Raw genomic sequence first — 62,216 nt, forward strand, 5'->3', positions numbered from 1 at the left:
TTAAAATATGTTTCGTAGTTCCAATGTCATTCCCACAAAACTGTACAGTGATTACGCTCTACATTGAATCATGATGATTCATGTACTGGAGGCAGCTTTGCAGAGTGGTCACTAGCTGGCAAAGTCATAAAATCTCTCTGTCCAGTATGAAGGACGTTGGAGGTACTTTCACAAGCAGATATCCATATACTTCTAGTCATTACACCTACTAGCATGCTAGCAGATATCCATAGACTTCTAGTCATTACACCTACTAGCATGCTAGCAGATATCCATATACTTCTAGTCATTACACCTACTAGCATGCTAGCAGATATCCATAGACTTCTAGTCATTACACCTACTAGCATGCTAGCAGATATCCATAGACTTCTAGTCATTACCCCTACTAGCATGCTAGCAGATATCCATAGACTTCTAGTCATTACACCTACTAGCATGCTAGCAGATATCCATAGACTTCTAGTCATTACACCTACTAGCATGCTAGCAGATATCCATATACTTCTAGTCATTACACCTACTAGCATGCTAGCAGATATCCATAGACTTCTAGTCATTACACCTACTAGCATGTGTAACAGTGTAGGTTCCGTCCCTCTCTTCGCCCCAACCCGGGCTCGAACCAGGGACCCTTGCACACATCAACAACTGACACCCCACGAAGTATCGTTACCCATCGCGCCACAAAAGCCGCGGCCCTTGCAACGCAAGGGGAAACCCTACTTCAAGTCTCAGAGCGAGTGACGTCACCGATTGAAACGCTATTAGCGCGCACCACCGCTAACTAACTAGCCATTTCATATCGGTTACACTCACCCCCCCTTTGACCTCCTCCTTTTCCGCAGCAACCAACGATCCGGGTCAACAGCATCAATGTAACAGTGATAGGTTCCGTCCCTCTCTTCGCCCCAACCCGGGCTCGAACCAGGGACCCTTGCACACATCAACAACTGACACCAACGAAGCATCGTTACCCATCGCGCCACAAAAGCCGCGGCCCTTGCAACGCAAGGGGAAACCCTACTTCAAGTCTCAGAGCGAGTGACGTCACTGATTGAAACGCTATTAGCGCGCACCACCGCTAACTAACTAGCCATTTCACATCGGTTACACATGCTAGCAGATATCCATAGACTTCTAGTCATTACACCTGCTAGCAGATATCCATAGACTTCTAGTCATTACACCTGCTAGCAGATATCCATAGACTTCTAGTCATTACACGTACTAGCATGCTAGCAGATATCCATAGACTTCTAGTCATTACGCTAATGCTAGGCAGGTCCTCACCAGACATCACCGGCAACAACGTCGCCTATGGGCACAAAAAACATTCATTGCTACAGAATGTAGTAATTTTATGTCAAAACGCATATCAAATGAGATATTGTTTTACTACAATGTAAAAACGATTTAAACTGAGCCATGTTGCTTTAAAAAGCTGACTCTTCCAAATGAAAAATGGATCACTTTGGAACCCACCGTCGCTGGGTTCATACAAACCCACCTCTTCACTGACGAGTCGTGGTTTTGTCTCACCAGGGGTGATGGTCGGATTCGCATTTATCGTCAAAGGAATGAGCGTTACACCGAGGCCTGTACTCTGGAGCGGGATCGATTTGGAGGTGGAGGGTCCGTCATGGTCTGGGGCGGTGTGTTACAGCATCATCGGACTAAGCTTCTTGTCATTGCAGGCAATCTCAACGCTGTGCGTTACAAGGAAGACTTCCTCCTCCCTCGTGGTACCCTTCCTGCAGGCTCATCCTGACATGACCCTCCAGCATGACAATGTCACCAGCCATACTGCTCGTTCTGTGCGTGATTTCCTGCAAGACAGGAATGTCAGTGTTCTGCCATGGCCAGCGAAGAGCCCGGATCTCAATCCCAATGAGCACGTTTGGGACCTGTTGGATCGGAGGGTGAGGGCTAGGGCCATTCCCTCCAGAAATGTCCAGGAACTTGCAGGTGTCTTGGTGGAAGAGTGGGGTAACATCTCACAGCAAGAACTGGCAAATCTGGTGCAGTCCATGAGGAGGAGATGCACTGCAGTACTTAATGCAGCTGGTGGCCACACCAGATACTGACTGTTACTTTTGATTTTGACCCCCCCTTTGTTCAGGGACACATTATTCCATTTCTGTTAGTCACATGTCTGTGGAATGTGTTCAGTTTATGTCTCAGTTGTTGAATCTTGTTAGGTTCATACAAATATTTACACATGTTAAGTTTGCTGAAAATAAACGCAGTTGACAGTGAGAGGACGTTTCTTTTTTTGCTGAGTTTAGATGTCCATAATGTTAGGTGATGTGTGTCTGTCTACTAGGTGTCCATAATGTTAGGTGATGTGTGTCTGTCTACTAGGTGTCCATAACGTTAGGTGATGTGTGTCTGTCTACTAGGTGTCCATAATGTTAGGTGATGTGTGTCTGTCTACTAGGTACCCATAATGTTAGGTGATGTGACTTCCTGTGTGTCTGTCTACTAGGTGTCCATAACGTTAGGTGATGTTACTTCCTGTGTGTCTGTCTACTAGGTGTCCATAACGTTAGGTGATGTGACTTCCTGTGTGTCTGTCTACTAGGTGTCCATAATGTTAGGTGATGTGACTTCCTATGTGTCTGTCTACTAGGTGTCCATAACGTTAGGTGATGTGTGTCTGTCTACTAGGTGTCCATAACGTTAGGTGATGTGCGTCTGTCTACTAGGTACCCATAACGTTAGGTGATGTGACTTCCTGTGTGTCTGTCTACTAGGTGTCCATAATGTTAGGTGATGTGTGTCTGTCTACTAGGTGTCCATAACGTTAGGTGATGTGTGTCTGTCTACTAGGTGTCCATAACGTTAGGTGATGTGTGTCTGTCTACTAGGTGTCCATAACGTTAGGTGATGTGTGTCTGTCTACTAGGTGTCCATAACGTTAGGTGATGTGTGTCTGTCTACTAGGTGTCCATAACGTTAGGTGATGTGACTTCCTGTGTGTCTGTCTACTAGGTGTCCATAACGTTAGGTGATGTGTGTCTGTCTACTAGGTACCCATAATGTTAGGTGATGTGTGTCTGTCTACTAGGTGTCCATAATGTTAGGTGATGTGACTTCCTGTGTGTCTGTCTACTAGGTGTCCATAATGTTAGGTGATGTGTGTCTGTCTACTAGGTACCCATAATGTTAGGTGATGTGTGTCTGTCTACTAGGTGTCCATAACGTTAGGTGATGTGTGTCTGTCTACTAGGTACCCATAATGTTAGGTGATGTGACTTCCTGTGTGTCTGTCTACTAGGTACCCATAATGTTAGGTGATGTGACTTCCTGTGTGTCTGTCTACTAGGTGTCCATAACGTTAGGTGATGTGTGTCTGTCTACTAGGTGTCCATAATGTTAGGTGATGTGTGTCTGTCTACTAGGTACCCATAACGTTAGGTGATGTGACTTCCTGTGTGTCTGTCTACTAGGTACCCATAATGTTAGGTGATGTGACTTCCTGTGTGTCTGTCTACTAGGTACCCATAATGTTAGGTGATGTGACTTCCTGTGTGTCTGTCTACTAGGTGTCCATAACGTTAGGTGATGTGTGTCTGTCTACTAGGTGTCCATAACGTTAGGTGATGTGTGTCTGTCTACTAGGTGTCCATAACGTTAGGTGATGTGACTTCCTGTGTGTCTGTCTACTAGGTGTCCATAACGTTAGGTGATGTGTGTCTGTCTACTAGGTGTCCATAACGTTAGGTGATGTGTGTCTGTCTACTAGGTGTCCATAACGTTAGGTGATGTGACTTCCTGTGTGTCTGTCTACTAGGTGTCCATAACGTTAGGTGATGTGTGTCTGTCTACTAGGTACCCATAACGTTAGGTAATGTTACTTCCTGTGTGTCTGTCTACTAGGTACCCATAACGTTAGGTGATGTGACTTCCTGTGTGTCTGTCTACTAGGTACCCATAATGTTAGGTGATGTGACTTCCTGTGTGTCTGTCTACTAGGTACCCATAATGTTAGGTGATGTGTGTCTGTCTACTAGGTGTCCATAACGTTAGGTGATGTGTGTCTGTCTACTAGGTACCCATAATGTTAGGTGATGTGACTTCCTGTGTGTCTGTCTACTAGGTACCCATAATGTTAGGTGATGTGTGTCTGTCTACTAGGTGTCCATAACGTTAGGTGATGTGTGTCTGTCTACTAGGTACCCATAATGTTAGGTGATGTGTGTCTGTCTACTAGGTACCCATAATGTTAGGTGATGTGACTTCCTGTGTGTCTGTCTACTAGGTACCCATAATGTTAGGTGATGTGTGTCTGTCTACTAGGTGTCCATAACGTTAGGTGATGTGTGTCTGTCTACTAGGTACCCATAATGTTAGGTGATGTGACTTCCTGTGTGTCTGTCTACTAGGTACCCATAATGTTAGGTGATGTGACTTCCTGTGTGTCTGTCTACTAGGTGTCCATAACGTTAGGTGATGTGTGTCTGTCTACTAGGTACCCATAACGTTAGGTGATGTGACTTCCTGTGTGTCTGTCTACTAGGTACCCATAATGTTAGGTGATGTGACTTCCTGTGTGTCTGTCTACTAGGTACCCATAACATTAGGTGTGATCCTCAACTCCTACTATGATGTGAGATTCAACCTCCTGGGGATGGTCTTTGCCACACTAGGAGTGTTCGTCACCTCCCTCTATCAGGTGGTAAGTAGTGATGCTTTGAAGTGCACTTGGACCTGGCGAACACTACAGTCTATGTGTGAACCGGCTGTCTTCCAAATGACACCCTATTCCCTATGAGTCCTGGTCAAAAGTAGAGCACTTGAAAGAAATAGGGTGCTAGTTGGGATGCAGACACGTTAGTGGACTTTCTTGCCTTATTCATACCTCTTATTATCAAGGTGTATTGTACTACTATCTCAGGCCTCATAATTGATTGATAATACATCTCTCTCTCTCTCTCTCCCCACCTCCCTCCCTCCATCTCTCTCCCCCTACCTCCCTCCCACATCCTCCCCCTCTTCCCCCCACCTTCCTCCCTCACTCCCCCCACCTCCCTCCCTCTCTCCCCCCACCTTCCTCCCCACCTTCCTCCCTCTCTCTCTCCCTCTATCTCAGTGGGTAGGTGTGAAACAGCATGAGCTCCAGGTAAACTCCATGCAGCTACTCTACTACCAGGCCCCCATGTCCTCTGCCTTCCTCCTCTCCCTCGTGCCCTTCTTCGAACCTCTCTCTGGGGAGGGGGGCATCTTCGGACCCTGGTCCTTCCCAGCACTGGTAAGAGACAGAGAGGGGGGGAGGGAAAGAGAGACCACCGATCAGTTAGCTAATGGATAGTACACCTAATCAGAACTCAGCATTAACTCTGTCACTGAGAGTTATTCTACAGTTTCCTCTCTCTCTCTCTCTGAGACACACAGGGAAACATACTTGGAAGAACTCAGCATTAACTCTGTCACTGAGAGTTATTCTACAGTTTCCTCTCTCTCTCTGAGACACACAGGGAAACATACTTGGAAGAACTCAGCATTAACTCTGTCACTGAGAGTTATTCTACAGTTTCCTCTCTCTCTCTGAGACACACAGGGAAACATACTTGGAAGAACTCAGCATTAACTCTGTCACTGAGAGTTATTCTACAGTTTCCTCTCTCTCTCTCTGAGACACACAGGGAAACATACTTGGAAGAGCTCAGCATTGTGAGTCTGTTCAGAACATGATGAATGCCGTGGCCTTGGTTGGTTCAGGGATGGTGAAGTTGTAATCCCACTACCTGACTCATACTGCATGACTGGGGTAAGATACTTTAAGACCAGGTCTAAGCAGATGGGCCAGAGAAACCATCAGCTCTTTTGCATGCAAGGTTAGAAGGAGGGGGAGACTTTGGGGGAATTCCTGGCTTGGCCTAAATATTCAAATAGTTTATTTTGTTAATGTAAATTATTTTGAGAGAGAGAGAGAGAGGTGTTTGATACTTTCAGTTTATCTTCAGAATGAGTGAGAGACTACATCCTGTGATGGATTACTCATATGAGATGAGTCACTGAAGGCACACAAGCACTAGTTCTCTACGGACATGTCAAAGCATGTTCAGCTGTGCGTGGCCAGTAGTCTGCCCAGCAACCAAACCTGCCACTAGGTCAAAGGAGCTAACTTCAACACTGTTGTACTGACCCCTAAGGTCCACAACCCTCCACTTCCACCCCCTGGAGATAGACTAGTTATAACAAACAGTGGTAAAATACTGATGTTGCTAATGCTGCTAACATGCTACGGTGCTGTTGTTACCTGTATCTCTTACCTTCAGACCATGGTGATGCTAACATGTTGTATCTCTACCTTCAGACCATGGTGATGCTAACATGTTGTATCTCTACCTTCAGACCATGGTGATGCTAACATGTTGTATCTCTACCTTCAGACCATGGTGATGCTAACATGTTGTATCTCTACCTTCAGACCATGGTGATGCTAACATGTTGTATCTCTACCTTCAGACCATGGTGATGCTAACATGTTGTATCTCTACCTTCAGACCATGGTGATGCTAACATGTTGTATCTCTACCTTCAGACCATGGTGATGCTAACATGTTGTATCTCTCCTCAAGGCCATGGTGATGCTAACATGTTGTATCTCTACCTTCAGACCATGGTGATGCTAACATGTTGTATCTCTACCTTCAGACCATGGTGATGCTAACATGTTGTATCTCTACCTTCAGACCATGGTGATGCTAACATGTTGTATCTCTACCTTCAGACCATGGTGATGCTAACATGTTGTATCTCTACCTTCAGACCATGGTGATGCTAACATGTTGTATCTCTTACCTTCAGACCATGGTGATGCTAACATGTTGTATCTCTCCTCCAGGCCATGGTGATGCTAACATGTTGTATCTCTACCTTCAGACCATGGTGATGCTAACATGTTGTATCTCTACCTTCAGACCATGGTGATGCTAACATGTTGTATCTCTTACCTTCAGACCAGGATGATGCTAACATGATGTTGTATCTCTCCTCCAGGCCATGGTGATGCTAACATGTTGTATCTCTACCTTCAGACCAGGATGATGCTAACATGTTGTTGTATCTCTCCTCCAGGCCATGGTGATGCTAACATGTTGTATCTCTCCTCCAGGCCATGGTGATGCTAACATGTTGTTGTATCTCTCCTCCAGGCCAGGATGATGCTAACATGTTGTATCTCTCCTCCAGGCCATGGTGATGCTAACATGATGTTGTATCTCTCCTCCAGGCCATGGTGATGCTAACATGATGTTGTATCTCTCCTCCAGGCCATGGTGATGCTAACATGTTGTATCTCTCCTCCAGGCCATGGTGATGCTAACATGTTGTATCTCTCCTCCAGGCCATGGTGATGCTAACATGTTGTTGTATCTCTCCTCCAGGTCATGGTGATGCTAACATGTTGTATCTCTACCTTCAGACCATGGTGATGCTAACATGTTGTATCTCTACCTTCAGACCATGGTGATGCTAACATGTTGTATCTCTTACCTTCAGACCATGGTGATGCTAACATGTTGTATCTCTTACCTTCAGACCATGGTGATGCTAACATGTTGTAGCTCTACCTTCAGACCATGGTGATGCTAACATGTTGTATCTCTACCTTCAGACCATGGTGATGCTAACATGTTGTATCTCTTACCTTCAGACCATGGTGATGCTAACATGTTGTATCTCTACCTTCAGACCATGGTGATGCTAACATGATGTATCTCTACCTTCAGACCATGGTGATGCTAACATGTTGTATCTCTACCTTCAGACCATGGTGATGCTAACATGTTGTATCTCTACCTTCAGACCATGGTGATGCTAACATGTTGTATCTCTACCTTCAGACCATGGTGATGGTAACATGTTGTATCTCTTACCTTCAGACCATGGTGATGCTAACATGATGTATCTCTACCTTCAGACCATGGTGATGCTAACATGTTGTATCTCTACCTTCAGACCATGGTGATGCTAACATGTTGTATCTCTACCTTCAGACCATGGTGATGCTAACATGTTGTATCTCTACCTTCAGACCATGGTGATGCTAACATGTTGTATCTCTACCTTCAGACCATGGTGATGCTAACATGTTGTATCTCTACCTTCAGACCATGGTGATGCTAACATGTTGTATCTCTACCTTCAGACCATGGTGATGCTAACATGTTGTATCTCTACCTTCAGACCATGGTGATGCTAACATGTTGTATCTCTACCTTCAGACCATGGTGATGCTAACATGTTGTATCTCTACCTTCAGACCATGGTGATGCTAACATGTTGTATCTCTACCTTCAGACCATGGTGATGCTAACATGTTGTATCTCTACCTTCAGACCATGGTGATGCTAACATGTTGTATCTCTACCTTCAGACCATGGTGATGCTAACATGTTGTATCTCTACCTTCAGACCATGGTGATGCTAACATGTTGTATCTCTACCTTCAGACCATGGTGATGCTAACATGTTGTATCTCTTACCTTCAGACCATGGTGATGCTAACATGTTGTATCTCTCCTCCAGGCCATGGTGATGCTAACATGTTGTATCTCTTACCTTCAGACCAGGATGATGCTAACATGATGTTGTATCTCTCCTCCAGGCCATGGTGATGCTAACATGTTGTATCTCTCCTCCGGGCCATGGTGATGCTAACATGTTGTATCTCTCCTCCAGGCCATGGTGATGCTAACATGTTGTTGTATCTCTCCTCCAGGCCATGGTGATGGTAACATGTTGTATCTCTACCTTCAGACCATGGTGATGCTAACATGTTGTATCTCTACCTTCAGACCATGGTGATGCTAACATGTTGTATCTCTACCTTCAGACCAGGATGATGCTAACATGTTGTATCTCTCCTCCAGGCCAGGATGATGCTAACATGTTGTTGTATCTCTCCTCCAGGCCATGGTGATGCTAACATGTTGTATCTCTCCTCCAGGCCATGGTGATGCTAACATGTTGTTGTATCTCTCCTCCAGGCCAGGATGATGCTAACATGTTGTATCTCTCCTCCAGGCCATGGTGATGCTAACATGATGTTGTATCTCTCCTCCAGGCCATGGTGATGCTAACATGATGTTGTATCTCTCCTCCAGGCCATGGTGATGCTAACATGTTGTATCTCTCCTCCAGGCCATGGTGATGCTAACATGTTGTATCTCTCCTCCAGGCCATGGTGATGCTAACATGTTGTTGTATCTCTCCTCCAGGTCATGGTGATGCTAACATGTTGTATCTCTACCTTCAGACCATGGTGATGCTAACATGTTGTATCTCTACCTTCAGACCATGGTGATGCTAACATGTTGTATCTCTTACCTTCAGACCATGGTGATGCTAACATGTTGTATCTCTTACCTTCAGACCATGGTGATGCTAACATGTTGTATCTCTACCTTCAGACCATGGTGATGCTAACATGTTGTATCTCTACCTTCAGACCATGGTGATGCTAACATGTTGTATCTCTTACCTTCAGACCATGGTGATGCTAACATGTTGTATCTCTACCTTCAGACCATGGTGATGCTAACATGTTGTATCTCTACCTTCAGACCATGGTGATGCTAACATGTTGTATCTCTACCTTCAGACCGTGGTGATGCTAACATGTTGTATCTCTACCTTCAGACCGTGGTGATGCTAACATGTTGTATCTCTACCTTCAGACCATGGTGATGCTAACATGTTGTATCTCTACCTTCAGACCATGGTGATGCTAACATGTTGTATCTCTACCTTCAGACCATGGTGATGCTAACATGTTGTATCTCTACCTTCAGACCATGGTGATGCTAACATGTTGTATCTCTACCTTCAGACCAGGATGATGCTAACATGTTGTTGTATCTCTCCTCCAGGCCATGGTGATGCTATCTGGCCTCATAGCCTTCCTAGTCAACCTGTCAATCTACTGGATCATAGGGAACACCTCTGCTGTCACGTATCCTTTTGTTCTGGCTGGAGGTCAAGGGTCAACCACAGGACTGTCTCAAAAATGTCAATTCATCTGTCCTCGATTCCTCACATCATCTCTCCTTCTCAAAACTCATTGAAGAATAAGGTCAGAGTGGAGGGACCTTTGACCTTCTCCTCCAATATTGTTGATAAGGAGGCGAGGAGATATGATGTGAGGAATCACCATGACAACTAGTATAACTCTGGGGTCAATATTACAAAGTTGTGTATGTGATACATTTCAAATTCACTGTGTGCGCCTTCTTTTTTAATTTGACCTTAACCGTGAACTCCTACAGCTACAACATGTTTGGCCACTTCAAGTTCTGCATCACCCTGTTGGGGGGCTATGTTCTCTTCCAGGACCCCCTGTCTCTAAACCAGGGCCTGGGCATCCTCTGTACCCTCGCTGGCATCCTCTCCTACACCCACTTCAAGCTGGCAGAGCAGGAGGAGGGCAAGAGCAAGCTGGTCCAGAGGCCATGATAGGCCCACCGGAGTGCCAATCCATAGAGGCTGCTGCTCTCATTGGTTGCTTGACAACTCACTGGTTCCCTAGGATTGTTTGAGGGAAGGGCCAGGTTGGAATCATAGAACTAGAGGTTGGAATCATAGAACTAGAATTCTATAGTTGGAATGTGATTGTTGAGTGAAAGGGGAACTGGCCAAACAGTGAGATAGTTCTGTCAGGGAACACTAATGATCATGTTTTGTAAGATAATGATGATAATACACTGCTAAAGAAGTGGAATGTATACTGTATTGGAAGATGTGGAAGGTCAGCAAGCCTAGTATTTACATTGGTTTTGCATTACTCAAGATGCTGTCTTATATTTCAGTATTTTTGCCGGGAACGATAAAAGAGTGGACAACTTGCTCTTAACAATTTCCAAATGCTGAAGATACTTTTGCATTATTGAATGATTTTTTTTTCATACTGTGATCTTCAATAAATGGTATTTTATTGATAGTTTGTCTCATTTAGGAAGCTTGGGGAAGTTACCTGAACCTGCCACAGAGCATTGAGAGGCCCATTAACAGCTGTATGAATGGAGGTTAGGTAGGGCTACCACTCATTGTGGTCGTAGAGAAAAGGAAGGACTCTGTTTTCATAGTGCTGCTCACAACCTATTTATGTCAAAGGTTGATGAAGTGAAAAGTAATGCATATCTCAAATACTTTCTAATTACAGATTGTTTCATGGAAAAAGGACTAAATCACATTGTTTGTTTAACATTCTGATTGCTGCTGGGACAGTCCTGAGAAACAAGACTACATACAGCTTTTTATTTATTTTTTATTTATTTCACCTTTATTTAACCAGGTAGGCCAGTTGAGAACAAGTTCTCATTTACAACTGCGACCTGGCCAAGATAAAGCATAGCAATTCGACACATACAACAACACAGAGTTACACATGGGCTTGCCCTTTACAAGTTAGTCAACATGATATCATACAGGATTGGAATAAGAGTTGGGTCGTATTCATTAGTGCACACTGTAGCAAAACGTTTTGCAACAGAAAACCAAAACAAGCGTTTCTTACTGGACAAGTTCAGTTATTCCATCCCTGTTTCAGTCTGTTTTCTTATGTTTGGCGTCTAGTGAATACGAACCTGCGATGGGAGGTGGTGTGGACGAGAAAAATCTAGGTAGGTGGGGACTGTGCTACAAGGTACAGGCAGTTCCCTGGTCTCAGAGAGTGGCCTCAGTGTTCTGCTGTCTGCTCAGCCTCTAGGTTCACAGGCCTGCCATTGTGGCTCAGTGTAGTGTGTACACACCCAACCACCAGAGGCCAACAAAAACACATGAGCCAAATAACAAGGACATATCTGTGGTAGCACAGAACTTCAGTCCCCGGGGGCTACGTCCCAAATGCCACCCTACTCCCTATATAGTGCACTACCTTTGACAAGAGCCCCATGGGGAGGTAGTCCCCTAATATAAAGGGAATAGGATGCCATTTGAGAGACGGCTTCCCCTTTCTGTATAAACTGGAACTGAATGGTTACGTGGCTATTTATAACTCTTCAACGTTATCCTACCCTGCTCATTTACAAAGTCAATGAAGCCGGTGAGAGACTTGTGAGACTGATGAGACGGCATCATGTAAGATTTAGTATAATATAATTATTTCCAGTCGCCAGAGACCCATCAAGTAAATCTAATCACAATGTAAATTACTTTACAAAGTCTATAATCATCCCATTCTTTGAAGCAAGTGGATAACTTGACTTTAATCGTAAACTTTAATGACTTAATGGCCTTTGTCATTCCATTTGTACTAATTAGAAGTTATAAATGATTAATAACACTTATTGGAGGTTATAAGGCTTAATAACATGCCCTGACATGTTGAGGCTCTGAAAGAACATGTCGTTCTAAAATAACATCTGACTCATTATGTCAGCCCTTCTAGGAATGAGAGGGGGAGCAGACTGGAAAATATGCCAACGATACCAGAGAAGACCAAAAACTTTCTGCTGGTTCAAGGACAAATATAAGATTTGATGTATTTTGATGCACACAAAAGTTATCAACAAAATAGACCATTTATAATGAATCTTCCACTTTTCATTTTGTCCATCAATAAACACATTTGTGAATGATTTAACTAATCCAAATCAAGGAGCCATTTCTGACCAGTAGGCCTTTCCTTTTTAGAAGTTGTGGTTTGACTTTCATTAACCAAGGAAAGTCGTGACGTTTCTCACAGTCTCAATGACCACTAGTTCCATGACCACTAGTTCCATGACCACTAGTTCCATGACCATTAGTTCCATGACTACTAGTTCCATGACCATTAGTTCCATGACCATTAGTTCCATGACCACTAGTTCCATGACCATTAGTTCCATGACCACTAGTTCAATGACCACTAGTTCCATGACCATTAGTTCCATGACCACTAGTTCCATGACCATTATTTCCATGACCACTAGTTCCATGACCATTAGTTCCATGACCACTAGTTCAATGACCACTAGTTTCATGACCACTAGTTCAATGACCACTAGTTCCATGACCATTAGTTCCATGACCACTAGTTCCATGACCACTAGTTCCATGACCATTAGTTCCATGACCATTAGTTCCATGACTACTAGTTCCATGACCATTAGTTCCATGACCACTAGTTCCATGACCTTTAGTTCCATGACCATTAGTTCCATGACCACTAGTTCCAAGACCAGTAGTTCCATGACCACTAGTTCAATGACCACTAGTTCCATGACCACTAGTTACATGACCACTACTAGTTCCATGACCACTAGTTCCATGACCATTAGTTCCATGACCACTAGTTCCATGACCATTAGTTCCATGACCACTAGTTCCATGACCACTAGTTCCATGACCACTAGTTCCATGACCACTAGTTCCATGACCACTAGTTCAATGACCACTAGTTCCATGACCACTAGTTCCATGACCATTAGTTCCATGACCACTAGTTCCATGACCATTAGTTCCATGACCACTAGTTCCATGACCACTAGTTCCATGACCATTACTAGTTCCATGACCATTAGTTCCATGACCACTAGTTCCATGACCACTAGTTCAATGACCATTAGTTCCATGACAATTAGTTCAATGACCATTAGTTCCATGACCACGAGTTCAATGACCATTAGTTCCATGTATCTTCTGTTGTAGATTCACTGATACCAGTTTATTCTCTGTTCTTCTAACCAAAGGACTAGCATCATATGGACTAGCATCATATGGACTAGCATCAAAAGGACTAGCATCATATGGACTAGCATCATATGGACTAGTATCATGGACTAGCATTAAAAGGACTAGCATCATATGGACTAGCATCATATGGACTAGTATCATGGACTAGCATCAAAAGGACTAGCATCATGGACTAGCATCATATGGACTAGCATCATATGGACTAGTATCATGGACTAGTATCATGGACTAGCATCAAAAGGACTAGCATCACATCCGCCACACTGATCCTCAACACGGGGGTCTCTCAGGGGTGCGTGCTCAGTCCCCTCCTGTACTCCCTGTTCACTCATGACTGCACGGCCAGGCATGACTCCAACACCATTAAGTTTGCTGATGACACAACAGTTGTAGGCCTGATCACCGACAACGATGAGACAGCCTATAGGGAGGAGGTCAGAGACCTGGCCGGGTGGTGTAAGGACAACAACCTCTCCCTCAAAGTGATCAAGACAAAGGAGATGATTGTGGACTACAGGAAAAGGAGGACTGAGCACGCCCCCATTCTCATCGACAGGGCTGTAGTGGAGCAGGTTGAGAGCTTCAAGTTCCCTGGTGTCCACATCACCTACAAACTAACATGGTCCAAACACACCATGACAGTCGTGAAGCGGGCACGTCAAAACCTATTCCCCCTCAGGAGACTGAAAAGATTTTGCATGGGTCCTCAGATTCTCAAAAGGTTCTACAGCTGCACCATCGAGAACATCCTGACTGGTTGCATCACTGCCTGTTATGGCAACTGCTCGGACTCCGACCGCAAGGCACTACAGAGAGTAGTGCGTACGGCCCAGTACATCACTGGGGCCAAGCTTCTTGCCATCCAGGACCTCTATACCAGGCGGTGTCAGCCCTAAAAATTGTCCAAGACTCCAGCCACCCTAGTCTTAGATTGTTCTCTCTGCTACCCCACGGCAAGCGGTGCCGGGGGAACCAAGGCTAGGTCCAAGAGGCTTCTAAACAGCTTCTACCCCCAAGCCATAAGACTCCTGAACATCTAATCAAATGGCTACCCAGACTATTTGCATTGCCTCCCCATTTTAAGCTGCTGCTACTCTGTTATTATCTATGCATAGTCACTTTAATAACTCTACCTACATGTACATATTACCTCGACTAACCGGTGCCCCCGCACATTGAATCTGTACCGATACCCCCTGTATATAGCCTCCACATTGACTCTGTACCGGTACCCCCTGTATATAGCCTCCACATTGACACTGTACCAGTACCCCCATAGCCTCCACATTGACTCTGTACCGGTACCCCCCTGTATATAGCCTCCACATTGACTCTGTACCGGTACCCCCTGTATATAGCCTCCACATTGACTCTGTACCGGTACCCCCTGTATATAGCCTCCCCATTGACGCTGTACCGGTACCCCCATAGCCTCCACATTGACTCTGTACCGGTACCCCCCTGTATATAGCCTCCACATTGACTCTGTACCGGTACCCCCTGTATATAGCCTCCACATTGACTCTGTACCGGTACCCACTGTATATAGCCTCCACATTGACTCTGTACCGGTACCCCCTGTATATAGCCTCCACATTGACTCTGTACCGGTACCCCCCTGTATATAGCCTCCACATTGACTCTGTACCGGTACCCCCTGTATATAGCCTCCACATTGACTCTGTACCGGTACCCCCTGTATATAGCCTCCACATTGACTCTGTACCGGTACCCCCTGTATATAGCCTCCACATTGACTCTGTACCGGTACCCCCTGTATATAGCCTCCACATTGACTCTGTACCGGTACCCCCTGTATATAGCCTCCACATTGACTCTGTACCGGTACCCCCTGTATATAGCCTCCACATTGACTCTGTACCGGTACCCCCTGTATATAGCCTCCACATTGACTCTGTACCGGTACCCCCTGTATATAGCCTCCACATTGACTCTGTACCGGTACCCCCCTGTATATAGCCTCCACATTGACTCTGTACCGGTACCCCCTGTATATAGCCTCCACATTGACTCTGTACCGGTACCCCCTGTATATAGCCTCCACATTGACTCTGTACCGGTACCCCCTGTATATAGCCTCCACATTGACTCTGTACCGGTACCCCCTGTATATAGCCTCCACATTGACTCTGTACCGGTACCCCCCTGTATATAGCCTCCACATTGACTCTGTACCGGTACCCCCTGTATATAGCCTCCACATTGACTCTGTACCGGTACCCCCTGTATATAGCCTCCACATTGACTCTGTACCGGTACCCCCTGTATATAGCCTCCACATTGACTCTGTACCGGTACCCCCTGTATATAGCCTCCACATTGACTCTGTACCGGTACCCCCTGTATATAGCCTCCACATTGACTCTGTACCGGTACCCCCTGTATATAGCCTCCACATTGACTCTGTACCGGTACCCCCTGTATATAGCCTCCACATTGACTCTGTACCGGTACCCCCTGTATATAGCCTCCACATTGACTCTGTACCGGTACCCCCTGTATATAGCCTCCACATTGACTCTGTACCGGTACCCCCCTGTATATAGCCTCCACATTGACTCTGTACCGGTACCCCCTGTATATAGCCTCCACATTGACTCTGTACCGGTACCCCCTGTATATAGCCTCCACATTGACTCTGTACCGGTACCCCCTGTATATAGCCTCCACATTGACTCTGTACCGGTACCCCCTGTATATAGCCTCCACATTGACTCTGTACCGGTACCCCCTGTATATAGCCTCCACATTGACTCTGTACCGGTACCCCTGTATATAGCCTCCACATTGACTCTGTACCGGTACCCCCTGTATATAGCCTCCACATTGACTCTGTACCGGTACCCCCTGTATATAGCCTCCACATTGACTCTGTACCGGTACCCCCTGTATATAGCCTCCACATTGACTCTGTACCGGTACCCCCTGTATATAGCCTCCACATTGACTCTGTACCGGTACCCCCCTGTATATAGCCTCCACATTGACTCTGTACCGGTACCCCCTGTATATAGCCTCCACATTGACTCTGTACCGGTACCCCCTGTATATAGCCTCCACATTGACTCTGTACCGGTACCCCCTGTATATAGCCTCCACATTGACTCTGTACCGGTACCCCCTGTATATAGCCTCCACATTGACTCTGTACCGGTACCCCCTGTATATAGCCTCCACATTGACTCTGTACCGGTACCCCCTGTATATAGCCTCCACATTGACTCTGTACCGGTACCCCCTGTATATAGCCTCCACATTGACTCTGTACCGGTACCCCCTGTATATAGCCTCCACATTGACTCTGTACCGGTACCCCCTGTATATAGCCTCCACATTGACTCTGTACCGGTACCCCCTGTATATAGCCTCCACATTGACTCTGTACCGGTACCCCCTGTATATAGCCTCCACATTGACTCTGTACCGGTACCCCCTGTATATAGCCTCCACATTGACTCTGTACCGGTACCCCCTGTATATAGCCTCCACATTGACTCTGTACCGGTACCCCCTGTATATAGCCTCCACATTGACTCTGTACCGGTACCCCCTGTATATAGCCTCCACATTGACTCTGTACCGGTACCCCCTGTATATAGCCTCCACATTGACTCTGTACCGGTACCCCCTGTATATAGCCTCCACATTGACTCTGTACCGGTACCCCCTGTATATAGCCTCCACATTGACTCTGTACCGGTAACCCCTGTATATAGCCTCCACATTGACTCTGTACCGGTACCCCCTGTATATAGCCTCCACATTGACTCTGTACCGGTACCCCCCTGTATATAGCCTCCACATTGACTCTGTACCGGTACCCCCTGTATATAGCCTCCACATTGACTCTGTACCGGTACCTCCTGTATATAGCCTCCACATTGACTCTGTACCGGTACCCCCTGTATATAGCCTCCACATTGACTCTGTACCGGTACCCCCTGTATATAGCCTCCACATTGACTCTGTACCGGTACCCCCTGTATATAGCCTCCACATTGACTCTGTACCGGTACCCCCTGTATATAGCCTCCACATTGACTCTGTACCGGTACCCCCTGTATATAGCCTCCACATTGACTCTGTACCGGTAACCCCTGTATATAGCCTCCACATTGACTCTGTACCGGTACCACCTGTATATAGCCTCCACATTGACTCTGTACCGGTACCCCCTGCATATAGCCTCCACATTGACTCTGTACCGGTACCTCCTGTATATAGCCTCCACATTGACTCTGTACCGGTACCCCCTGTATATAGCCTCCACATTGACTCTGTACCGGTACCTCCTGTATATAGCCTCCACATTGACTCTGTACCGGTAACCCCTGTATATAGCCTCCACATTGACTCTGTACCGGTACCCCCTGCATATAGCCTCCACATTGACTCTGTACCGGTAACCCCTGTATATAGCCTCCACATTGACTCTGTACCGGTACCCCCTGTATATAGCCTCCACATTGACTCTGTACCGGTAACCCCTGTATATAGCCTCCACATTGACTCTGTACCGGTAACCCCTGTATATAGCCTCCACATTGACTCTGTACCGGTACCCCCTGTATATAGCCTCCACATTGACTCTGTACCGGTACCCCCTGTATATAGCCTCCACATTGACTCTGTACCATTACACCCTGTATATAGCCTCCACATTGACTCTGTACCGGTACCCCCTGTATATAGCCTCCACATTGACTCTGTACCGGTACCCCCTGTATATAGCCTCCACATTGACTCTGTACCGGTACCTCCTGTATATAGCCTCCACATTGACTCTGTACCGGTACCCCCTGTATATAGCCTCCACATTGACTCTGTACCGGTACCCCCTGTATATAGCCTCCACATTGACTCTGTACCGGTACCCCCTGTATATAGCCTCCACATTGACTCTGTACCGGTACCCCCTGTATATAGCCTCCACATTGACTCTGTACCGTAACACCCTGTATATAGCCTCCACATTGACTCTGTACCGGTACCCCCTGTATATAGCCTCCACATTGACTCTGTACCGGTACCCCCTGTATATAGCCTCCACATTGACTCTGTACCGTAACACCCTGTATATAGCCTCCACATTGACTCTGTACCAGTACCCCCTGTATATAGCCTCGCTATTGTTATTTTACTGCAACTCTTTCATTATTTGTTACTTTTTTTATTTCTTTTTTTTCTTAAAACTGCATTGTTGGTTAAGGGCTTGTAGGTAACCATTTCACTGTAAGGTCTACACGTAGATAGTTCCCATGTTTGTAGTTGGCGCATGTGACAAATAAAATTTGATTTGATAAGGTCTAGCATCATGGACTAGCTTCATATGGACTAGCATAAAGGTCAAGTATCATGGACTAGCATCATAAGGTCTAGCATCATAAGGACTAGCATCATGGCACTATAATGATGAAGTGTGAACAGCCAGGACATGTCTCAGCATCCGACCAGACCAGGGGCAGAGTAGGACTGCTGATCTAGGATCAGGTCCCTCCTGTCCATGTTATCTTATTCATTGTGATCTAAAAGGCAGAAGGAATCCTAGATCAGCACTCCTACGCTTGATAAATGGCCCTAGAGCAGAGCTGGTTGACAGAAAAACAGAACGTAACACAAACACACTTTTGTCTCTGGCAGACGGAGGCAATGATTTTGCAGTCAGCAAGAAGCCATGTGAAGAGTCACAATGCCCCTGTTTCAACGAGCGAGTGCCATGTCAAGAGATTGACCCATATTGGAGTGAAGATACAGAAGAACACTGATGTATTCCTCTCTCAGGGGATAATGATGATGAATACACTTATAAAGCTAGACATACAGAAACATGTCTATTATATGAATTCAATGTGATTGATTTCATCTTCACACTGACTGTGTGATTTGAATGACAACCAATGCCATTTCCCCTCTGATGATTGAATCAATGATTAGGCAAAGAATGCATTGATGAATCAATCCAGCCAATCAAGTATTGGCTGAGTTCGTAGATAGTTCCCATGTTTGTTCCACTATAAAACGATGAACATTCCCCACATGCAGGTAGTCTATTTTCTTCTTCTTATAAAAACAGACATATTTTTCTTCTTCTTGTGATTGATTAGTCAACCTGGTTCATCTTCAGTGCACGTGCCCTACTTTGGAACCGCCACTAGGGGCGACAAAATTAACGTTCGTTTGCCTCGCTAACTTTAGAAGCAAGTTATTGGATTGTGAAAGTAACGTAAGTGAAGCCAATAATGTGCTCTAAATCTATTTAACTATTGGTATGAACGTTTAAATGCAATCTATTGTGTATAATAGTTTAACTATGAGTTATTTTGACATGCAATTTGTACAACAACTTCATTTTTAGAGCTAAAGTTTTAATAGCATTAGCCACATGCTACAAGGCCTTTCATCCTCGTGTTTTCCTGATGGCTAAAACGGAAACTACTAGTAAGGAGTCAACGTTGAATAGCTAGACGTCAACACATAGTAGCGAAGTTGTGGTAGCTAGTAGTACAACGGCTAAACATGCAATGTAATGTTAGCAAGAGTGTCGTCAAATATGTTTATCTGTGGTGTTGTAGTTACCCATTAAACAAAATGCACATGAAGATATATCAAAAAGCGCTGCCTGGTAGCGACACCAACTTGCTCGTCAACGTCCGGACTATAGTAGTTGCTCGTTCAACAGTTTTAATTTGGCGGTGCAGGGTAAAGTTAGTGGTTAGCTAGTTAAAACATGTATTGTAAATACCACACATTGAATCTAGCTAGATGCCTATGTTAAATACATTTGACTGTAACGTCGATGTTATTAATTTAAGTTATCAGCTATACTAACTTGCTAATATTGCACACTGGTCTACTTTACTGGCTTCCAGAGCCCCACAACGGGGTCGTGTGTCTTTCCAAGCTGTTTGTCTTCATTGTGTGTTGACAGATTGATAGGAAACTATCCCATTTGGTTAGGTAACAATAAAAGGATGATGATTGAAGTGTAGGTAACGTTACTTTTCGCAGGTCAGTTTCTTTCATGCGATTGAATAACATTGATGGATATCTGCAACAGAAAAACTAAACTCATGACCAAATGTTAGATCAGATAAAGAATTGTTATCAGTGAGTCCAGATGTCAAACCCCTCTTAATGTTGGTGACAGATCTTTGGCTTTAATCCCGTACTTTGTAATTTCATATCCACGGTGGTAACGTTAATATCCAGTGGCAACCAGTTTATGTCCAATAGTTCACCTGTCAACTTGCATGGCTCTTTGTTTGTTTGGAAAAGCAATAGCTAAGCGAGTCAGGAGACACCCTTCCTCCAACCCTGCCCATGTCAGTAAAACAGCTGATAGTTACACAATGTAGGACTGTAGTAAACTGGGACATGCCCGGACATATCCAACTGTAGCGGCCAGCTCAGCACTAAGGGCGGAGGCGGGTGTACAGACGCAGGGTGGCCGCTAGGTGGGCCAGTCAAAGCGGTGTGCTCGTCATGCTAAAACATGTTAGGTGAGGTTAGTCATCTAGTTTGAGCCATACGCCGGCTGCGCCCAATAGCATCCTAGCGTCACCAGCCGGAGCAGTGCTAGTCCTGACATGTCTCTGAGCCTATTTAAATCCGGGGGAGACGGGGAAGTGGTTCCTAATGCTACCAGCCGACCTCAAGCACTTTATATACACAATATGAAGGGGGTAAATAAACATCTACTCATTAGTACTTCTATCTATTTATTTAGGTAAACTTGTTTTTGTCTTCCAAAGCTTGTCTTGACATGTATCATTTTATAAGGCATTGCATGTTAACTTGGAAATGAAAATGTATTTTACCTCTACTCTTCGACAGGTGAAAGACAGAATGGCAGAGAATTGTGAGAGAATGTCAGAATGGCATAGAAGTAGTTCCCAAATAAATACGTTGGACAATGAGAAACTTGTAAGTATTAACTGAAATCGCTTTCTCTCTATCACACTATTTAAGTCATATTTGTTTACAGTTACATTGAATGTAATATAATGTATTTTGTTTATGTGCTGTATTTTCACAGGTAAGACCAAAAGAGAAACTGCATATCTTATTACAGCAGGCAGGTGCAGACAAAGACGTTTTCACCATGAAAGAGGTAAGAAGTGATCTGACAGCTGGCTGTCTTGTTTCCTATATCCTGCTGATATAGAACCACTAGTCTTTGGCTTAACTTTACTTAATCAACTTATTGTTGCATGAAGCAGACAGAGGAAACCTTTTAAGATCCTCAATAGACATTATCTCCCAGACTTTTCAGTTTCTGTAATTATTTTCTAGTCTCACACTTTTTAAATTCAGTTTTTACATTTAAATATTTGATGTTTTGAATTTCCAATTGCAGTATATCTTAGGGTTTACTGGTAGAATAGTAGATATTAGTTTCTAAGGGGGGAAAGTCACTCTTAATTTGTCATTAGCAGCCAAACTACTGGTATATACATTGTGTAGGTGTTTCTGGATTATTCTCTGCATCGCTAGATTTACACTAGTTTCACTATTGATTGTCGCTTTCATCAACTAAACTGCATCCGGTAGATACTCTCAAAAATTAGAATGTCTTTTGACTTGGTTCTATTGTTTTCCTATTGGTATACTGTTTTACCTACTTCAGTTGATTGAACTGATTGTAGTGTCTACTAAACTAGAATACAAATGCACTGTCATTTAAGAGCTATGATTGGCTAGCAGACCACCTTGGTTTGAGGACACGTCACACAGCTTTGATGAGACATGTCAGGGGGTCTGTCTGTGTGGGAGTCTGAGTCATAGAGAGAAACTAGTGATTATCTTAGTTAGAATGTTAGAACGTTCAGCCACCTCTTGACTTCTACTCTGACTCACTGGGGTTCTAACGGACCTCAGGAATGTCTAACTAGTCTGGGACTCTGTGTTTGGCTCCTTCCTCTGTTGTTCATCAGGGAGACAGAGTTATCTCAGAGAGAGAGAGAGAGAGGCACTCTGATGCTTTAGTTTATAGAGTGTATGGGAGTGCTGAGCGTTTTACTGGTCCACATTGATTGCTGGAAAATGTGTTTACAGTCTGTGTAATCTGCTTTTATCATAAGGAACTGATACCTTCATGGCAGTGATCAGTCTATCACAATAGCCTCCTGTCAGCTAGAGAAGTATATTGGATGGAGTCATATACTTCTACTCAGTGCAGTAATCATGTGTCTGTCAGTTGCCTGTCTAAATTGTGACCCAGAATACTCTGGATCAGTGTGGGATGAGGTGTATCAACTAGACTGAGACAGGACTGTCTGGATCAGTATATGGAGGGAGGGTATCTACTAGACTGAGACAGGACTGTCTGGATCAGTATATGGAGGGAGGGTATCAACTAGACTGAGACAGGACTGTCTGGATCAGTATATGGAAGGAGGGTATCTACTAGACTGAGACAGGACGGTCTGGATCAGTATATGGAGGGAGGGTATCAACTAGACTGAGACAGGACTGTCTGGATCAGTATATGGAGGGAGGGTATCAACTAGACTGAGACAGGACTGTCTGGATCAGTATATGGAAGGAGGGTATCAACTAGACTGAGACAGGACTGTCTGGATCAGTATATGGAGGGAGGGTATCTACTAGACTGAGACAGGACGGTCTGGATCAGTATATGGAGGGAGGGTATCAACTAGACTGAGACAGGACTGTCTGGATCAGTATATGGAGGGAGGGTATCTACTAGACTGAGACAGGACGGTCTGGATCAGTATATGGAGGGAGGGTATCAACTAGACTGAGACAGGACTGTCTGGATCAGTATATGGAAGGAGGGTATCAACTAGACTGAGACAGGACGGTCTGGATCAGTATATGGAGGGAGGGTATCTACTAGACTGAGACAGGACGGTCTGGATCAGTATATGGAGGGAGGGTATCTACTAGACTGAGACAGGACTGTCTGGATCAGTATATGGAGGGAGGGTATCTACTAGACTGAGACAGGACTGTCTGGATCAGTATATGGAGGGAGGGTATCTACTAGACTGAGACAGGACTGTCTGGATCAGTATATGGAGGGAGGGTATCTACTAGACTGAGACAGGACGGTCTGGATCAGTATATGGAGGGAGGGTATCTACTAGACTGAGACAGGACGGTCTGGATCAGTATATGGAGGGAGGGTATCTACTAGACTGAGACAGGACTGTCTGGATCAGTATATGGAGGGAGGGTATCTACTAGACTGAGACAGGACGGTCTGGATCAGTATATGGAAGGAGGGTATCAACTAGACTGAGACAGGACGGTCTGGATCAGTATATGGAGGGAGGGTATCTACTAGACTGAGACAGGACGGTCTGGATCAGTATATGGAGGGAGGGTATCTACTAGACTGAGACAGGACGGTCTGGATCAGTATATGGAGGGAGGGTATCTACTAGACTGAGACAGGACGGTCTGGATCAGTATATGGAGGGAGGGTATCTACTAGACTGAGACAGGACTGTCTGGATCAGTATATGGAGGGAGGGTATCAACTAGACTGAGACAGGACTGTCTGGATCAGTATATGGAGGGAGGGTATCTACTAGACTGAGACAGGACTGTCTGGATCAGTATATGGAGGGAGGGTATCAACTAGACTGAGACAGGACTGTCTGGATCAGTATATGGAGGGAGGGTATCTACTAGACTGAGACAGGACTGTCTGGATCAGTATATGGAGGGAGGGTATCAACTAGACTGAGACAGGACTGTCTGGATCAGTATATGGAGGGAGGGTATCAACTAGACTGAGACAGGACTGTCTGGATCAGTATATGGAGGGAGGGTATCTACTAGACTGAGACAGGACTGTCTGGATCAGTATATGGAGGGAGGGTATCTACTAGACTGAGACAGGACTGTCTGGATCAGTATATGGAGGGAGGGTATCTACTAGACTGAGACAGGACTCTCATCTTGACCCCTGCCTGTACCCTGTTTCTCTCTCTCGCTCTCTCTCTCTCTCATATTTATATATATATGTGTGTGGTGTTGACCTCTGACCCCTGTGCTGTCTATTGTCAGGTGATATTCTACCTGGGGCAGTACATCATGAAGAAACAGCTTTATGACATGAAGCAGCAACACATAGTGCACTGTGCTGATGACCCCCTGGGGGCTGTACTGGGAGTGGACAGCTTCTCTGTTAAAGAACCACGGTGAGGAGACACACTGCACGGTGTGGACATATTCTCCATCAAAGAGCCACTCACACAATAACACACACAGCTTGGACAATAAACCCCCAACACACACCCTGTTTGCTCAGCTTGCGTTGCTCTAATGCAGGCTCTCTACACAGGCTCTAATGCAGGCTCTCTACACAGCCTCTAATGCAGGCTCTCTACACAGCCTCTAATGCAGGCTCCTCTACACAGGCTCTAATGCAGGCTCTCTACACAGGCTCTAATGCAGGCTCTCTACACAGGCTCAAATGCAGGCTCTCTACACAGCCTCTAATGCAGGCTCTCTACACAGGCTCTAATGCAGGCTCTCTACACAGCCTCTAATGCAGGCTCTCTACACAGGCTCTAATGCAGGCTCTCTACACAGGCTCTAATGCAGGCTCTAATGCAGGCTCTCTACACAGGCTCTAATGCAGGCTCTACACAGGCTCTAATGCAGCTCCTCTACACAGGCTCTCTACACAGGCTCTCTACACAGCCCCTCTACACAGCCTCTAATGCAGCCCCTCTACACAGCCTCTAATGCAGCTCCTCTACACAGGCTCTAATGCAGCTCCTCTACACAGCCTCTAATACAGACTCTGTCCTCTAATACAGCTCCCTGGCCTCTAATACAGACTCTGGCCTCTAATACAGACTCTGGCCTCTAACCTCTAATACAGACCCTCTGGTCCTCTAATACAGACCCTCTGGTCCTCTAATACAGACCCTCTGGTCCTCTAATACAGACCCTCTGGTCCTCTAATACAGACTCTGGCCTCTAATACAGACTCTGGCCTCTAACCTCTAATACAGACCCTCTGGTCCTCTAATACAGCTCCTCTGACCTCTAATACAGACCCTCTGGTCCTCTAATACAGACTCTGTCCTCTAATACAGCTCCTATGGCCTCTAACCTCTAATACAGACTCTGGCCTCTAATATAGCCACTTAATATGCTGCCACCTGTTGCATGTGTTGGTCAGATGATTGAAAAAGGAAGTTAGTGAAATTGATGAGCAGCCTTCTGTTTGCTAAACAAATGAGAGATGTCTGGTAGTGAAACCGTTTCAGTGTGCTAATGTTAGCCTTGTGGGTTTTGTTCTTTCAGAGTCCTCTTCGCTATGATCACACAAAATCTCCTAGCAGTGAAAAATCAAGGTACTTTTAGCTTTCCTTTTGTCACTTGTATTGTCCTGTAGTTTGTAGTTGATATACATCTCTTTTGAAAAAGCCATTTGTACGCTAGGCAGTTCAATGTTGCGTTATGTATTGGGCTGATAAGACAAGTGAAGAAGTAGTCTATTCTGATTTTTAAATGTAGATGTTTCTTTGTCCTTTTAGAATCCCAATCTGTCTTCACGGAACCCAGGAGCCAGAGTGAACCGGATAGAGGGCCTAAGGTAAGAAGACCACATAGAAAGAGCATCTATTCATTGTATTTCTGTGGTAGACACATTAAACTAAATGAAGGGGGGAAAAACAGAGCTTGTGGTTGGTTGAAACGTTCCAGTGGAGGCATTGCTATAATGTTGCCGTACTGGATGGCAGCTGTTTTACAAGCTCCGACACAACTTTGCTATTTTGTCATTCTTTAGTCGTCATAAAAAATTAAAAAAATTCTCCCATGAATTGTTTCCGCTGTAATTTATTTAAACCGACAAGAACTTTTGAACATCAATTCCGGCTTCGACTCATCTGCCCTGGGCTCTTTCTGTAATTCCAACCCAATTTTACGGACTGCCCCTTGAGGAAACTTTTGGGTTTGGCTTTTGTAGCCACTAGTGTCTAACCAGGGCTGGGATAAGGTCAATGTTGTATTGACTATACAGTAGCTGCTACTGTCTGATACTTGTGAGATCTGTTTATGACAGTTTGCGGTGGAACACGTGAAAATTGCATGTACTTTCAGAATAGTTTGTCGAGCTAGTCATAGGTGAGCTGGTAGCTACTGGTAGCTGGCTATCGACCTGTTGGAGAGCACTGCCATAGATCTACTCCAATTTGCATACCGCCCCAAACAATGTTCCCTCTGTTCTTTTATCACTGAGCAAATTTCAGGTCTGATGAGCACAAACTTGAACGTTGTGAAAATCTTGTTCATCGTCCGGCACGCGCTTACTGTAAACACTGAGGCTGTACCTGCTTTAAGTTACAGTTTTAACAGTGGCCAGGTAGGCTGCTGTGGCTATTTGATCATAATGTAGGCCTACCAGAGTGGCCTACCATCAAAAACAATGGAGAGAATTAATCCCGTAACATTTTAATATGGAAATAGCTGTTATATCTTTCAGCTGACAGTAGCAGCCAATGTGTGGTGTTCAATGTAGACCTACATTCCATGAGACTTGTGAGAAAAAACCCATGCTGGGCTTGACATGAACCTGTTTATCCACTTGTCCTTCAGACAATGAGGTGACTGAATATTGTGTTTGATGCAAGAAACCACTTTACAAAATAAAATGCATCATTATTCCCATACCATTATTACAGAGAATCAGACAAATTATGCTACACTCTGCCTATTGGCTACTTATCTTATTCAAACCTGTTTCAAAATACAATACGGCCCCTTTAAGACAAAAAAAAGCTTTTAACCTGACTTGTGTTTCAAAGCTGTCTGGAAATGTATACGTTTTGTGCTCTTGTTGGAAGCAATCACTTCCCCATTGCTGACTACAAGTTATCTATAACTGGGCTAATAACTCACTAACTAGCAAAGGATATGAGCAAATGTGCACAAGTCGCTCTCGCTTTGATCTCAAAACAAGCTCATCTACTCACGACCGCTCATGCTGTAAAAACAGTCCAGTGAATGGCACAGATCCATATATGGCAATGGTCTATTTGCATATAGGTCTACTACAGCTCTGATTGGTTATGCCTGAGTCGTGCCTGTCAATGCAATAGAATCCTACTCCGATGCGTTCTGACCACTTTGTAATTTTCCACTTCTCTTTGGCAGTTGGAAATGAACAGAAGGAATGATTTGTAGCGTTTTTAAATGTAGACTATTTAACTAAAGTAATTGCGAGCACTTTAACATGTTGTTTGATGGTATTTCATGGGAAAATATTTAGGTCGATGTGGAGTCTGCTTACCAGACTTTTCTCACATCTTTCAATTGTGTATTTTTCACCAGTGCTTTCCCTTAGTTAAACCACCTAAGAGAGCAGCAGAAGGGTTCTGGAAACCTTGGTTTACAACCTGTCTCAAAAAATAGTTGTTTAGCGGTGGGCCACCGTTACTAAATGAATATAGGGAGAAAGACTTCTCCATCACCCTGCATTTGAAAGAGTTACAAACAGACTGTAAATCAAATCAAATGTTATTTGTCACATACACGTGTTTAGCAGATGTTATTGCGAGTGTAGCGAAAATGCTTGCGATCAAACTAATTGCCTAGCTCTGTGTCACAGACATAAACATACTCAACCTCAAGTTGAAACAACTTTAGTTGTGTTGCAGAGTGATGTTTATACTGGCACGTGTTCCAAGACGGTCTCCCTTGGAGCTTCTGATGCGGGTTTTCCTGTGATGTCGTTTTAAGTGGTAGATGTGCCTGAGTGAGTTTTATAGACAGACTCCCTCAGTGTCCTGGTTCACTGGTTGATTTCTCTAACGGTTCCTCCTGTTTAATCTGTTTACAGGAGACAGACTCAGACTGTCATTCATCATCTACCTCAGAACGCAGGAGGAGGAGGAGGAGTAGTGACCCTGGTGAGTGCCTGTCTGTCTGTCCGTTGGAGTACTGCAGCAGTGTGTACATAAGCCTACACCTACTAACTACACCAGTCCTGCTCATGTGGATCTGTGCTGTAACTTTCTCCTGGAGAAAAACTGTCACCTCAGACCGCATGGCTTCATGATGTCATGAGCTTCATGACTCAGACCGCATGGCTTCATGATGTCACGTCAGACCGCATGGCTTCATGATGTCACGTCAGACCGCATGGCTTCATGACGTCAGACCGCATGGCTTCATGATGTCACGTCAGACCGCATGGCTTCATGATGTCACGTCAGACCGCATGGCTTCATGACGTCACGTCAGACCGCATGGCTTCATGATGACACGTCAGACCGCATGGCTTCATGACGTCACGTCAGACCGCATGGCTTCGTGACGTCAGACCGCATGGCTTCATGTGTTGCCCTGTCAAGTCTGTTGGGGAAGCAAAGACTGAGTTATGGATGCATCAAAGCATAGAACCACAGTCACTTTTAATGGGTCCGTCCAGACTTGTCCTTCTTGACAGGGGTGTTCTGGCCATCTGTAGCCAGGCAGGCAGACGTGGTGGTCTGAGATGTTATCTCTGTGTGGGATAAGACCAGCTATCAGACTATAGGAACGCTCTGGTCCGGAGGACCGGCTATCAGACCGTAGGAACGCTCTGGTCCGGAGGACCGGCTATCAGACCGTAGGAACACTCTGGTCCGGAGGACCGGCTATCAGACCGTAGGAACACTCTGGTCCGGAGGACCGGCTATCAGACCGTGGGAACGCTCTGGTCTGGAGGACCGGCTATCAGACCGTAGGAACGCTCTGGTCTGGAGGACCGGCTATCAGACCGTAGGAACGCTCTGGTCCGGAGGACCGGCTATCAGACCGTAGGAACACTCTGGTCCGGAGGACCGGCTATCAGACCGTAGGAACACTCTGGTCTGGAGGACCGGCTATCAGACCGTGGGAACGCTCTGGTCTGGAGGACCGGCTATCAGACCGTGGGAACGCTCTGGTCTGGAGGACCGGCTATCAGACCGTAGGAACGCTCTGGTCTGGAGGACCGGCTATCAGACCGTAGGAACGCTCTGGTCCGGAGGACCGGCTATCAGACCGTAGGAACGCTCTGGTCCGGAGGACCGGCTATCAGACCGTAGGAACGCTCTGGTCCGGAGGACCGGCTATCAGACCGTAGGAACGCTCTGGTCCGGAGGACCGGCTATCAGACCGTAGGAACGCTCTGGTCTGGAGGCTGTGGAGAATGTTTTCAGATGACTTCTCCTCACAATGAGTCTCTTCAGGCCCAAAGCAGCCTGACGGCTTCCACACACAGACACCACAAAGACATGCTTGTTCCTAACGGACCAGGGGGAATCCACAACAGTCCTAGCCTGATGGATTGAACTGGACCATTTTAAGGACTGGGGTTTTATTGCTCTTAGCTACTGGTCGTACCTCAGGGCCCAGTACACACATACGGCTATAAACAAATCCTTGATGTCTTGTGAACATCACATATTCATTGTCATCAAGGGAGAAACAGCTTTGTTGAAGACTATCAGTATGTTTCACTATGTCAACAGAGTGATTGTATGCACAATATTCTTCTCTATTGGCATCAGAGGAGAAATGGTTTATTTGAAAGACATTGTTAACAGTGCTATTTGATGTGTCAACCTGACTAAAACCACTGCTCACCCCTCTGTTCTATTCCAGATGGAACATCATCGACACAAGAGGAGGACGGGTGTGAGTCCAGGAAGAGACATAGGTCAGACAGCTTTTCTCTGACCTTTGATGACAGCATGTCCTGGTGTGTGATTGGAGGCCTGAGACGAGACCGTAGGAGCAGCGAGTCTTCAGACTCACACAGTAACACTGTGAGTAGCCTCCTCCTGTAACTCTGTGGGGGGAGCCTCCTCCTGTAACTCTGTGGGGGGAGCCTCCTCCTGTAACTCTGTGGGGGGAGCCTCCTCCTGTAACTCTGTGGGGGGAGCCTCCTCCTGTAACTCTGTGGGGGGAGCCTCCTCCTGTAACTCTGTGGGGGGAGCCTCCTCCTGTAACTCTGTGGGGGGAGCCTCCTCCTGTCACTCTGTGGGGGGAGCCTCCTCCTGTCACTCTGTGGGGGGAGCCTCCTCCTGTCACTCTGTGGGGGGAGCCTCCTCCTGTAACTCTGTGGGGGGAGCCTCCTCCTGTAACTCTGTGGGGGGAGCCTCCTCCTGTCACTCTGTGGGGGGGCCTCCTCCTGTCACTCTGTGGGGGGGCCTCCTCCTGTCACTCTGTGGGGGGAGCCTCCTGCAGTACAACTATTTACCCTGTCAGACTGTAGTTTCACCAATCCTAAATAAAAGGAGGGTGAGATCCTAAACTAGAGAATATCTGCTGGGTTACAAAATGATACAGATGAAGGAATGAGATGATTCATTCCTACACATAATGTTCAGACTAAATGTTTCACGTCTAGTGTGTGACATCGGTTTGTTCAGTACTTTAGATTCTGAGTAAAAAAATGATTGTAATTTGTAAATCTATCGGCAGCTGTGTAAGTCCCATGTTACTGAGCTCTCTCTCTCTTTGTCTCTCTCAACAGGAAGTAGGTTCATTGGTCAGTGACGTGTGTGACGATGTTCTGAGCCAGGATCTGGACTCAGACTCTGATAACTTCAGCGTGGAGTTTGAGGTGGAGTCCATCGACTCGGATGCCTACAGCGATCCCGAAGAGGCTTCAGTGTCTGGAGAGGACGAGGTCTCGGCTCACTGTCTTTTCAACTGTGTCTGTGTTTCCGCTGCATTTATTTAGCTGTGGTGCACCACCACAACAACAAAAAGCAGACCTTTTCAGTGGTTCTAAAAATTATCACGGGGGGGCATGCTCCCGGACCCCCCGAGGAAACATTGGTGTGTGTGTGTTTCATTTCAAACAGCTCCCTCTAGTGTCCTGGGGTCAAACTGCAGCTGTTGACTCCCTGGGTCTCTTGTCGTTCTCTCACAGGTGTATGAAGTCACCATCTTTGAAGCAGAGGAGGAGGACTCGTTCGATGACGACACTGAAATCACGGAAGCAGTATGTTTCATATTACCCATAATAAAACAAATCTAATCAACACAAGGATACAACAGATCATTTCTCACAATTCTGATTGTCCAACAAGCTGCTTTTTGTCACTCGCTACCAATGTTCTGGTTGGTTAGTGCCTGTGGTCTGATCTAGCGGTGGTGCCTGTGGTCTAATCTAGCGGTGGTGCCTGTGGTCTAATCTAGCGGTGTGGTCTGATCTAGCGGTGTGGTCTGCTCTAGCGGTGTGGTCTAATCTAGCGGTGTTGTCTCTGGTCTAATCTAGCGGTGTGGTCTAATCTAGCGGTGTTGTCTCTGGTCTAATCTAGCGGTGTGGTCTAATCTAGCGGTGTGGTCTAATCGTGGTCTAATCTAGCGGTGGGGCCTGTGGTCTAATCTAGCGGTGGTGCCTGTGGTCTAATCTAGCGGTGGTGCCTGTGGTCTAATCTAGCGGTGTGGTCTGATCTAGTGGTGCGGTCTAATCTAGCGGTGGTGCCTGTGGTCTAATCTAGCGGTGCGGTCAAATCTAGCGGTGTTGTCTCTGGTCTAATCTAGTGGTGTTGTCTAATCTAGCCGTCTTGTCTGTGGTCTAATCTAGCGGTGTTGTCTGTGGTCTAATCTAGCGGTGTGGTCTGATCTAGCGGTGTTGTCTGTGGTCTAATCTAGCGGTGTGGTCTGTGGTCTAATCGAGTGGTGTGGTCTAATCTAGCCGTCTTGTCTGTGGTCTAATCTAGTGCTGTCATCTAGTGTTGTCTGTGGTCTAATCTAGCGGTGTTGTCTAATCTAGCGGTGCTGTGGTCTAATCTAGCGGTGTGGTCTAATCTAGTGCTGTCATCTCGTGTTGTCTGTTGTTTAATCTAGTGTTGTCTGTGGTCTAATCTAGCGGTGTGGTCTAATCTAGCGGTGCTGTCGTCTGATCTAGCGGTGTCATCTAGTGTTGTCTGTGGTCTAATCTAGCGGTGTGGTCTAATCTAGCGGTGGTGCCTGTGGTCTAATCTAGCGGTGCTGCCTGTGGTCTAATCTAGCGGTGCTGCCTGTGGTCTAATCTAGCGGTGCTGCCTGTGGTCTAATCTAGCGGTGGTGCCTGTGGTCTAATCTAGCGGTGGGGCCTGTGGTCTAATCTAGCAGTGGTGTCTAATCTAGCGGTGTGGTCTAATCTAGCGGTGGTGTCTGTGGTCTAATCTAGCGGTGTGGTCTGATCTAGCGGTGGTGCCTGTGGTCTAATCTAGCGGTGGTGCCTGTGGTCTAATCTAGCAGTGGTGTCTAATCTAGCGGTGGTGCCTAATCTAGCGGTGGTGTCTAAGATCTAGCGGTGCGGTCTAAGATCTAGCGGTGCGGTCTAAGATCTAGCGGTGCGGTCTAAGATCTAGCGGTGCGGTCTAAGATCTAGCGGTGCGGTCTAAGATCTAGCGGTGCGGTCTAAGATCTAGCGGTGCGGTCTAAGATCTAGCGGTGCGGTCTAAGATCTAGCGGTGCGGTCTAAGATCTAGCGGTGCGGTCTAAGATCTAGCGGTGCGGTCTAAGATCTAGCGGTGCGGTCTAAGATCTAGCGGTGCGGTCTAAGATCTAGCGGTGCGGTCTAAGATCTAGCGGTGCGGTCTAAGATCTAGCGGTGCGGTCTAATCTAGCGGTGTGGTCTAATCTAGCGGTGGTGCCTGTGGTCTAATCTAGCGGTGCGGTCTAATCTAGCGGTGCGGTCTAATCTAGCGGTGTTGTCTAATCTAGCGGTGGTGCCTGTGGTCTAATCTAGCGGTGGTGCCTGTGGTCTAATCTAGCGGTGTTGTCTAATCTAGCGGTGGTGCCTGTGGTCTAATCTAGCGGTGGTGCCTGTGGTCTAATCTAGCGGTGCGGTCTCTGGTCTAATCTAGTGGTGTGGTCTAATCTAGCGGTGCTGTCGTCTAATCTAGTGGTGTGGTCTAATCTAGCCGTCTTGTCTGTGGTCTAATCTAGTGCTGTCATCTAGTGTTGTCTGTTGTTTAATCTAGTGTTGTCTGTGGTCTAATCTAGCGGTGTGGTCTAATCTAGCGGTGCTGTCGTCTGATCTAGCGGTGTCATCTAGTGCTGCCTGTGGTCTAATCTAGCGGTGCTGCCTGTGGTCTAATCTAGCGGTGGTGCCTGTGGTCTAATCTAGCGGTGTGGTCTAATCTAGCGGTGGTGCCTGTGGTCTAATCTAGCGGTGCGGTCAAATCTAGCGGTGTTGTCTGTGGTCAAATCTAGCGGTGTTGTCTCTGGTCTAATCTAGTGGTGTGGTCTAATCTAGCCGTCTTGTCTGTGGTCTAATCTAGTGCTGTCATCTAGTGTTGTCTGTTGTTTAATCTAGTGTTGTCTGTGGTCTAATCTAGCGGTGTTGTCTAATCTAGCGGTGCTGTGGTCTAATCTAGCGGTGTGGTCTAATCTAGTGCTGTCATCTCGTGTTGTCTGTTGTTTAATCTAGTGTTGTCTGTGGTCTAATCTAGCGGTGTGGTCTAATCTAGCGGTGCTGTCGTCTGATCTAGCGGTGTCATCTAGTGTTGTCTGTGGTCTAATCTAGCGGTGCTGCCTGTGGTCTAATCTAGCGGTGGTGCCTGTGGTCTAATCTAGCGGTGCTGTCGTCTAATCTAGCGGTGTGGTCTAATCTAGCCGTCTTGTCTGTGGTCTAATCTAGTGCTGTCATCTAGTGTTGTCTGTTGTTTAATCTAGTGTTGTCTGTGGTCTAATCTAGCGGTGGTGCCTGTGGTCTAATCTAGCGGTGTGGTCTAATCTAGCGGTGCTGTCGTCTGATCTAGCGGTGTCATCTAGTGTTGTCTGTGGTCTAATCTAGCGGTGCTGCCTGTGGTCTAATCTAGCGGTGGTGCCTGTGGTCTAATCTAGCGGTGTGGTCTCTGGTCTAATCTAGCGGTGTTGTCTAATCTAGCGGTGGTGCCTGTGGTCTAATCTAGCGGTGTGGTCTAATCTAGCGGTGGTGCCTGTGGTCTAATCTAGCGGTGCGGTCAAATCTAGCGGTGTTGTCTCTGGTCTAATCTAGTGGTGTTGTCTAATCTAGCCGTCTTGTCTGTGGTCTAATCTAGCGGTGTTGTCTGTGGTCAAATCTAGCGGTGTTGTCTCTGGTCTAATCTAGTGGTGTGGTCTAATCTAGCCGTCTTGTCTGTGGTCTAATCTAGTGCTGTCATCTAGTGTTGTCTGTTGTTTAATCTAGTGTTGTCTGTGGTCTAATCTAGCGGTGTTGTCTAATCTAGCGGTGCTGTGGTCTAATCTAGCGGTGTGGTCTAATCTAGTGCTGTCATCTCGTGTTGTCTGTTTAATCTAGTGTTGTCTGTGGTCTAATCTAGCGGTGTGGTCTAATCTAGCGGTGCTGTCGTCTGATCTAGCGGTGTCATCTAGTGTTGTCTGTGGTCTAATCTAGCGGTGCTGTCTGTGGTCTAATCTAGCGGTGCTGTCTGTGGTCTAATCTAGCGGTGCTGCCTGTGGTCTAATCTAGCGGTGCTGCCTGTGGTCTAATCTAGCGGTGCTGCCTGTGGTCTAATCTAGCGCTGTCATCTCGTGTTGTCTGTTGTTTAATCTAGTGTTGTCTGTGGTCTAATCTAGCGGTGTGGTCTAATCTAGCGGTGCTGTCGTCTGATCTAGCGGTGTCATCTAGTGTTGTCTGTGGTCTAATCTAGCGGTGCTGCCTGTGGTCTAATCTAGCGGTGGTGCCTGTGGTCTAATCTAGCGGTGTGGTCTAATCTAGCGGTGCTGTCGTCTAATCTAGCGGTGTCATCTAGTGTTGTCTGTGGTCTAATCTAGCGGTGCTGCCTGTGGTCTAATCTAGCGGTGCTGCCTGTGGTCTAATCTAGCGGTGCTGCCTGTGGTCTAATCTAGCGGTGCTGCCTGTGGTCTAATCTAGCGGTGCTGCCTGTGGTCTAATCTAGCGGTGGTGCCTGTGGTCTAATCTAGCGGTGCTGTGGTCTAATCTAGTGTTGTCTGTTGTCTAATCTAGTGGTGTTGTTTCAGGACTACTGGAAGTGCTCAAAGTGTGAGGAGTTGAACCCTCCCCTCCCCCGTAACTGTAACCGCTGCTGGACACTAAGAATGGATTGGTTTCCTGAGTCTGACAGCAACTCTGCTACCACCACCCTCAAACCCTTACCCCCCAAGCCTTCCCCAGCCCCGACAGAGCCCGACGAGACCGAAGGACTGGATGTCCCAGATGGGAAGAGAGCCAAGTCGCCCCTTCCCCTCCTCAAAGACTCCCAGGACTTGGTGTCCGTCTCTGGTCCCGATTCCCAAGACTCGGCCTGCTCCTCCCAGCCCTCCACCTCTTCTTCGAACTCCAATGGTGTAGGCTCAGGATCGTCCTCTAGCGCCCCCTTCAGCCAAGAAGTGATGGTACCAGACCTGGAGCGTTTCAACAGCCTGGAGGCTCACCTCCCCGCCAGCTGCCTGGAGCCCTGCGTCATCTGTCAGACCAGGCCCAAGAACGGCTGCATCGTCCACGGACGCACCGGACACCTCATGGCCTGTTACACCTGCGCCAGGAAACTGAAGAAGAGGAACAAGCTGTGTCCTGTCTGCAGGGAGCCTATCCAGTCTGTCGTCCTAATTTATCTCAGCTGAGGACGGCTATCGGCTAGACTGTACATTCCAAATGTAGTGCACTACTTTCAACCATGGCCCATAGGACTCTGGTCTAAAGTAGTGCACACTACATAGGGAATAGGATGTAACCCATAGCTACACAACTCCCTGATCCCAAAACAACTTAAATCCTGAATGAATAAATAATGTTTTAATTAGTTTATTTGGAAGTGGTTTTATTTATGAACAGAGTTTGTTGTCTCTATCAAACAAGGTGCCTGTTGTGTTGATTTGGGATTGATTTCTAGTGTTCAGTCAAATAGCCTTTCTAGTTTTTCAAATTCTCTTAGTGGTGATATATTCAATATATTTTATTATTTTCATTGAATAAAGAATGTCTATCAAATTAACAGATATGTATATTGATTTTTCTTTGTTTATTTTCACCTCGTCTTCCCTCTATTCTGCACAGATGAGTCTTTTATAATTGTATCTATAATGACATGGGTTTAAGCTACGTGAAAGTCAAATGTGTCACTAAAGTTCACCGGTAGAAAGAGACGTTTGTTGTCGACAAGAGAGCGAGTGGGTAGTAGTTGCTAGGGGGACGACTTTTCATTTAAATCTTCAGGAAACATGCCTCAACCTGTTCTCTTGTCTAGCCCCATCCATATCCATTGTCCCTGATGACAACCTGTTCTCTTGTCTAGCCCCATCCATATCTATTGTCCCTGATGACAACCTGTTCTCTTGTCTAGCCCCATCCATATCCATTGTCCCTGATGACAACCTGTTCTCTTGTCTAGCCCCATCCATATCCATTGTCCCTGATGACAACCTGTTCTCTTGTCTAGCCCCATCCATATCCATTGTCCCTGATGACAACCTGTTCTCTTGTCTAGCCCCATCCATATCCATTGTCCCTGATGACAACCTGTTCTCTTGTCTAGCCCCATCCATATCCATTGTCCCTGATGACAACCTGTTCTCTTGTCTAGCCCCATCCATATCCATTGTCCCTGATGACAACCTGTTCTCTTGTCTAGCCCCATCCATATCCATTGTCCCTGATGACAACCTGTTCTCTTGTCTAGCCCCATCCATATCCATTGTCCCTGATGACAACCTGTTCTCTTGTCTAGCCCCATCCATATCCATTGCCCCTGATGACAACCTGTTCTCTTGTCTAGCCCCATCCATATCCATTGTCCCTGATGACAACCTGTTCTCTTGTCTAGCCCCATCCATATCTATTGTCCCTGATGACAACCTGTTCTCTTGTCTAGCCCCATCCATATCCATATCCATTGTCCCTGATGACAACCTGTTCTCTTGTCTAGCCCCATCCATATCCATTGTCCCTGATGACAACCTGTTCTCTTGTCTAGCCCCATCCATATCCATTGTCCCTGATGACAACCTGTTCTCTTGTCTAGCCCCATCCATATCCATTGTCCCTGATGACAACCTGTTCTCTTGTCTAGCCCCATCCATATCCATTGTCCCTGATGACAACCTGTTCTCTTGTCTAGCCCCATCCATATCCATTGTCCCTGATGACAACCTGTTCTCTTGTCTAGCCCCATCCATATCCATTGTCCCTGATGACAACCTGTTCTCTTGTCTAGCCCCATCCATATCCATTGTCCCTGATGACAACCTGTTCTCTTGTCTAGCCCCATCCATATCCATTGCCCCTGACGACAAATTGCCTCGCCCCCGCCAGTCACTAGGGTACCCTATTCCCGTTTCTAGTGCACAACTATTAACCAGGGCCCATGGGGCTGCCCTGAATAGGGAGCCATTTGGGCCACAAGACAACACTAAAACACTGCTACTTTCTCAAGTCTCGACCCAGGCAAGCCAACTAACTGAAGTTTTAAACATTTAAAAGGCTGTCGTTTATGCCATTGGAGTGCTGAAGAGACCTTTTGAATGATATTAAAACCAGGTGGTGATTTATATGGGCTAACATGTATTTGGTTTGCTGTGATTCTAGTTCTTTCAACCCTGTTTTTGTCTTTAAACCTTACCCCACCTGACAAGACTCCAATCTAGTACTTCTAGCCATCATGGCTTTCCCCTCCACAGTGGTCTGGGTTGCCACGGCGTTCCCCTCCACAGTGGTCTGGGTTGCCACGGCGTTCCCCTCCACAGTGGTCTGGGTTGCCACGGCGTTCCCCTCCACAGTGGTCTGGGTTGTCACGGCGTTCCCCTCCACAGTGGTCTGGGTTGCCACGGCGTTCCCCTCCACAGTGGTCTGGGTTGCCACGGCGTTCCCCTCCACAGTGGTCTGGGTTGGCACGGCGTTCCCCTCCACAGTGGTCTGGGTTGTCACGGCGTTCCCCTCCACAGTGGTCTGGGTTGCCACGGCGTTCCCCTCCACAGTGGTCTGGGTTGCCACGGCGTTCCCCTCCACAGTGGTCTGGGTTGCCATGGCTTTACCCACCACAGTGGTCTGGGTTGCCATGGCTTTACCCACCACAGTGGTCTGGGTTGCCATGGCTTTACCCACCACAGTGGTCTGGGTTGCCATGGCTTTACCCACCACAGTGGTCTGGGTTGCCATGGCTTTACCCACCACAGTGGTCTGGGTTGCCATGGCGTTCCCCTCCACAGTGGTCTGGGTTGCCATGGCGTTCCCCTCCACAGTGATCTGGGTTGCCATGGCTTTACCCACCACAGTGGTCTGGGTTGCCATGGCGTTCCCCTCCACAGTGGTCTGGGTTGCCATGGCTTTACCCACCACAGTGGTCTGGGTTGCCATGGCTTTACCCACCACAGTGGTCTGGGTTGCCATGGCGTTCCCCTCCACAGTGGTCTGGGTTGCCATGGCGTTCCCCTCCACAGTGGTCTTAGTGTTGGTTGTCATGGTTTTCCCCTCCACAGTGGTCTTAGTGTGGGTTGTGAGAGAAGTATTAAATGTGTCCTGTTCTACTAGTGCTGAGGAATTTGTTTTCCCTATAAGAAGTTTTTGATATATCATATTAAAGACATGTATTTATGGCAACGTCATCAATGTCATTAAATCATTGCAGAATCAGTAACTGTCTACTCTACTGCAATAGGCGCTGCTGTGTTCTGCCTCCCCCTGCTGGTAAAAAGCTGAAATGCCATTATTCAGAATCATCCATTAACACCTCATTCAAGCAAGGTAAATAACTTGCATAGAGACGTTATATTCAACGCCCCTTGGTAACATTTGAATTCGTACATATAGCAGTATTCCTTATAAACCACTACTGTTGAGTACATTTGACTTGTAGCCCACACATGGACAATGAAATGATAAACATCAGAAAATAATTCATTGCGAAGGGATATACACTGAACAGAACATTAGGAACACCTTCCTAATATTGAGTTGCTCCCTCTTCAGCCCTCAGAACAGCCTCAATTTGTCGTGAAATGGACTCTACGAGGTGTCGAACACGGGCCAGCATCCCTGTGGAACATGATCATTCCAATGCATCACACAGTTGTCAAGTTGGCTGGATGTCCTTTGGGTGGTGGACCATTCCTTGCACCTACTACCATAGACCGTTTAAATCTTTTGTCTTGGCCATTCACCCATTGAATGGCACACAATCCATGGTTTCAATTGTCTCAAGGCTTAAAAATCCGTCTTTAACCCGTCTCCTCGCCTTCATCTACACCAGGGCGGCCCAACCCTCTTCCTGGAGATCTACTGTCCTGTAGGTTTTCAGTCCAATCCTCTTCCTGGAGATCTACTGTCCTGTAGGTTTTCACTCCAATCCTCTTCCTGGAGATCTACTGTCCTGTAGGTTTTCAGTCCAACCCTCTTCCTGGAGATCTACTGTCCTGTAGGTTTTCAGTCCAACCCTCTTCCTGGAGATCTACTGTCCTGTGGGTTTACAGTCCAACCCTCTTCCTGGAGATCTACTGTCCTGTAGGTTTTCAGTCCAACCCTCTTCCTGGAGATCTACTGTCCTGTAGGTTTTCAGTCAAACCCTCTTCCTGGAGATCTACCGTCCTGTAGGTTTTCAGTCCAACCCTCTTCCTGGAGATCTACCGGCCGTGGTATATCAGGCCGTATACCACGGGTATGACAGAAACATGTATTTGTACTGTTCTAATTACATTAGTAACCCGTTTATAATAGCAATAAGGCACCTCAGGGGGTTTGTGGTAATATGGTCAAGACAGGATGAACGGCCAATATTACCATCTAGAATCAATACTATCTATTTTACAACTGATACTACATCTAAATGATGTGTGGGAATAGGGGAATTATCAATGGCTTCACACACCATTTAAACCAGTCAAACTGCAGATTTCCCAGGGAGCCGTTTTATAATTAAACAATAAGGCCCAGGTGGTGTGGTACACGGCACGACGCGACACAGCGTCTCCTACTACTGAACAGGACCAGGATCAGAGTGAAACATCATGTTGTGTTTTTGACACAGGGGCCACCACCTGACACAGGGACACTGAGGAGTAACACCAAACAAACAACCCTGGGTAGAGGGGCTCAGTAAATGTGGTGTAGAATGTGTACAGGTGGGTCAGTGTATCAGAACAGACCTTGTAGAAAGACATAGTGCCGGCTGGCCAGTCCAGATACAGTCCTACTCTGTTGGAGGGGGGCGAGGAGGGGGAAGGTATGGTAGTGAGCTTATTATTGATCCAGGCCATGTAATGGTCACCACTACAGACCAGACACCAAGCTTTGTCACAAGGTCCAAGCCCACTGTCATCACCCCTTCCTGACCTATTGATTCCTTTATATGTCACGCCGATATGAGCCCCTCTCCCACACCACTCTACCTCCCAGTAACAGAGCCCAGACAGACCCTCTCTACACAGCACCTGGTCGAAATGCTGAAATCTCTCCGGGTGATCAGGATACGGCTGCTCCTCTGTCCCCCATGTCACCTTTCTGTTCTCCTCAGACAGAGAGAGGTTTCTGTGTGCTGTGTTTGGGTCCAGTGTGAGCACACAGCCATCTGATGGGGGAGACCAGGACACAATATATTACAAATCATCATCATATCACAATGTTAATGTTTCTAGGTATTAAAGGACCCCATCAGAATGATAATGTTTCTAGGTATTAAAGAGCCCCATCAGAATGATAATGTTTCTAGGTATTAAAGAGCCCCATCAGAATGATAATGTTTCTAGGTATTAATGGACCCCCATCAGAATGATAATGTTTCTAGGTATTAAAGAGCCCCATCAGAATGATAATGTTTCTAGGTATTAAAGAGCCCCATCAGAATGATAATGTTTCTAGGTATTAAAGGACCCCCATCAGAATGATAATGTTTCTAGGTATTAAAGAGCCCCATCAGAATGATAATGTTTCTAGGTATTAAAGAGCCCCATCAGAATGATAATGTTTCTAGGTATTAAAGGACCCCCATCAGAATGATAATGTTTCTAGGTATTAAAGAGCCCCATCAGAATGATAATGTTTCTAGGTATTAAAGAGCCCCATCAGAATGATAATGTTTCTAGGTAGTAAAGGACCCCCATCAGAATGATAATGTTTCTAGGTATTAAAGAGCCCCATCAGAATGATAATGTTTCTAGGTATTAAAGGACCCCCATCAGAATGATAATGTTTCTAGGTATTAAAGAGCCCCATCAGAATGATAATGTTTCTAGGTATTAAAGGACCCCATCAGAATGATAATGTTTCTAGGTATTAAAGTGCCCCATCAGAATGATAATGTTTCTAGGTATTAAAGGACCCCCATCAGAATGATAATGTTTCTAGGTATTAAAGAGCCCCATCAGAATGATAATGTTTCTAGGTATTAAAGAGCCCCATCATTTACATTTAAGTCATTTAGCAGACGCTCTTATCCAGAGCGACTTACAAATTAGAATGATAATGTTTCTAGGTATTAAAGGACCCCATCAGAATGATAATGTTTCTAGGTATTAAAGGACCCCATCAGAATGATAATGTTTCTAGGTATTAAAGGACCCCATCAGAATGATAATGTTTCTAGGTATTAAAGGACCCCATCAGAATGATAATGTTTCTAGGTATTAACGGACCACATCAGAATGATAATGTTTCTAGGTATTAAAGGACCCCATCAGAATGATAATGTTTCTAGGTATTAAAGGACCACATCAGAATGATCATGTTTCTAGGTATTAACGGACCACATCAGAATGATAATGTTTCTAGGTATTAACGGACCACATCAGAATGATAATGTTTCTAGGTATTAAAGGACCCCATCAGAATGATAATGTTTCTAGGTATTAAAGGACCCCATCAGAATGATAATGTTTCTAGGTATTAACGGACCACATCAGAATGATAATGTTTCTAGGTATTAACGGACCACATCAGAATGATAATGTTTCTAGGTATTAAAGGACCCCATCAGAATGATAATGTTTCTAGGTATTAAAGGACCCCATCAGAATGATAATGTTTCTAGGTATTAAAAGGACCACATCAGAATGATAATGTTTCTAGGTATTATAGAGGGAAAAGATCCATTCAGATTTGTTGAATGAACATAACCTCATAACACACCAATAAATAATCCCAACAGAGCGAGGTCGTTAGTGTAACCACACACACACACACACACCACACACACACACAAAAAGATCTTTCTTCGAGTCAACTTGAAATAAGACTAACAGGATTTTTCTTCACAGTAGTCAACACTCACATTTTCTAAGCCCGTGTTTTATTGTGTACTGTCCACCATGTTCCACACTGTAGGGGGTAAGAAGAACAGACAGGCAATGTACACACAAGGTCACCCCATCACACCGTCCAGGTGGTGGTAAGTATGTTTGGCTTACAGTACATGTAATTATCATAACTAACCTGATAAGTAAGAAACATGATAATTACATATACAGTAAGACATGTTTCTGACCTATCAGGTTAGTTATGCTAATTTCTGTGTTCAGTAAGACATAACTAACCTGATAGGTCAGAAACCTGTCTTACAGTATACATAAATGAGCATAACTAACCTGATAGGTCAGAAACCAGTCTTACAGTATACATAAATGAGCATAACTAACCCGATAGGTCAGAAACATGTCTTACAGTATACATAAATGAGAATAACTAACCTGATAGGTCAGAAACATGTCTTACAGTATACATAAATGAGAATAACTAACCTGATAGGTCAGAAACCTGTCTTACAGTATACATAAATGAGAATAACTAACCTGATAGGTCAGAAACCAGTCTTACAGTATACATAAATGAGAATAACTAACCTGATAGGTCAGAAACATGTCTTACAGTATACATAAATGAGAATAACTAACCTGATAGGTCAGAAACATGTCTTACAGTATACATAAATGAGAATAACTAACCCGATAGGTCAGAAACCAGTCTTACAGTATACATAAATGAGCATAACTAACCTGATAGGTCAGAAACATGTCTTACAGTATACATAAATGAGCATAACTAACCCGATAGGTCAGAAACATGTCTTACAGTATACATAAATGAGCATAACTAACCTGATATGTCAGAAACCAGTCTTACAGTATACATAAATGAGCATAACTAACCCGATAGGTCAGAAACATGTCTTACAGTATACATAAATGAGAATAACTAACCTGATATGTCAGAAACCAGTCTTACAGTATACATAAATGAGAATAACTAACCTGATATGTCAGAAACCAGTCTTACAGTATACATAAATGAGCATAACTAACCCGATAGGTCAGAAACATGTCTTACAGTATACATAAATGAGAATAACTAACCTGATATGTCAGAAACCAGTCTTACAGTATACATAAATGAGCATAACTAACCTGATAGGTCAGAAACCAGTCTTACAGTATACATAAATGAGCATAACTAACCTGATAGGTCAGAAACATGTCTTACAGTATACATAAATGAGAATAACTAACCTGATAGGTCAGAAACATGTCTTACAGTATACATAAATGAGAATAACTAACCTGATAGGTCAGAAACATGTCTTACAGTATACATAAATGAGCATAACTAACCTGATAGGTCAGAAACATGTCTTACAGTATACATAAATGAGCATAACTAACCTGATAGGTCAGAAACATGTCTTACAGTATACATAAATGAGCATAACTAACCTGATAGGTCAGAAACATGCCTTACAGTATGTCACTCAACATGGACTGACATAAACCCTCTACATACTTGAGTTTCTCCAGTCTGCAGGTTGGATCCTCCAGTCCAGCAGAGAGCAGTCTGAGTCCTGAGTCTCCTGGGTGATTGTAGCTCAGATCCAGCTCTCTCAGGTGTGAAGGGTTTGACTTCAGAGCTGAGGCCAGAGAAGCACAGCCTTCCTCTGTAACTTCACAGAATGCCAACCTGCAGAGAGTTTAACATGGTGGTGAAAATAGACTGGCTGCTGTATCCATTTATACATGTATTCATAATATCATTACTGTGGCTTTATTTGCATAATATCCACAATACAGCATCTGATTGGGAACCACTGGCATATGGCCAATCAGATGCAGTTTTGAAGTTTGGCCATATACCAGTGGTTCCCAAACTTCAATACAGCATCTGATTGGCCATATGCCAGTGGTTCCCAAACTCAATACAGCATCTGATTGGCCATATGCCAATGGTTCCCAAACTTCAATACAGCATCTGATTGGCCATATACCAGTGGTTCCCAAACTTCAATACAGCATCTGATTGGCCATATGCCAGTGGTTCCCAAACTCAATACAGCATCTGATTGGCCATATACCAGTGGTTCCCAAACTCAATACAGCATCTGATTGGCCATATGCCAGTGGTTCCCAAACTTCAATACAGCATCTGATTGGCCATATGCCAGTGGTTCCCAAACTTCAATACAGCATCTGATTGGCCATATGCCAGTGGTTCCCAAACTCAATACAGCATCTGATTGGCCATATACCAGTGGTTCCCAAACTTCAATACAGCATCTGATTGGCCATATGCCAGTGGTTCCCAAACTTGGGCTCGGGGGATGGGGTCCGCTGATAAATGTGTAATGTTTAAATATGAATGTTCCTTCTCTTCAGATGGGTGTAGAATTCAACCTGTTAGTGTCACAATGCCTTCATGTCATAATTACAGTATGTGATGGCTTTCAGGACCTAAACTTAAAGACTGTGTTTCATATCATATTGTACAACAGAGGTGTTTGATATCCCATCGTACAACAGCCGATGAAACTAGGAGTGTAAAACTGTGGAAGAAAATGTGATCCGTCTTATTTCCTGATAGCTGGTTGGTTGAAAATACAATCCACACCGGACCTTCTGATCAGCAGGTTGGCATGGGCGGGACTTTTGGCTTTCCACTGTGACATCACCATGCAGGAAATTGGTTAATAGACCAATAACAAAAGAGAGTTCCAAACCTCTCTGCCAATCACAGCGCTTTCATGTAATCGTTATGTGTTGCGATCACAAGGAAAGCATCTCTCTCCTTTGTTGCTCGTAATGTGAAGACACGTCAAGTTAACAAATCAACGTGCCTTCATAAAGCTATTCATAAAGCTACATCATTCATAGTTATTGACTCACATATAGACAAACTAGATCGCACAACAATTACAATATTTGATATGAAATGATCCCAGCACTGCTTGCAAAATAAAATAAAAAATAAAGTTTAAAAAGTAACAGCTCCATAAGTGCCAGTGAAGAAACATTCAGATTTATATCTGAGTTGATTAACAAACAGATGTGGTGAACTGTTATCACCTAAATACAGGAACACTGACCTCAGAATCTCCAGTTTACATTGTGAATTCCCCAGTCCAGCAAACAGCAGCTTCACTCCTGAATCCATCAGGTCATTGTTACTCAGATCCAGCTCTCTCAGGTGTGAGGAGGAACTGAGAGCTGAGGACAACACTTCACAAGAGGCTTCTGTGAGTTTACAGCCAGGGAGACTGCAGATACAGAGTTAATACATGAGGTTTCCTCTGAGTTTACAGCCAGGGAGACTGCAGATACAGAGTCAATACATTAGGTTTCCTCTGAGTTTACAGCCAGGGAGACTGCAGATACAGAGTTAATACATTAGGTTTCCTCTGAGTTTACAGCCAGGGAGACTGCAGATACAGAGTTAATACATGAGGTTTCCTCTGAGTTTACAGCCAGGGAGACTGCAGATACAGAGTTAATACATTAGGTTTCCTCTGAGTTTACAGCCAGGGAGACTGCAGATACAGAGTTAATACATGAGGTTTCCTCTGAGTTTACAGCCAGGGAGACCGCAGATACAGAGTTAATACATGAGGTTTCCTCTGAGTTTACAGCAGTTGATGTTAGATGACAAACTCTGAAGATCAAACCTGTTGGATTACTCAAAATAAAGTAATTCAACTGGCAAACAAGCCTTTTACACTATTAGAATGGCTTTCATGTCATTATTACAGATGTCTTGATCACTCTGTTGTCACAGAGAATGTTCCTGCACGCCAGAAAATGGAAACTTGTAGTGTATTCAAGGTTTAAAAAGGCTTTTAAAGATTGTAACTTCCACTTTAAAACGTCAGACTTGATTTGCCCTAACAGGGGAAAAAAGTATCAAGCCCTACAAAAACAGCCATTAATTATAATACACAATCATTCACATTTCCTGTTTCTGTAGGATAATTGTTTTGCTGCGAGAAACTGGTCAAATTAAGACAGTACATCTGTATGTGTTGGGATTGCTTGAGGGACATCAACTTGAGTAAATATGAATGCAGTGTTACCTAGGGAATATGAATGCAGTGTTACCTAGGGAATATGAATGCAGTGTTACCTAGGGAATATGAATGCAGTGTTACCTAGGGAATATGAATGCAGTGTTACCTAGGGAATATGAATGCAGTGTTACCTAGGGAATATGAATGCAGTGTTACCTAGGGAATATGAATGCAGTGTTACCTAGGGAATATGAATGCAGTGTTACCTAGGGAATATGAATGCAGTGTTACCTAGGGAATATGAATGCAGTGTTACCTAGGGAATATGAATGCAGTGTTACCTAGGGAATATGAATGCAGTGTTACCTAGGGAATATGAATGCAGTGTTATCTAGGGAATATGAATGCAGTGTTATCTAGGGAATATGAATGCAGTGTTACCTAGGGAATATGAATGCAGTGTTACCTAGGGAATATGAATGCAGTGTTATCTAGGGAATATGAATGCAGTGTTACCTAGGGAATATGAATGCAGTGTTACCTAGGGAATATGAATGCAGTGTTACCTAGGGAATATGAATGCAGTGTTACCTAGGGAATATGAATACAGTGTTGCCTAGGGAATATGAATGCAGTGTTACCTAGGGAATATGAATGCAGTGTTATCTAGGGAATATGAATACAGTGTTGCCTAGGGAATATGAATGCAGTGTTACCTAGGGAATATGAATACAGTGTTGCCTAGGGAATATCATTTTTTTCAGTGAGGTACACTGCATTTTCTAGTGTCCATTTGGGGTCATGTGCAGAAAAGGTTTGGGCTACCCTGTCGTATGCTAATGAGGCCCTGTGGGAACTTTTTTAAATGTTATTTCTGAGGATCCTCACTTAGCTGCTGCCTCGTATGTTGCTTGTAATGTGAAGACACGTCAAGTTAACAAATCAACATGCCTTTATAAAGTTAAAACCATTCATAGTTATTGGACTCACGTATTGACAAACTAGATTGCACAACAATTACAATATTTGTCAAAAATGTCAAAGTTTAAAAAGCAACAGCTTCATAAGTGTCAGTGAAGAGACAGTGAGGTGTGGATATATGGACTATAATGCTGAGTTTGTTAACAAACAGATGTGGTGAACTGTTATCACCTAAATACAGGAACACTGACCTCAGAATCTCCAGTTTACATTGTGAATTCCCCAGTCCAGCAAACAGCAGCTTCACTCCTGAATCCAGCAGGTCATTGTTACTCAGATCCAGCTCTCTCAGGTGTGAGGAGGAACTGAGAGCTGAGGACAACACTTCACAAGAGGCTTCTGTGAGTTTACAGCCAGGGAGACTGCAGATACAGAGTTAATACATGAGGTTTCCTCTGAGTTTACAGCCAGGGAGACTGCAGATACAGAGTTAATACATGAGGTTTCCTCTGAGTTTACAGCCAGGGAGACTGCAGATACAGAGTTAATACATGAGGTTTACAGCCAGGGAGACTGCAGATACAGAGTTAATACATGAGGTTTCCTCTGAGTTTACAGCCAGGGAGACTGCAGATACAGAGTCAATACATTAGGTTTCCTCTGAGTTTACAGCCAGGGAGACTGCAGATACAGAGTTAATACATTAGGTTTCCTCTGAGTTTACAGCCAGGGAGACTGCAGATACAGAGTTAATACATGAGGTTTCCTCTGAGTTTACAGCAGTTGATGTTAGATGACAAACTCTGAAGATAAAACCTGTTGGATTACTCAAAACAAACAATTCAACTTGCAAACAATCAAACCGTATTGCTGACCTTAGGATCTCCAGTCTCCAGATTGAATCTTCTAATCCAGGAGAGACATGTTGCACTATTGAGTCTCCTAGATGATTGTCACTCAGGTCCAGCTCTCTCAGGTGGTAGGGGTTTGACCTCAGAGCTGAGACCAGGGCAGCACAGCCTTCTTCTATAACTCCACAGCCTGATAGCCTGCAGGGTCATTCCATATGAAATCAATCAAAATAGCCTGCAGGGTCATTCCATATGAAAATCTATCAAAATAGCCTGCAGGGTCATTCCATATGAAACAATCAAAATAGCCTGCAGGGTCATTCCATATGAAATCAATCAAAATAGCCTGCAGGGTCATTACATATGAAACAATCAAAATAGCCTGCAGGGTCATTCCATATGAAATCAATCAAAATAGCCTGCAGGGTCATTACATATGAAACAATCAAAATTGGCCGTTTTTGTCCTCTACCTTTTATTTGAACAAAAATATCCAATCATGTACAGTACACCCGTTAGAGACCCATTTTAGACCCCCCCCCCATTCTAACATGAGACATCCTCTCATCACTGATAAAGATGGACAATTGATTTTGATACCATTCTAAATCTTATAAACAATATTCTCAAACTGTGGATGACTTATTGAACAAGTTGTGGGTTACTGACTTCAGAGTCTCCAGTTTACAGTGGGGATTCCCCAGTCCAGCAGAGAGTAGCTTCACTCCTGAATCCAGCAGGTCATTGTCACTCATGTCCAGTTCTCTCAGGTGTGAGGGGTTTGAGCTGAGAGCAGAGACCAACAGTTCACACGATGCTTCTTTGAGTTGACAGTCAGCAAGTCTGCAAATACAGAGTAGATACAGAGAGATAGGTAGTATTAATGTTAGTGGAAGTTTAGCTTTCCCTGCTAGTGTAAACCTGTGTTCCTTCTGAATGTCATAGTGAAGTTGATAATACCAGTATGCCACTACAGTAAAATTGTGCGCCGGCCCTTTAAGGTTTGTCAGTTGTCAACCAGAGTTGTCACCAGTTCTTAATTATACTATGGCTGCTGCATCAGGCGCGTCCTCTGTCAGGCGCGTCCTCTGTCAGGCACGTCCTCTGTCTCAGGCGCGTCCTCTGTCTCAGGCGCGTCCTCTGTCAGGCGCGTCCTCTGTCAGGCGCGTCCTCTGTCAGGCGCGTCCTCTGTCTCAGGCGCGTCCTCTGTCTCAGGCGCGTCCTCTGTCAGGCGCGTCCTCTGTCAGGCGCGTCCTCTGTCTCAGGCGCGTCCTCTGTCAGGCGCGTCCTCTGTCTCAGGCGCGTCCTCTGTCTCAGGCGCGTCCTCTGTCTCAGGCGCGTCCTCTGTCAGGCGCGTCCTCTGTCTCAGGCGCGTCCTCTGTCTCAGGCGCGTCCTCTGTCTCAGGCGCGTCCTCTGTCTCAGGCGCGTCCTCTGTCTCAGGCGCGTCCTCTGTCAGGCATGTGCTGTATTACTTACGGAATAATTCACGTGAGATGTTTTGTGACCCTGTTTGGAGTTACTGTTTAGTAATATTAATTGTGGACAGCTGCATAATTATCCACTATACCTTTCTGGACATGGACCCAGCTATATTTGTCCTATATCAGACATGTCCCCTATACCTTTCTGTCCATGGGCCCAGCTATATTTGTCCTATATCAGACATGTCCCCTATACCTTTCTGTCCATGGACCCAGCTATATTTGTCCTGTTTCAGACGTGTCCATGGACCCAGCTATATTTGTCCTGTATCAGACGTGTCCACTATACCTTTCTGGACATGGACCCAGCTATATTTGTCCTGTATCAGACATGTCCCCTATACCTTTCTGGACATGGGCCCAGCTATATTTGTCCTGTTTCAGACATGTCCCCTATACCTTTCTGGACATGGACCCAGCTATATTTGTCCTGTATCAGACGTGTCCACTATACCTTTCTGTCCATGGGCCCAGCTATATTTGTCCTATATCAGATATGTCCCCTATACCTTTCTGTCCATGGGCCCAGCTATATTTGTCCTATATCAGACATGTCCCCTATACCTTTCTGTCCGTGGACCCAGCTATATTTGTCCTGTATCAGACATGTCCCCTATACCTTTCTGTCCATGGGCCCAGCTATATTTGTCCTGTTTCAGACATGTCCCCTATACCTTTCTGGACATGGACCCAGCTATACTTGTCCTGTTTCAGACATGTCCCCTATACCTTTCTGGACATGGACCCAGCTATATTTGTCCTGTATCAGACGTGTCCCCTATACCTTTCTGTCCATGGACCCAGCTATATTTGTCCTGTTTCAGACATGTCCCCTATACCTTTCTGGACATGGACCCAGCTATATTTGTCCTGTATCAGACATGTCCCCTATACCTTTCTGGACATGGACCCAGCTATATTTGTCCTGTTTCAGACGTGTCCATGGACCCAGCTATATTTGTCCTGTTTCAGACATGTCCCCTATACCTTTCTGTCCATGGACCCAGCTATATTTGTCCTGTATCAGACGTGTCCCCTATACCTTTCTGGACATGGACCCAGCTATATTTGTCCTGTTTCAGACATGTCCCCTATACCTTTCTGGACATGGACCCAGCTATATTTGTCCTGTATCAGACGTGTCCATGGACCCAGCTATATTTGTCCTGTTTCAGACGTGTCCATGGACCCAGCTATATTTGTCCTGTATCAGACGTGTCCCCTATACCTTTCTGGACATGGACCCAGCTATATTTGTCCTGTATCAGACATGTCCCCTATACCTTTCTGTCCATGGGCCCAGCTATATTTGTCCTGTTTCAGACATGTCCCCTATACCTTTCTGGACATGGACCCAGCTATATTTGTCCTGTTTCAGACGTGTCCATGGACCCAGCTATATTTGTCCTGTATCAGACATGTCCCCTATACCTTTCTGTCCATGGACCCAGCTATATTTGTCCTGTATCAGACGTGTCCCCTATACCTTTCTGGACATGGACCCAGCTATATTTGTCCTGTTTCAGACATGTCCCCTATACCTTTCTGGACATGGACCCAGCTATATTTGTCCTGTATCAGACGTGTCCATGGACCCAGCTATATTTGTCCTGTTTCAGACGTGTCCATGGACCCAGCTATATTTGTCCTGTATCAGACGTGTCCATGGACCCAGCTATATTTGTCCTGTATCAGACATGTCCCCTATACCTTTCTGGACATGGACCCAGCTATATTTGTCCTGTTTCAGACATGTCCCCTATACCTTTCTGGACATGGACCCAGCTATATTTGTCCTGTATCAGACATGTCCCCTATACCTTTCTGTCCATGGGCCCAGCTATATTTGTCCTGTATCAGACATGTCCCCTATACCTTTCTGGACATGGACCCAGCTATATTTGTCCTGTATCAGACATGTCCCCTATACCTTTCTGGACATGGACCCAGCTATATTTGTCCTGTATCAGACATGTCCCCTATACCTTTCTGTCCATGGACCCAGCTATATTTGTCCTGTATCAGACATGTCCCCTATACCTTTCTGGACATGGACCCAGCTATATTTGTCCTGTTTCAGACATGTCCCCTATACCTTTCTGGACATGGACCCAGCTATACTTGTCCTGTTTCAGACATGTCCCCTATACCTTTCTGGACATGGACCCAGCTATATTTGTCCTGTATCAGACGTGTCCATGGACCCAGCTATATTTGTCCTGTTTCAGACATGTCCATGGACCCAGCTATATTGGAGTATCTACAGTTACATGATCACCTGTCATAAGTAAAGGTGTACACCATGAATACACGACTCAATACTTTTCCTGATCAATTTCTATTAAAAAAAATGTTTTGTTTATTATTTGAATAGAAAATGTAGTCAGCCAGTGAAAATACTGCTATACCTACCAGTATAGTTAGGTGAGTGATTATCCACAAATACTTACAGAGCCTTTCTGCAGACTCTCACAGCTGGAAGCAGTCTCCTACGACCCTCCTGTGATGTCTTGTATTTCCTCAGGTCAAACACCTCCAGAACCTCCTCTGATATCTGCAGCATGTAGGCCAGCGCTGAACAGTACGTAAGTGCCAGGTTTTTGGATTTTTTCTCTGACCTCAAGTATTTTTGGATTTCCTGCTGTACTGAATGGGTTTTCATCTCTATCAGACAGTGGAAGAGATTGATGCACCTCTCGGGGGACATGTTGGTACTCTGCATCATCTTCAGGGATCGGATTGTTTTCTTGACGCTCTCTGGACTGCTTTCTGTCTGTGTCACCAGACCTCGTAGGAGTTTCTGATTGGACTCCAGTGACATGCCATGAAGGAAGCGGACGACAAGGTCCAGATGTCCAGTCTTACTCTCCAAGGCTTTATTCACGGTACTCTTCAGCAGCTCATGTAAGGTTAGCTCTTCAGACGTGGCTCTAGTCGCCTGGAGGAAGGGCTTCAGTTCATCCATGTTCTTGGTTGTGTAACAATGGAACACGTAGACAGCAGAGAGAAACTCCTGAACACTGAGATGAACAAAGCAGTACACCACTCTCTGAAATAACACAGACTCTTCTTTAAAGACTTGTGTGCACACCCCTGAGTACACTGAGGCTTCTTTGACATCAATGCCACACTCATTCAGGTCTTCTTCATAGAACATGAGATTTCCTTTTTCCAGATGTTCAAACGCCAGTTTCCCCAGCTTCAGAAGAACTTCCTTATCTGACTCCATGAGCTCCTGTTGATCCATTTCGTCTTTTCCATGATACTTCTGGTCCTTCATGGTGTGAATGAGCACGAAGTGTGTGAACGTCTCAGTCAGAGTCCTGGGCATCTCTCGTCTCTTGTCTGTACTCAACATGTGTTCAAGGACTATTGCAGAAATCCAACAGAAAACTGGCATGTGACACATGACGTGGAGGCTCCTTGATGTCTTTATGTGGGAGATTATTCTGTTGGCCAGGTCCTCATCATCACTGAATCTCTTCCTGAAGTACTCCTCCTTCTGTGGGTCGTTGAACCCTCGTACCTCTGTCAGCTGGTCGACACACTCAGGGGGGATCTGATTGGTTGCTGCTGGTCGGGAGGTTATCCAGAGGAGAGCTGAGGGAAGCAGATTCCCCTTGATGAGGTTTGTCAGGAGAACATCTACAGACGATGTCTGTGTGACATCAGACATCATTTTGTTGCACTGAAAATCCAATGGAATTCTGCTTTCATCCAAACCATCAAAGATGAACATAGCTTTACAGGCAGCAAGTTTCTCTGCATTGCCTATGTCTAGTTCTGGGTGGAAGTCATGGAGAAGTCTCAGAAGACTGTACTGGAGATCTTTGATCAAGTTCAGCTCCCGGAAAGGAAGCACAAATATGATCTCCACATCTTGGTTAGCCTTCCCTTCAGCCCAGTCTAGGATGAACTTCTGCACAGAGACTGTTTTTCCGATGCCAGCGATGCCCTTGGTCAGCACAGTTCTGATGTGTCTCTCTTGGCCAGGTAAGTGTTTAAAGATGTCATTGCAGTGGATTTCTGTGTCATGTGAGGTTGTCGTCCTGCATGCTGTCTCTAGCTGCCACACCTCATGTTCATCGTTAACCCCGTCACTCTCTCCCTCTGTGATGTACAGCTCTGTGTAAATCCTGTTGAAGGGGGTTTGACTTCCTGCTTTTACCAGGCCTTCTATCACACATTCATACCTCCTTTTCAGACTGGCTTTATGGTTTACTATAGCTCTCTGCAGGCTGACATCCACTGAAAGAGAAGAATAGAATTTGCTGAGAATTTATGTGTATCTCGCCTTGCCACATTCACTTGTACTCCTGTGTATCTCGCCTTGCCACATTCACTTGTATTCCTGTGTATCTCGTCTTGCCACATGCTGGAAGACTAAAAGTTCTAACATTTGAAAATACAAAGGGCCGAGTGGACAAAACATTAAGAACACCTGGTCTTTCCATGACATAGACTGACCAGGTGAATCCAGGTGAAAGCTATGATCCCTTATTGATTTCACCTGTTAAATCCACTTTAAAAACCAGTGTAGATGAAGGGGAGATGACAGGTTAAAGAAGGATTTTTAAGCCTTGAGACATGGATTGTGTATGTGTCCCATTCAGAGGGTGAATGGGCAAGACAAAAGATGTAAGTGCCTTTGAACGGGGTTTGGTAGTAGGTGCCAGGTACACTGGTTTGTTTCAAGAACTGCAACGCTGCTGGGTTTTTTCACGCTCAATAGTTTCCCGTGTGTATCAAGAATGGTCCACCACCCAAAGGACATCCAGACAACTTGACACAACTGTGGGAAGCATTGGAGTCAACATTGACCAGCATCCCTGTGGAACGCTTTCTAAACCTTGTAGAGCCCAATATTTTGTCCAGTCAATAAACATGGTTTGGTCAATGAAACATGAGCTTAATGAGAATGAGCAATGGTCTTACTGTTTTCAGAGCCTCTCGCGTCATCGTTGGGTTCAGCCAGTTGCAGTAGAACTGGACGTGTCCTGAACCTCTTTCTACACCGAGGACAGCCATAGTGTCCTGAAGGAGCAGGCTGCTCCCAGTATCTGGTGATACACTGTCTACAGAACCTGTGTCCACAGGTGATAGAGACTGGATCTGTCAGCACCTGCTCACACACTGCACACCTGGACTGATCCTCTGACAGAGTAGACCATCCACTACACACACACACACACACACACACACACACACACACACACACACACACACACACACACACACACACACACACACACACACACACACACACAGGGTAGTGTGAAGTTGAAAGTTTGATTGATTGTGATAGTTGAGAAAGTTCAGGAATGTTTGTAGTCATACTGTATGTGCATCAGGACCTTGACATATGGATGGACCTACGCTGACACCATGGATGGTTTAAATGATCAGAATGGAGAAAAGAAACTAGCAGTAGATTGGTTTGTAAATCCAAGGAGATATCTTCATGGTAAATCCAACTGAAATCAGTCTTAACTTGTCTTATCCTGGATCAGTGGTACAATCACTTTTTCTGAAATAGATTCCTTCTCCCATAGACCAGTCACTCTGATGGTAGTAGAGGTAGTTGTAGTAGTAGTAGTAGTAGTAATAGAGGTAGTAGTAGTTGTTGTTGTAGTAGTAGTAGTAGTAATAGAGGTAGTAGTAGTTGTTGTTGTAGTAGTAGTAGTAGTAATAGAGGTAGTAGTAGTTGTTGTTGTGGTAGTAGTAGTAGTGGTAGTGGTAGTGGTTGTTGTAGTAGTAGTAGTAGTAGTAGTAGTAGTTGTTGTTGTAGTAGTAGTAGTAGTAGTAGTAGTGGTTGTTGTAGTAGTGGTAGTAGTAGTAGTAGTGGTTGTAGTGGTAGTAGTAGTGGTTGTTGTAGTACAAGTGATAGTAGTAGTAGTAGTGGTGGCAGTAGTTGTTGTTGTAGTAGTAGTAGTAGTAGTTGTAGTAGTAGTAGTAGTGGCAGTAGTAGTAGTGGTTGTTGTAGTACAAGTGATAGTAGTGGTAGCAGTAGTTGTTGTTGAAGTAGTAGTAGTAGTAGTTGTAGTGGTAGTAGTAGTTGTAGTAGTGGTAGTAGTAGTAGTAGTTGTTGTAGTAGTGGTAGTAGTAGTGGTAGCAGTAGTTGAAGTAGTAGTAGTAGTAGTAGTTGTAGTAGTAGTAGTAGTAGTAGTAGTTGTAGCAGTAGTTGTTGCTGAAGTAGTAGTAGTAGTAGTAGTTGTAGTAGTAGTAGTAGTAGTAGTAGTGGTTGTTGTAGTAGTGGTAGTAGTGGTAGTAGTAGTAGTAGTAGTAGTGGTAGTAGTAGTAGTGGTAGTTGTTGTAGTAGTGATAGTAGTAGTAGTGGTAGTAGTAGTAGTGGTAGTTGTTGTAGTAGTGGTAGTAGTAGTACAAGTGGTAGTAGTATTAGTAGTAGTGGTAGTTGTTGTTGTAGTAGTAATAGTAGTTGTAGTAGTAGTGGCTGTAGTAGTACAAGTGGTAGCAGTAGTAGTGGTAGTAGTATTAATGGTTGTAGCAGTAGTTGTTGTTGTTGTAGTGATAGTAGTAGTAGCAGTAGTAGTTGTTGTTGTTGTAGTAGTGGTAGTAGTGGTAGCAGTAGTAGTGGTAGTAGTAGTACCAGTGATTTTGGTAGTAGCAGCAGTAGTATGTAAAACACTGTAAAATACTGCAGGAGGCTAGACTTCTTACCCTTGATCAGTGGTACGATAATAATAGTTTGATTAATTGTGATTGTTGAGAAAGCCCAGGGATGTTTGTAGTCATACAGTATCAAACATCAGGTCTCATTTACTCAGAGTTCAGATATGGAAGTAAAATGTTCATCTTACCTGTTAGCTTCCGTGTCAAGTTCCCCTGAGAGACTCATTTTAGAGCACTGACTCCTAAACAGAGATCCAGCATAGTGGTTAACACAGTGACAGCTCATTATTGAATGAGAATTATTCTCTATTATTCATAACATTCTCTTAGAAATCAAACATTTACTACAGACACATCCAAATAGTGTGGTGATTTAATGCAAATCACATGTAGTCATGACTGGTGTTTTCCACCTCTTCTCCATGCCTGCCAGGATTGAATTGGATCCGCGGTAACCTCGCTTTTGTTTAGGTGGTGTCAGAAGTGTAACTGCGTTGTAGCTGTCAAATCAACAAACTTCACATTTTATACCTATCCCGGCATTGTCATTGGATGTGCAGTTACATTTCTATAAATCCCATGCAGCCGTATTTCATGTTCAAACACTGGCGTCCGTGATGTAATCTACACCTCGATTAGGCTGATATAAATCCTTATTGTTTAGTTTAAAATAATGTTTTTAACGAGAGTCATTTCTATATAGCCTAGACTTTCTTGTTCTGAACTCCTAACTTCGTTTCTGGGTTGGGAACAATCTGTGTATTGTATATCCGGTGTAAGGCGTGTGGTCCATCTGATGGTCATTTCTCTACAGAAATGTGGTAAACCAAGAGTAAAACCTGTTGTAAAGTACCTCTGGTCGAATCGATACGGGAGGAAAACAGCAGTATCTACAGCCTGGTACTTTAAAGTCAACCCGGGTTGGGTTTGGTATCCTGGCTCGTATTGTGTTTCCACTGCGGCCAGAATGTTAACCATGTCATGTTGCTAGCTAGACAATGTCACTGTGCTGTTAGCTCTGCTAATGTTGCGACTGTAGAAAATCCTTTGGCTACAACTAGCAAGATGTTGTAGAAAAATCCCCCTAGTGGATATACTCCTCACAAGACTGACTTCCTCTGGGTGGAATACAACGAGTTCAACCGAGTGGAAGTTGTCGCCGCCTTTTGTTTAGGAGTAGTTACAAGCCTGCTAGAGTTAGTTATCCAAGTTGTATCAGCCTTTTGGTTAGGAGTAGTTACAAGCCTGCTAGAGTTAGTTATCCAAGTTGTATCCGCCTTTTGTTTAGGAGTAGTTACAAGCTTGCTAGAGTTAGTTATCCAAGTTGTATCAGCCTTTTGTTTAGGAGTAGTTACAAGCCTGCTAGAGTTAGTTATCCAAGTTGTATCAGCCTTTTGTTTAGGAGTAGTTACAAGCTTGCTAGAGTTAGTTATCCAAGTTGTATCCGCCTTTTGTTTAGGAGTAGTTACAAGCCTGCTAGAGTTAGTTATCCAAGTTGTATCAGCCTTTTGTTTAGGAGTAGTTACAAGCCTGCTAGAGTTAGTTATCCAAGTTGTATCCGCCTTTTGTTTAGGAGTAGTTACAAGCCTGCTAGAGTTAGTTATCCAAGTTGTATCAGCCTTTTGTTTAGGAGTAGTTACAAGCCTGCTAGAGTTAGTTATCCGCAGGAGGACCAGCAAGTAATATCCACCGTTAGTAGTGTGGATCAGTTAACCAACCTGAGCTGGAATCAATGTGAAGCTTTAGAAAACCCCTGAGTAGATCTAGTGCTTCGTAGGATAACCCTCTGGCCTTATGGAGCTAATAACAACTCAACACGGTGTCTAAACCATACATCTCCTTATGTTGTGTTGCTTTGTTCAGCAGGTATGTTATTAAGGATTGTGTTACTTTGTTCAGCAGGTATGTTATTAAGGATTGTGTTACTTTGTTCAGCAGGTATGTTATTAAGGATTGTGTTACTTTGTTCAGCAGGTATGTTATTAAGGATTGTGTTACTTTGTTCAGCAGGTATGTTATTAAGGATTGTGTTACTTTGTTCAGCAGGTATGTTATTAAGGATTGTGTTACTTTGTTCAGCAGGTATGTTATTAAGGATTGTGTTACTTTGTTCAGCAGGTATGTTATTAAGGATTGTGTTACTTTGTTCAGCAGGTATGTTATTAAGGATTGTGTTACTTTGTTCAGCAGGTATGTTATTAAGGATTGTGTTGCTTTGTTCAGCAGGTATGTTATTAAGGATTGTGTTACTTTGTTCAGCAGGTATGTTATTAAGGATTGTGTTACTTTGTTCAGCAGGTATGTTATTAAGGATTGTGTTACTTTGTTCAGCAGGTATGTTATTAAGGATTGTGTTACTTTGTTCAGCAGGTATGTTATTAAGGATTGTGTTGCTTTGTTCAGCAGGTATGTTATTAAGGATTGTGTTACTTTGTTCAGCAGGTATGTTATTAAGGATTGTGTTACTTTGTTCAGCAGGTATGTTATTAAGGATTGTGTTACTTTGTTCAGCAGGTATGTTATTAAGGATTGTGTTACTTTGTTCAGCAGGTATGTTATTAAGGATTGTGTTACTTTGTTCAGCAGGTATGTTATTAAGGATTGTGTTACTTTGTTCAGCAGGTATGTTATTAAGGATTGTGTTACTTTGTTCAGCAGGTATGTTATTAAGGATTGTGTTACTTTGTTCAGCAGGTATGTTATTAAGGATTGTGTTACTTTGTTCAGCAGGTATGTTATTAAGGATTGTGTTGCTTTGTTCAGCAGGTATGTTATTAAGGAATTCTAGGGGACTAAAATGATGTAACATCAGCCTAATCATAATAGCGATGTTAACAGAAGTATGGGAAATGGTTTCATACCAAATAACACCAAGCAGGAGCTTATTGTCATTAAAAAACGACAATATATAAAGATGAACACATTGTAAAATAACCATGATATAGAATTATATGAACAATATGTTTTTGAATTTGACTTGCCCATGAGCGATTACTGCCATTTTGTATGACTGAACTGTACCTGTCCCAGGTGAAATAGACTGTTAGATCTGAGGGTTTTACTGTCATTCCACTTTACTAAAATAACACCATACATTTCATTTCCCTACACACTTTACAATAAGCCCTGGCAGAATTCTTACCTCTTACCTTCGCTCGAATTCACAACCAGAACATGTCAAGACAGTGAGATATTTCCTTCCTGATGACGAGGGCTCAGTATCTATGTTCTAGGTACAGTTGATCTTTGAATGCAACAATATCTGGTCAAAGTCTAGTGACTCAACACCGTAGTATAGCATAAACCTAACAGGTGTTTAACCCTCCCCCTGTGGGCAGAAAAAGCCATGCTGCACTATCAAATATTTTATAACTAAGGATAGGTACAATTTCAACATATCTCTAACTGTAAAGTATATAACCAACTACTACTGAGCATTTCAGCTGATGTAACAATGTAAAGAAATTCTAAGAATCATATGGACACTCATGTTATTGTTAATACATGTTGTGACTAGACAATATATATTACATTCTGACTGGTTAATGTTGGGACTAGACAATATATATTACATTCTGACTGGTTAATGTTGGGACTAGACAATATATATTACATTCTGACTGGTTAATACATGTTGGGACTAGACAATATATATTACATTCTGACTGGTTAATGTTGGGACTAGACAATATATATTACATTCTGACTGGTTAATGTTGGGACTAGACAATATATATTACATTCTGACTGGTTAATACATGTTGGGACTAGACAATATATATTAGACTAGACAATATATATTACATTCTGACTGGTTAATGTTGGGACTAGACAATATATATTACATTCTGACTGGTTAATGTTGGGACTAGACAATATATATTACATTCTGACTGGTTAATACATGTTGGGACTAGACAATATATATTACATTCTGACTGGTTAATGTTGGGACTAGACAATATATATTACATTCTGACTGGTTAATGTTGGGACTAGACAATATATATTACATTCTGACTGGTTAATACATGTTGGGACTAGACAATATATATTACATTCTGACTGGTTAATGTTGGGACTAGACAATATATATTACATTCTGACTGGTTAATGTTGGGACTAGACAATATATATTACATTCTGACTGGTTAATACATGTTGGGACTAGACAATATATATTACATTCTGACTGGTTAATACATGTTGGGACTAGACAATATATATTACATTCTGACTGGTTAATGTTGGGACTAGACAATATATATTACATTCTGACTGGTTAATGTTGGGACTAGACAATATATATTACATTCTGACTGGTTAATACATGTTGGGACTAGACAATATATATTACATTCTGACTGGTTAATGTTGGGACTAGACAATATATATTACATTCTGACTGGTTAATACATGTTGGGACTAGACAATATATATTACATTCTGACTGGTTAATGTTGGGACTAGACAATATATATTACATTCTGACTGGTTAATACATGTTGGGACTAGACAATATATATTATATTCTGACTGGTTAATGTTGGGACTAGACAATATATATTACATTCTGACTGGTTAATGTTGTGACTAGACAATATATATTACATTCTGACTGGTTAATACATGTTGGGACTAGACAATATATATTACATTCTGACTGGTTAATGTTGGGACTAGACAATATATATTACATTCTGACTGGTTAATACATGTTGGGACTAGACAATATATATTACATTCTGACTGGTTAATGTTGGGACTAGACAATATATATTACATTCTGACTGGTTAATGTTGGGACTAGACAATATATATTACATTCTGACTGGTTAATACATGTTGGGACTAGACAATATATATTACATTCTGACTGGTTAATACATGTTGGGACTAGACAATATATATTACATTCTGACTGGTTAATGTTGGGACTAGACAATATATATTACATTCTGACTGGTTAATGTTGGGACTAGACAATATATATTACATTCTGACTGGTTAATGTTGGGACTAGACAATATATATTACATTCTGACTGGTTAATGTTGGGACTAGACAATATATATTACATTCTGACTGGTTAATACATGTTGGGACTAGACAATATATATTACATTCTGACTGGTTAATACATGTTGGGACTAGACAATATATATTACATTCTGACTGGTTAATGTTGGGACTAGACAATATATATTACATTCTGACTGGTTAATACATGTTGGGACTAGACAATATATATTACATTCTGACTGGTTAATGTTGGGACTAGACAATATATATTACATTCTGACTGGTTAATGTTGGGACTAGACAATATATATTACATTCTGACTGGTTAATACATGTTGGGACTAGACAATATATATTACATTCTGACTGGTTAATGTTGGGACTAGACAATATATATTACATTCTGACTGGTTAATGTTGGGACTAGACAATATATATTACATTCTGACTGGTTAAT

The 62,216-nt window shown here is 44.3% G+C and overlaps 3 protein-coding genes across 10 annotated transcripts in view; 2 read left to right on the plus strand and 1 right to left on the minus strand.

Moving 5' to 3' along the window:
- The window catches only part of LOC106609860 (solute carrier family 35 member E3), a 12,133-nt gene extending 1,187 nt beyond the window's left edge, over positions 1-10,946 (plus strand). The window contains exons 2-6 of one of the 2 annotated variants that reach the window (XM_082964266.1): positions 3,883-3,898; positions 4,587-4,681; positions 5,096-5,254; positions 9,882-9,964; positions 10,278-10,946. In XM_082964266.1, coding sequence (XP_082820392.1) covers positions 3,883-3,898; positions 4,587-4,681; positions 5,096-5,254; positions 9,882-9,964; positions 10,278-10,464 — 540 coding nt within the window. In that variant the 3' untranslated portion in view covers positions 10,465-10,946. Of the gene's footprint in view, positions 1-3,882; positions 3,899-4,570; positions 4,682-5,095; positions 5,255-9,881; positions 9,965-10,277 lie in introns of both variants that reach the window. The other variant, XM_082964267.1, reaches the window with a different exon arrangement.
- An 8,872-nt stretch (positions 10,947-19,818) lies between these two features.
- LOC106593772 (E3 ubiquitin-protein ligase Mdm2) lies at positions 19,819-36,602 on the plus strand. 3 transcript variants are annotated; one of them, XM_082964274.1, is made up of 11 exons: positions 19,819-19,927; positions 21,538-21,627; positions 21,740-21,814; positions 24,742-24,875; positions 25,993-26,042; positions 26,226-26,284; positions 28,532-28,601; positions 30,322-30,485; positions 31,196-31,351; positions 31,598-31,669; positions 35,629-36,602. In XM_082964274.1, exons 2-11 carry the CDS (start codon positions 21,550-21,552, stop codon positions 36,229-36,231), a joined length of 1,461 nt encoding a protein of 486 aa, XP_082820400.1. In that variant the 5' UTR covers positions 19,819-19,927; positions 21,538-21,549; the 3' UTR covers positions 36,232-36,602. The 3 variants fall into 3 exon arrangements, with proteins under 3 accessions (XP_082820400.1, XP_082820399.1, XP_082820401.1); XM_082964273.1 differs by lacking the exon at positions 19,819-19,927 and adding an exon at positions 21,117-21,386; XM_082964275.1 differs by lacking the exon at positions 19,819-19,927 and adding an exon at positions 21,119-21,430.
- A 2,572-nt stretch (positions 36,603-39,174) lies between these two features.
- LOC106592428 (NACHT, LRR and PYD domains-containing protein 3) lies at positions 39,175-60,365 on the minus strand. 5 transcript variants are annotated; one of them, XM_082964268.1, is made up of 12 exons: positions 57,591-57,853; positions 57,151-57,237; positions 56,926-56,979; positions 55,043-55,281; positions 52,558-54,355; positions 49,295-49,468; positions 48,650-48,823; positions 48,026-48,196; positions 45,939-46,109; positions 44,366-44,539; positions 42,864-42,910; positions 39,175-41,165 (listed from the first exon to the last, which is right to left on the minus strand). In XM_082964268.1, the coding sequence occupies exons 1-12, from the start codon at positions 57,713-57,715 to the stop codon at positions 40,591-40,593; spliced, it is 3,789 nt and encodes a 1,262-aa protein (XP_082820394.1). In that variant the 5' UTR covers positions 57,716-57,853; the 3' UTR covers positions 39,175-40,590. The 5 variants fall into 5 exon arrangements, with proteins under 5 accessions (XP_082820394.1, XP_082820398.1, XP_082820397.1 ...); XM_082964272.1 differs by lacking the exons at positions 57,151-57,237; positions 57,591-57,853 and adding an exon at positions 59,887-60,365; XM_082964271.1 differs by lacking the exons at positions 57,151-57,237; positions 57,591-57,853 and adding an exon at positions 59,880-60,365.
- Positions 60,366-62,216: the final 1,851 nt, after the last annotated feature.

This window comes from Salmo salar, chromosome 17, assembly GCF_965601325.2.
Source record: "Salmo salar chromosome 17, fSalSal1, whole genome shotgun sequence".
NCBI lineage: Eukaryota > Metazoa > Chordata > Actinopteri > Salmoniformes > Salmonidae > Salmo > Salmo salar.

What these genes read in the sequence shown, in the direction of transcription:
- LOC106593772 (XM_082964273.1), top strand. Translation starts at nt 21,291, where the DNA reads ATGTCTCTGAGCCTATTTAAATCCGGGGGAGACGGGGAAGTGGTTCCT. An exon ending in CCTAGCAGTGAAAAATCAAG is followed by an intron (nt 26,043 to 26,225) that starts GTACTTTTAGCT and finishes TTGTCCTTTTAG; the next exon opens with AATCCCAATCTGTCTTCACG. An exon ending in AACCGGATAGAGGGCCTAAG is followed by an intron (nt 26,285 to 28,531) that starts GTAAGAAGACCA and finishes ATCTGTTTACAG; the next exon opens with GAGACAGACTCAGACTGTCA.
- LOC106592428 (XM_082964268.1), bottom strand. Translation starts at nt 57,715, where the DNA reads ATGGTTAACATTCTGGCCGCAGTGGAAACACAATACGAGCCAGGATAC. An exon ending in CTGGCAGGCATGGAGAAGAG is followed by an intron (nt 56,980 to 57,150) that starts GTGGAAAACACC and finishes ATCTCTGTTTAG; the next exon opens with GAGTCAGTGCTCTAAAATGA. An exon ending in CGCGAGAGGCTCTGAAAACA is followed by an intron (nt 54,356 to 55,042) that starts GTAAGACCATTG and finishes CTTCTCTTTCAG; the next exon opens with TGGATGTCAGCCTGCAGAGA.